The 69,302-nt window shown below is 31.2% G+C and overlaps 3 protein-coding genes and 1 pseudogene across 3 annotated transcripts; all 4 read left to right on the top strand.

The window, feature by feature from the left end:
• The first annotated feature begins 19,148 nt into the window (after window positions 1-19,148).
• Window positions 19,149-25,492, top strand: LOC114760764 (very-long-chain aldehyde decarbonylase CER1-like; annotated as a pseudogene).
• Window positions 25,493-39,927: 14,435 nt separating this feature from the next.
• Window positions 39,928-47,921, top strand: LOC114760765 (very-long-chain aldehyde decarbonylase CER1-like). The gene is made up of 10 exons (XM_028950053.1): window positions 39,928-39,987; window positions 40,140-40,363; window positions 43,145-43,377; window positions 43,521-43,740; window positions 45,739-46,114; window positions 46,222-46,329; window positions 46,425-46,625; window positions 47,098-47,199; window positions 47,298-47,471; window positions 47,560-47,921. Exons 1-10 carry the CDS (start codon window positions 39,928-39,930, stop codon window positions 47,737-47,739), a joined length of 1,878 nt encoding a protein of 625 aa, XP_028805886.1. The 3' UTR covers window positions 47,740-47,921.
• Window positions 47,922-50,937: 3,016 nt separating this feature from the next.
• On the top strand, window positions 50,938-58,320 carry LOC114760763 (very-long-chain aldehyde decarbonylase CER1-like). Its single transcript, XM_028950052.1, has 11 exons — window positions 50,938-50,945; window positions 51,109-51,181; window positions 51,313-51,536; window positions 53,651-53,883; window positions 54,038-54,257; window positions 56,318-56,687; window positions 56,798-56,905; window positions 57,002-57,202; window positions 57,677-57,778; window positions 57,881-58,054; window positions 58,177-58,320. Exons 1-11 carry the CDS (start codon window positions 50,938-50,940, stop codon window positions 58,318-58,320), a joined length of 1,857 nt encoding a protein of 618 aa, XP_028805885.1.
• A 7,048-nt stretch (window positions 58,321-65,368) lies between these two features.
• Window positions 65,369-66,516, top strand: LOC114760766 (zinc finger protein 6-like). Its single transcript, XM_028950054.1, has one exon. It carries the CDS (start codon window positions 65,658-65,660, stop codon window positions 66,219-66,221), a length of 564 nt encoding a protein of 187 aa, XP_028805887.1. The 5' UTR covers window positions 65,369-65,657; the 3' UTR covers window positions 66,222-66,516.
• Window positions 66,517-69,302: the final 2,786 nt, after the last annotated feature.

Raw genomic sequence — 69,302 nt, 5'->3', positions numbered from 1 at the left:
AAATAAATGATTATAATATTTGTTTTCAAATAATTTAATTGTTTGATTATAATTTTTATTTATTTAATTTGTTTGTTATTTATAATATTTTTAACAAGTAGTTAAATGAATATATATTTTTTTATTTAAATTATTTAAAAGTAGTTAAATGAAAATAATTTGTTATTGATTTCATTAATTTATTACTTATAATAATTTTAAATTTAGTTGAGTAAAAATATTTTTCATTTAAATTACTTAATTGTTTAATTATTATTTTTTTTTGATTAATTTATATTTTATTTATAATTTCTTAAATTAGTTAAAACTAATTATTTGTTTTTTATTATTGAAATTGCTTAATTTTTGTTTAAAATTTGTTATTTAGTTAATTTATTATTTTAATCATAGAGTAAATTTATTCTGGGGAGGAGTTGAGGCTGACACGATCAAGAGGCTTGGGATGGCATGGAAGAACAGGAGGGCCGACCTGTGAGAGAGAAGAAGGTGACGGGACGAGGCCCCTCCAGGAGATACTGCAGATGTACCTGGTGGAGTCCGGACCAAGACTGGTCCAGTTACGTCTATTTTAGGATGACGGCTGACCAGATGGTATGATAATATTGTATTAATTATAATTTCTTTATTTTTTTATCCGACTTGACTCATTTAATTTAAATTTTTTTACATTTTGCTTCAGGCTCTTTCTAGGAGAAATGCTGGGACGTCAGGCATCAGACGATACGTCATAGGGCTGGATCCAGGAGCTTTGCGATCACTTATGACGAGATTGTGAGTACTTGAAATAAATTTATTAAATATGTATATGTATTTAATTGTAACTAATTATTTCTTTGATTTCATTTACAGAGGGAAAAGACGCAGCAGGAGCGGGGATACACGCCCACTTATGGCGAGATGTGGCCGATGGTGTATAGACCCCGGACGGGCGTGCGTCGGATGAGGTTGAGGAGATAGCGGTAAGTAATAAATTAAATATTAATATAATATCACAGTGTAGATATCATTATATTATAATTAACTTCTTTATATTAATTTTGGTAGGCACGGATGACTCAGGTCGATTCCGAGTTGCGTGAGTCTCAGGGGTCTGCCTTGGATCCCACCGCCTCACTTTTAGCGGGTCGTGGCCGGCCGCAGCACCCTGGTCGAGTTAGCGGGCTTGGACTTGGACCTACACCGACTAGGTTGCCCCGCTCAAGTGGCGCTGGCCCTTCATATACTGCTAGGAGCTCTCATGCGAGTGCGAAGCGGCCGGGTTCCTCATCCTCAGAGGATTGCGAGAGGAGCTCAGACAAGAGTTCGAGGCTAGGATCGTGGAGCGTGATCGTCAGTTCCAGGAGCGTGATCGTCAGCTCCAGACGCAGCTTGACCAGCTCTTGGCAGCTGCTACGGCTCTGCGTCATGTGGTGGTCAGTATAGCTCCAAACATCTCGGTTCCTGACATCCCCGACCTACACATGCCACCAGTCCCGCCCCTACCCCCCCATCCGCCAGTCCAGTCCAGCAGGTTGAGCGGCCTGCCCACCCCCAGCCGGAGGATTCAGCAGAGGATGATCACGATGATGCTGCTTCTGCCCCCCACCCATGATTTGCTTTCATTGTATGGGATTTTATTAGAATCTTGATTTTACGGTTTTATATACTATTTAGATATTTATTTAAATTTTATATTTATTTGTTTACTTTATTGATTTATTTCTATAATTTTATTTATGTCAAGTACTAATTAATATTGAAATTAATTTATTTATTACAACATCAACATTACAATTTATTAACACGTTAAACATGTTAATTAATCAAAATAATTCTATAATCATTTATTAATTTAATAAATATTTATTTTTGTAATGTTATTAATTTATTGTGCGGTATTTCTATTTAATATTTAAAAATAATATCGTTTGTAGCGGTTTCAAAACCGTTAGAAAATTCAACTGGATTTTAAGCATCGTGAAACTTTCTAGCGGTTCTTGTAAACCGCTAGAAAATTAGCAAAATTGCTAGCGGTTCTTGTAAACCGGTAGAAAATTTTGCTAATTTTCTAGCGGTTCTTGACCTAAATTTCTAGCGGTTTTATAACCGCTAGAAAATTCAAAACCGATGGACAAAATTCCCGTTAAACCGCTAGAAATTTCTATCGGTTTGTAACCGATATTTAGAATTTCTAGCGGTTAATAACCGCTGGAAAATGAAAATTTCCGTTAAAATCGCTACAAATTTGTAGCGGTATTGTAACCGCTACAAAAAAATGACCGTTCCACCAGCCTCCTTTATAAGCTGAAGCACTCCAAATGAATTCCATTTTAACTTCTCTTTGAGCTCTGTGTCATATTTTCACGAAATTTGAGCATTATTAGTGATGGATAGGTCGTGGATCAACTTGCACCGGTCGACTCCGCAATACTTGGCTGGTCTAAACTATTTCTTGGATTTTGCTTTCGCCAATGCTGCCGTAAATGGTAAGATTCAGTGTCCCTGTCCTAAATGTAATTTCAAAAAGTGGCATCCCAAAGATATTGTTAGGGAACATTTAATCTTTAAGCCTTTTCCGCGAGAGTACGTATTTTGGCAACTACATGGGGAACGGCTAGATATGGGTGCTGAGTCAGTGCCAGTAGTTTCACGGATGGGAGTTCGAGTGGATGAAGCCGATGCCGTGAATGATGCTGTGCGTGATGCTTTTGGTGTTCACGAAAGCTCGAATCCCAACGAAGATGAAGTAGAGGGACCTCAACCGGAGTTTCTAAGAAACGAAACTGCTCGGGAATTTTTTGACCTCATGACCGAAGCTGACAAGCCTATTTATTCTGGGTGTACAAAGTATTCGAAGTTGTCATTCTTGGTGAGGCTGTATCACATCAAATGCTTGTGCGGTATGACTGACAAGGCGATGTCTATGTTGCTGGAATTACTGGGAGATGCTTTCCCCCAAGCTGAATTCCCTCCATCTTTTTACGAAGCAAAAAAGATTATTAACAAGCTTGGCTTGAACTATAAGAAGATAGATGCATGCCCAAACGACTGTATGCTATACTGGGGAGATGATGCCAACAAAGAGATTTGTACGAGATGCAAGACGTCACGCTATAAGTCGGTACGGAAGGGCAAGAAGCAAAAGAAGAAACCGGCCAAAATTCTCAGGTACAAATTATTACAGCGTGTTACTTGTTCCGTCTCTAAAAATATTCGATATTTGAATTCTTAAAACAATTGATTATGTCATCAATTTCTTAAATTGAGTCAATATTTAGTATTTAAATATTCGGTATTTTAAATTTTTAATATATTATTTTCTTAGATACTTCCTTTGAAACCACGGTTGCAAAGAATGTATATGTCATCAAAAATGGCTCAGCACATGAGGTGGCACGCGACTGAGGAAAACCTAGATGGTAGGTTAAGGCACCCACGAGACTCGGAGGCGTGGAAAGCGTTTGATGGGAAATTTCCAGACTTTGCCAATGATCCTAGAAATGTACGTCTTGCATTGGCAACCGATGGTTTTAATCCCTTCGGAAACATGAGCACAAGTTACAGTATCTGGCCGGTGGTGTTAATTCCATACAATCTACCACCTTGGATGTGCATGAAGCAGAGCTCTTTTTTGCTTTCCATGATCATTCCTGGCAAGAAAGCACCAGGAAATGATATTGACGTATACCTGCAACCGTTGATACACGAATTGATCGACCTATGGACGAATGGTGTTGAGGCATATGACTCACATGACAAGCAACTATTCAATCTCCGTGCAGCCTTGATGTGGACAATAAGTGATTTTCCCGGTTTGGGAACTTTGTCTGGCTGGAATGTGCATACTGGGTTGGCCTGTCCTGAGTGCAATTTTGATTCTGTGCCATGTCGCCTTCCACACAGTCGCAAGTGGTGCTTCATAGGACATCGACGGTTCCTTGATTCCAAGCACAGACTTAGATTGCAACGGATTCGCTTCGATGGGAAACAGGAGAAGAGAGATCCTCTTGTTACTTTGTCTGGTATGGATATTTTGCGGCAGTTAGAAGATGTTCATGTCGAGTTTGGTAAGAGTGTGGATCCCGAACGATTGGGACGACGATCTCGTGGGACATCTGATACGCAACCTATGCAATGGCGGAAGAGAAGCATATTTTTCACTCTTCCTTATTGGGAATCTAATTTGCTACGACACAGTTTGGATGTTATGCACATTGAAAAAAATGTGTGCGATAATGTGCTATATACGTTGCTCAATGAAGCTGGAAAGTCCAAAGACCATCTCGCAGCTAGAAAAGATTTACGGGCCTGGGGAATTCGTGAAGAGGCTTGGCCTGATGAAAACGACAAGTTTCAGCCAGCTAAATTCACCTTGACAAAGCAGAACAAGGATATCTTCCTCTCGACGTTGAAGAACATAAAAGTACCAGATGGATATTCTAGCAACATCTCAAGGTGTATCGATCTGCAGGCTCGAAAGGTTACTGGGTTGAAAAGTCATGACTCTCATGTTCTTATGCAACAGTTACTTCCATTGGCCTTGAAAAAACACACTTCCTTCTGATGTATCGGTGGTTTTGGTAGAATTATGTTCATTTTTCAAGAAGTTGTGTGCGAAGGTCTTGGTAGCGGAAGAGCTTGATCAGCTGCAAAATAAAATTATTCTTACACTTTGTCACTTGGAGATGATATTTCCTCCATCATTCTTTACTGTTATGGTTCACTTGACTGTCCACCTTGTTCGAGAAGCAAAGGTTGCTGGCCCAGTTCACTATCGATGGATGTACCCTATAGAGAGGTACTAGATTATCTTTTATTCCCGCCTCTTTAAATTTCACATTGTTCTTTCATTTACTCGTAATTATTAATGCAATTTTAACTTACAGGTACTTGGGAAAATTAAAATCATATGTTAGGAATAAGGCATGGCCTGAGGGGTCAATAGCAGAAGGTTATTCCGGAGATGAGGTTCTAACTTTCTGTTCGAGGTATTTTGATGACATGGAGACATCTTTTAACCGCCCGCGTCGCGTAGATGATTCTCCTCCTGGTCCTTCCACGTCAACTTTATTTCCTCCTGTTGGGAAACCAGTTGGAGGATATGAATTCTTCAGACTCACTCCTACAGAGAAACTCCAGGCACACAGACACGTTTTGATAAATTGCAGCCAAGTTGAACCCTTCATGCAGTAAGTATATATATCATATAAGCTCACTAGCTTTTACACTTTATATTTGTTTCTTACTGACTCTTCTAACAAATTACACTTTACTATAGTGAGTTTAAAAGTTATCTCAGGCGTCAGCTACGGGGCCATGCGCGTTCTGCTGACATTGATAAAAGAGTCCACAAAGAGTTTCCCAGTTGGTTTACACGTCGAATACGTAATGACAACAGCCCATACACAGATGAATTCAAAGCTCTTTCTCTCGGTCCGTTAGACCATGCACGAAGGTTTACCGCGTACAATGTCAACGGCTTCAAGTTCTGTACGGTTGGACGTGATCAGGGATTGCTCACACAAAACTCTGGAGTTTGCGGGACATTCGGAACGAGATGTTATGCTAGCAGTAGTGATGGCGATATGCGCTTTGGAGGCGTCACTTACTATGGAAAGCTAATTGACATTATTGAGTTGAGTTACCAGCTTTTCACCGTGACACTGTTCAAATGCTCCTGGGCAAATACGACAACTTCACGGGGACTCGCTACTGACCATTTGGGCATCACCTCAGTCAATTTCTCTAGACTTATTCATACGGGGGCATCTGAAGATGATGAGCCATATATCCTTGCTTCTGAGGCACACCAAATTTACTATGTCGAGGACGAGAAACATAAAGACTGGAATATGGTCGTTCACCTCAAGCCACGGGATCTTTACGATATGGGTGATGGTGACATTATTTACGACAGTGAACCTTTCCAACCCTCGAATTTTGAAGACTTCTTTCCTCAAGGAGATGATAATTTGCCACTTATCAGGTACACGTCTTTTCTTAAATTATTTAAATAATTAACTACTAATTACTAATTTTTTCCAAATACAATATAAATTTAACAAATTTTTTTAAAATGTGTCTTTTCAGGCCGGATGATGATGGAGAATAGCAGCATCCAAAATAAATTATTTAAAAAAATTTTCGTCCATAAATACATATGTATAAATTAAAATTCGTACAGTTTTTTTAAAAATAAAAAAATTTTCATTTGTAGTGGTTACATAACCGCTACAAAGTTTTTTCACGAAATTGTAATTTGTAGCGGTTATAAACCGCTACAAATGTATTTTCACGAAATTGCATTTGTAGCGGTTAATAACCGCTACAAATGTATTATCACGAAAACTTTACGAAATTGTACTTTGTAGCGGTTATTAACAGCTACAAAATACATATCTGTAAATTAAAATTCGTTCAGATTTTAAAAAATAAAAAATACTAAATTTCTAGCGGTTAATAACCGCTACATATATAACCGCTACAAATACTAGCGCTTATATATACGCTAGAAAATGAATAACAGCTACAAAATGCAATAAAACGCTACAAAAAACACCGCTACAAATGTGTTGCTAATCTCTATAAATACCATATCTTCTCTACATTCATTTACTCCATCTCTTTTCCTTCCTCTCCTATTCTTCTTCATAATTCTCTTTTTTTTTTCTTACTATCTCATATGGTGGTTTTTTCTCTTTACTCTATGGTAAGTGAATTTTATTTTATAATTCATTGTATCTTTTATTTGTTTTTATTTAAAATTTACTAACATATTTATTTCTCCTTTCCTTTCAGATTTTTCTTCTCCACACTTGTCATGCCCTCCTCAACTGATTCAAATACTCATCAACCTAATACTATAGGTTCAATATTACAAAATATATCATCTTCAATTCAACTATCTTATTAAATATTCAATTAAATTATCTTATTAAATTAAATTCACTTCTTTTGACACATTCATCATTTAATTACATATTTTTTATTACAAAATTTGAATATATAAAATGTGACATATAACTAATTATACAAATTAACAAAAATTCTTCAACATAATTTATTTAATGGTTTTTAAAATTATAATATGAAAAACCATAAAAATTTTTTTCTGGCACGGTAAACATTTCTAGCGGTTCCGAACCGCTAGAAATATTTCGTCAAATTTAAATTTTGCGCCAAATTTTCTAGCGGTTCGAACCGCTAGAAAATTTTTCCCCGCCATTCCTAAAATTCAATTGGCGGGAAAATTTAATTTCCCAAACATTTCTAGCGGTTATTCCAAACATTTCTAGCGGTTCTATAACTGCTAGTAATTTTCCCGGACTACTGAAATTATTTAATTCCCGGCAAAAATGGATTTCGTTTTGCAGGTTTCTAGCGGTTATAAAACCGCTAGAAATTTTTTCCGGGAACTTTTCTAGCGGTTTTATAACCGCTAGATATGTGTCTCCTTCAGATATTTTCTAGCGGTTAGAAACCGCTAGAAAGTTTCTATCGTTTTGACCATGATGTGTAGCGGTTGCGATAACCGCTAGAAATTTTTTCTTGCACCTGTTTTTCTAGCGGTTTCCTTAACCGCTACAAATTTGATTTGTTGCGGTTAAAACCGCTAGAAATGTTACACTCTAACCGCTAGAATTAACATATTTTTTTGTAGTGTTTACATTTTTAGAACTTGATTAATATCAACTTTCTTACAGGGTATTTATCTATAATTTTTTTATGATTTTTTTTTCATAACGTTGATCAACTAATAGTCAAAATAATGAATATTAACGAAAGTTAACACTATAGTAGAGACTTTTTCATAAAGTTTTCTATGTTGCTTTTGTAAGGACATAAGTACAGGTGACATAGTAAATGTGCTTATTTATATCTGTTTTAGAACAGACAGAGATATTTTATAGCTAATTCCAAGCCTAGACAAAGGAGGAGGATTTTGAGCATTCCACAGCCAGAATAAAATTTTGTCAACACTTTAATCATTCGAGATGGCTTGAAAACATTTTAAAACATACTATTAGATGCGCTAATGAAAAGAATTAGTCAAATACTCCTCCGTCCTAATTATAAGACCCAATTGACTTATTTGAGGAGATTAAGAAGTAAGTTAAGTTGGTTATTTATAATAAATAAGTGTGTTATTCCTAAAATATCCTTGCTAATAATATATTGGCTAAAACTATCATTATTAGAAGGATTATTTGGAAAAAATGTATAAATAGAGAAAATAGATTGGGTCTTATAATTAGGACCAACTAAAAAGTCAAATTGGGCTTATAATAAGGACCGGAGGATAATATGGAATTCTATAAAAAGGAATAGAGAAAGCTGAAAGAAAACACAATAAAATTATTGAATAAGATCTTCAATTTATCCAAAGATCTAATAGAATGAGACTTTGTTGTTATTATTTATAACAGACTTTATACGTATTGTAAATGAGCTTCTATGTTTGATTTTAAAAACAGACAGAAAAGGTGTATTACTCCAGGCCTAAATATAAAATTTATTTTATAATATAAATTATAATATAAAACGAGTTTTATATCTTGAATAGAAAAAGTATAATTTTAAAAATGTTAGCTGTCTATATTTATTACGCTAGTGGAGATAAATTAGCTGTGCACTAAATGTAAGACATTACCTCTACTTTTAGGGTGCATGACCTTTCGAGCACTGTGAGACGTCACAACAAGATAAGAACTAATGACCTGGAAAAAGATCTTTTTTCTTATCCATATCAGGAAAAAGATTTTATAGCAAATATGCATTGACCGTTTAGGAGAGTGAGTATAATTTATAGGATAATAACACCTTGAAAGTAAATTAATTCGTTATTGGATCAAATTCATAAAACCGGCTTGCTAGAAAATTAGGCCGGATAATTTCCAAACTAATCGTGTTTTGCAATAGTTTTTTTAATAAAAATAAAACATTTAATATTAAATAGTATTAGTACTCCCTTTTTGTCCTTTTATCCGGCTCCATCAACGTAACAATTTTCTTATCATCAAATAAATTATTTAAATTTAGTTAAATATAAAATATTTTTACAATGTTTTCAACTTGCCTTTAATCAAACTAATTTAAAGTTAAATTAAGAGTGAGAAGGAATCTTTAAATATTATATTTTATATGAGGTCTTGTATTAAAGACCAATTGATATTTGATAGAGTCTTATAAACCCGACCCGACTGAATGGAACAGATAGTTAAAAAAAATTTAAATATATTAAATAATAGGAAGAAATGAGAACTGAGTTTGAGAAAATCTTAAAAGAAGGAAATGTAACAGAAGAACAAAGCGTAGGCCAATCTTTTTTTCCCTTGAGAATGACAATTCAAGAACTTACAAAAAGAATAGTACCAAATTAAGAGACTTCATCAAAATTTCACTTACTGAAAATCCTGAAAAAGTCTCATTATGAGATTAACTTTCTTATATATATGAAATGCTTAGTTACGTTGTGTGATTCTCTCTACATAAATCATCCTAAGAAGTTACAAATATATCCAAATGAACAAACAATCACATGCAATTACCCAATAACATAAGTTCCACAAGAAAATGACACCACATGAAAACAATATAAACAACATAATACTAATGTTTCACATAAAATGAGTGAAATTTTGATATCTTATAAAAAAAAATAAGAGGGGAATAAAATGACACGTAACACAAAAACGGTTGTTCTTAATCATTCTTCATATGTTAATTAATACTCTCTTCCATTTAGTTATTTTTATTGCAAATACTTATTAAGAATTCTATGCACATTAGGAAATTCAGTTAAAATTTGTCAATACTATTATAATTTTAAAATCGTCTTTATTTATCCATTAATTACATGAGGTTGCTTAATTTAATTAGTTAAATATTTTTAATTGTAAAAAAATAAAATAAATGACATTTAACAAAGAAATTAATATTTTTAGAAAAAAGATATCCTCGGCAACACAGGGAATGTGCCCTTGTTACAACAAGGGGAGCATAACATTTTTTTTTGAATATAAACTAAAATTAATAATTACACACATTTGTGATTATTAAAATTTTAAATATATATAAGTACATATAATTTTAAAATTATATATTAATTGTCATGTGTTTGATCACAATTCATTTATAATCAAATCAGTACAAATAAATTATAAATTAACGCGTTTGATCCATTTAAATTTAAAACATTAATAAGATATGTACTTTTGTATAAAGTACCTCCAAGAATCCTATTATTAGTATAAAGTGAGAATGGTCGTTTTCTTGGGAACAATATACATTTTTTATAATAGATTTCATGACTAATTTTTGAATTATATATATATAAGTAAATTCTGAACTATATGAACATTTTAAAATAATTTTATACGACTACAATATATTTTTCAAAAAATAAAAAAATAAAAAGAAAACAAGCAAACATAAAGAATGTGAGTGAAACTTCAAAAAATAATATGCGATTAAATTGGAAGTAAATAAAATTACGAATGAAATTGAAACTTAAGAAATTATTGAGAAATTCAATTAAAACTAGATTAAGTTTTATTTTTTGCCAGCTACAACTAGATGAAGTTAAGGGATGAACGTGAAACTAGGTGGAAGTAACGTTAAATGATTAAAAACATCACCAAAGGCCAAAGCAAGTTAGATGATTCAAAAATACATTTTAATTTGACCAAAAAACATAAAGGAAAAAAAGTGTGCATAAAATTACTTTTTCCCTAATTATTCTTTAGTTAAAAATCCAACATTTAGTTCAGAAATGCAATTATTTATAACACACACACACACACATCATATTATACCTAGCCAACAATAAGTTTTTTATTTTAAAAAAAAACTAACATGCCTCTTTAAGATCGGTAACATGTCACATGTGAGTGAAAATGCCTGATTTTTTCCCAGCAAATATAGAATAAAGACACATTATAATTTTTTTTATTATCTTTATTAGAAGTAATCTGTTCTAAATATCATCATATACTAAATATGAGTACCTAAAATTTTCTTGAAAGACGTACATACAGAGAAATAATTAATCCAATAATAAATTTAGCATGGAGTCGTATTAATTATATGATGCAAAAATCAAAGGCTTGTGAATTTAATTCTAATTGGTCGCTATCACTTTTAATTATTTAGTGGACATTTTATTGTCTCTATACAGGTCTCTGCTCAATCAGCAATGAGCTGTTCCAGCCGACCTGCCAGAACAATCAGTGCAGGACATGAATCATCATCTTTTTTTTTTTTTTTTTTGAAATATCAAGCAATCATTGATATATGGCACTTGTATATCTATATGTGCATATGATAGCAGATTTATAAGTGATATTCACATAAAATTAAATTTCGTGTGAAGCATGAGACTCATATTCTAATTAATATTTACTACTATATACTATCAATCATATATTATTATTTTGGTAAAAAAAATCATATATTATTATTGTTACACACACACACCCCCCACTGATATTGAATGTGATTTAGCGTATTTCTGGTCTAAACTACTATATACTATCAATCATATATTATTATTGTTATTTATGTATACCACTAATATTGAATGTGATTTAACGTATCCTTGGTCTAAACTACATAATTTAACATTAAAATTAAATTGTACTTCTACGATCCTATATATACACATATACGTACAAATAAAGATAGTTAAATATATTAAATTTGTCGTAAATTAAAATTCATATGATTTTCAATGTCATCATCATCAACTACACTAAATTTTAATATCACATTAATTTCTACTCGCTCATTATCTTTATTAAATATTAAATATGAGCATATATAAAAAATATTTAATGCTCACTTAAACCATCAATATTAATAGTATTATAACTTATACAAAGGACCAAAAAATTCCTTCTAAAAGGGATAGAGGGAGCATGTTGGACCTTAAAAATACTTTATATATATTCCCTTCAGTTCAAAATATATAGAAAGTCTTCTAGAATAACATTATGGTTCAAAATATAATAGATTGACATTTGATAAGGTAATTGATAATAGTTTTTTACTTTTACCAATAGTTACAAGGAGGAGAGAGAGTTTTAGATGTTAAAAATAGAGAGGAGAGATCACAATATCATATGACAGACAGAAAGTACATTTGGAAAGTAATTTTATTATCTTCCAATCATTTTTTTTTCCGATGCTCTTCCAATCATATTATTTAATAAGAATAAAATAGATAAATCTTATCAATTTAAAACACGACTAGTGACTTAACTAATATTTTTTAATTTGTGCAAATTGATTAACAAATTACTCTTATACTACTCTGTCCCTTATTATAAGATCTAATTTTTTTGAATGGGTCTATCCCTTTTTATAAGATCCTTGTTGAGTTTTTCCGAATACTTAATACATTATTACCTATTTTACTTCTAATTTAATGTATTTAATACATTCTCTTTTTTCATTTATCTCACTATTACTCTCTCACATTTATCCATTTATATATGGGGTTATATCTGGAAAAAAAATTACATTTACTACATATTAATTGCTTTTAACTAATTTTAATTATTTTTTTAAACTGTATAATTTAGTTAAAAAGATCTCATAACAAGTGAGGGAGGGAATAATTTGGAAGGAAGGAGAGGGTATAGGATAAGAGTGGTTGATTCATAAAAGAACCAAAGTTATTTATTAGCTGTCAACGAAAACTACTTTCGTTACTGATGCACAACATCTATATGAATTTTTAACCAAAACACCATTAATTTATAAAGACACTCTTCCCACGTCTCACAAAATTATTCTCGGACTCCATCATGCAAATCAAAATATTAATTAAAATAAATATATATATAAAAATTGAAAGTATTTTTTAAAAATACCTTTATTTATACAAGAGAGAGGGTATTAGAAAGAGAATGAAAAAATTATTATAATAGAGTTATGAAAGAGAAAGAATATGTAATGAAAAAAGACGATGGTTTAGAAAATAAGATAATAAATATATTAAGTATTAAAATAAGTAATTAATATGAGTAAATTTTAAGACAATTTATAAATATTGTTTATATTTAGAGATAAAAAAATGATAATTATTGTTTATAAAAAAGGACGAAGGGAGTATTGATTATGGTAAAATAATTTGAGATGACTTGTAATAACATAACTTGAAAAAAATTGAATTTCTTACAATTACCTAAAACTTTTTAGACTAACTGTATTTATGTGCCGCCGGCTGATAAAGTTAGAGCTGAAGGCCCGGAGGGCCGTACCACATGGCACAGAATCGCAGGCAAATTAATTAATGCGTCGCTGATCGAATTTAGTGGCTTGGTAGTCGTTGGAACTCCAATAATTTCTCATTAATGCTTAACTGTGAAAACTGATGTTATTAGGCTTTTTATCCAATAAGCAATCCGCTAATAAAAAAGTTTCTATGGTGATCAACAGTGGGATGACAGGTGAAAATAAGTTTTTTTTTTTAATGTGAAAAAGTTCGGTTTCGAAAATTTCTAATTGGTTCTGTCTGTCGGCAAGGTCCTTTTAGAAGCAGTTCTAATTCTCCATCATCTTGTCATCTTGAGGACCTGTTACATTCTCTCGGACGTGGCTTTTCTCCTCTACTCTTAAAAGATGTTTGGATAAGAATAAAACTATAGTTTCAGAAGTGTTTTTAAGATACACGAAGTAAATATGTGAAGAAATTTATTTCAATTTACAGAAAAGTGATTATAGGATGTTCCAAACATCCTCTCAATCTCTTATCATCTGTTGCCATTTTTTACCCTCAAAACCATGTCGTTTTGAGACAACATAAGGGGGAAATATTTTCTTTTTTTTTTAAAAAAAAATCTAGCACCATAAGATATTTTTTCAACATCATCTAGTATCTTAAATTAATTGTTATTACGCTTAACATACTAAATATTTTTGGGAGAAAATTTGTATACCAAAAAACTTTTGAGTACTCTGTGTTAAGTGACATTTCTTGGACAAATTAAATTTGCAACTTGATCCTAAATTTTAGCCAAATAAGTCTAAGTTTGAAACAAAGATCTAAGGCTTGAATATGAGCTTATGCCTGTATATAAGTTTTTAAGGTTTAATCCTCTAATATGAGATTCCAAAAGAAATGATATGGATTGAAACTTTTTAAAAAAAAAATCTACTTAAAAACCTAAGCGAACAAAGTCACATGCCCTTCAAACATATTTAGAAGTTTATGTTTATGTCTTAAATAGACTTTGAACCCATAAAATGATTTAATTATTTAAATAAATATAATTTAAATTTAGAATAAAATAACAAACTTTCATTTCCTTATAATATCTCATAAAAACCTAATACAATTACAAGTTTACACTAATATACATAAGATGATTTTTTTTATAATAGTAATAAAAATAATCATAAAAACTCATCATGGTCGCAGAAATAATAAAAGACTTTAATATAATTTTTTAATTAATTGGATGACTCCTACAAAATGAATAAAGTCAATAACATTAAGAAGCATATTCCACGATAAATACCTTCTAGTGAGATTATATTTCATCTATGTATCACCGAAGTAAACTTATAACAGTTACTGTGCTCACCGAATGCCGCAACCAGAGAGAAGAAGGAGTGATCTGGTGTTGCCGTCTTCAGCGATCGAAGAAAAGAGAAGAAGAGGTGAACGGCTGATGAATGAAATGGTCAAGTCTATATGCAAATAATAGAATATACTCCCTCCGTTTCTTATTATAAGAGACATTTGATGCTTATGGCATGTTCCTATATATAAGAGGCACTTACAAGTTGTCTCTACTTTTTGTGTTGATTTACTATTTTACCCATATTTATTATCTCCAACTCACACTCTCTCTCCCTCCCACTTCTCTTTCTTTTAATAATTTAATTGTTCTCTCTCCTTATTAATGAGGGCATTTTTGGAAAAAAAATTATACTTTCTACACATTAATTGTTCTTAACTAATTTTAACTATTTTTTTGATCAACGTACTTCGGTTATTTGTCTCTTATAATAAGGAACGGAGGGAGTAGAACTTAGGGTTAAGGCATGAGTCTCAAATTAGGTCATACTGTAGGCTCTTGATAATGATTCTAGCCTACTTTTACCCATGAATATAAGGCTTAATTTCCCTTCATGTATTAAAATGGATGAATGTTGCCCTCCAGACAATGTGGATTATTTCGAAAGAACTAATTAAATTATATATTTGGTCATTTAATTTTATATAAAGTTTTATTTTGGTCTCTTAATTTTAAAAAATATATTTTTAGTTATTTAACCCTAACATCGTATTATGATTTTTTTTTTGTAATAACCACAGTTTTTTAAAAATTAAATTTAATATGTTAGGATTTAAGAATATTTTATTAATATATAATATTAGGATTTTTGTACGAATGACTAAAATAAAACATTCAAGTGTCTTGTGATTAGGATGAAGAGCTCGATACCTTCATCTAAATCCCCAGTCTAAACATGCGGGTGATGTCATTGATTAGTAACCCATTATGATCATATGGGTATTTTAAAGTCCTAATGATTGGCTTCGGACGTGGGAACCGCTGGAATGGATAGGGTTGGTGGGAGATAACATTTAATGGGATTTGTGCGTGTTATGTTCTTGATCAATTCGCACGATCTTATAAATCATTTTGCCTTTTGAGTATGTTTCACTTAAATGAGAAATTTTTTTAAATTTTATTACCTGAGAGTTAAAGTTTAATAATTTTTAACTTTATTTTTATTTAACACATATTTTTTTTAGGAAAACAAGAATATGTACAATAACAAATAAAGAATAAAATTATATATTCATGTAAAAATTATAGTGATGTAACTTATAAATATATTAAAAAAATTCTACCTTTCACTTGTAAATATAACCAAAGGAGAAAGAGATAGTTTGGTATACAATTTAAAATAATAATTAAAAATATATTCGAACGGAGAGATTTTAGAAAATAAGTTGTATTTATGACTTAGTGTCTTTAATTAATTTTAACCAATTTTTTATTTAAATAATTTGATTACTTGTATCTTTTGAAACACAGGTTAATTTTTTACTTGTTAGTGACATTTTAGGATCAACACATATATATTAGTTACTCTCACTAAAATGAATGAAACACAATTTTTTTTTAAATAAAAACTGCTTTATAGTAATATGGTGTTAATCCCTCTAAGCTGAATAGTACTGTATATCTCATTCAAAGTCAAATAGAACTTACAAACAACATAAAACTGAAAATCAGAAGGAAAAAAACAAAGTAAAGTCAAAACAATATTAAAAAAAAAGACTTAAACACAAAAATAAAGCCAGCAGCCCACAGAAATCAACCAATTCCTGATCTTTCTCCCACATATACCGAGATAGTACCAAGGTGGTCCTTCTGCAAGAAAGTCAACATGGAGATGGTGACCTACTCAGCCATTCATTTGGTACCATTCCTCCCATACCGCAGTGATCTGCAGCTCCATAAATAAAAAATTTAGTTTAAAGATTTGTTTTAATACTCCTTCTGTCTTTTTTTATAAGTGATCATTATCATTTTTTTTTTGTCTCTAAATATAAATAATATTTACAAGTTTTTGTAGCAAATTCCTTGTTTTATTCTCATTAATTATTTATTTTAATACTCAATATATTTATTATCTTATTTTTTAAATCATTATCTCTCTCCACCATACATTTTTACTTATTTATTATCTTTAACTAATTTTTTTAATTTACGTAATAGAGTTCAAAATTGTTTATAAAAAGGGACCGAGGGAATACTAAATAGAGAACCTTAAAAAGATGGGTTGTTTAGGCAAAATGACACATTTTTTATACAAGAATAAGAAATAATCAATTTAATTAAATTTTAATGTTTGTAAATTAATTAAGTACCACTCAGTAAATCACTTCATACTAAAAAATAACATATTAAATTGATAAAATTTTTCACATTGCCAATGAGTAAAGGCTATTGAAAATAAAAATATGTTGTACATTTTTTCTCACTTATTTTATTTATTGTATGCAGTAGAATTAAAATTAGAAAGAATACAGTGGCAAGGTTGTCAAACACGTGAGTTTAACCAAACTAGTAATAGAGATGTAAACTTAAATTATAAATTCGTAAGAGTTTACTTTTATTAATGAATTACTATTAAAAATACATACTTAAATAATTAAAATATAAAAAGTGACAATAATTTCATTTAAATATATTTTAAATCTAAATAATTGAAATTAAATCCATCAACATTCATAATTTATTATATTCAACAAACAAATTTTTATGAAATCCATATGTAAAGTCACTAAATATAATTAAATTATAAGATTTAGCATGAGTTTAAAAGAAAGTTGACATGATTTTATAAATTAAAAATGTAAAAACGATAAACCCGATGAGTGAACTTACAAGTTTAACCGAATTTATAATTAGTATAAGTTTAAAAATAAATCAACATGTTTTTACAAGCTGAAAAATTAAAAATATTAAATTCAAAGATTCAATTTGTAAGTTTAACAACAATACATAGCGGTATTATATTAGGAGCAGGGGGGAGGGAGTATATAAATGTCCGAGAAAGAACACTCTCCAGGTCCCTAAGAAGTACCCCGTCACAAATTCACGAAAAGTAAGGAGGTTTTCTTGTCCGTGTATATGTATCTAGTTTCTTTTCCTTCTTTCCAAATGCACCATGGTTAATTTTTTTATTAGGAATTAGGAAAAATCATTAATTAAGGGTATATCTAAAAATATTTTATAGCAATTTCTAAAACTAAAAAAAAAAAAAAAAGGAAAAACGACTATCCGCAGTCCTAAACGTACGAGGCTGGGAGCTATATAATTGTTTTATCGAGGTTAAGAAAATTAATAAGGCTAACTTTTTTTTTTTTGAAAAAATGTATTGATTTTTTTAAGATACCAGTTTTAATCATTTGTATCTTTTAATGAAAATCCCTTTTAATATGCACTGATGCACAATCAATAGAGAGAGTTTTAAAAAAAAATTATAAATTTAAAGATAATTAAGTGAATTGATATCTTATATTGATAATAAAGATAAATCCTAATATTAGCTTTTATATTTATAAGAAGGGGGAGTGTGAAATGTCACAAAGGTCACAGAAAATTCGACGCCATGAAAATGGACAGACACAAACATTATAATCACAACTTTCTTGGACAATAATTTGGCACGACACTGTCACTTGTTATGGTAGAGGCACAGTGACCCTGTAAACGCATTAGGTTGTTTGAAAATTTAAAGTTCATAAAATAAAATGGTCCTATAATGGCAAAAAAAAAAAAAAAAAAAGTGGTCCAATAGGTTAATTCACCATGAAATCCTGTCGGGCCCACGAAGAAACCGAAATATCCGGCTCCATTACTCCTGGTGGGTCGGCGTTATTGAATGATTTTATTTATTCAGGACCACATCTATACTAACACTAATTAATTAATGGAATTAAACATCTCCCATGCTCCATACTTATGTAATAATCCCAGTATTAGTGAAATCACAGTATATGAATACACGTAACCGTTGTTCTGCACAAGATATATGCATTACAATGCACGAGGAACATTTCATTTTAGATTAACATTAGGCATCTGGAGCTCATTTCCTTATTAATTAAGAATAATTAGTTAAAATTTGTTAAAAGAAATAAATGTCATTATCTCATTAATCAATACTCCTATTTATAAGTTTTAGATTTAGAAAAGAGTGCCATCCATTTTATAAGTTTCAATTTTGAGTTGTCTAAATATTTATGGCATTTTTTAAAAATTTTTATCTTTAATTATTTGTTTTTTCTCATTTGCCATACTTTTTTATCACATTTTTTCATATATTCTCTTTCATTATATTTTTTATTTATTATAAGGATATATTTAAAAAAATTATATTTTTGACCTATTTATTACTTTTAACAAACTTTAATTAATTAATTATTCGTTATTTGTAAATTAGTTAGGAATAGGGACGGGGGGGAGTATACAGCGCTATTTCTCTCAACATGGATCGTACAGATACTACCCACACAAACTTGTGCGTTTATAAATGGCTAACCGTATGCCCGACTTGGTACACAGAGCAGCAACGTTGTCTTCTACGTATCTATCTTTCTGATCTCTCGAATCATTCGACCACCTCAGTGTTCTCCAAAAATGGCGACGAACCCAGGCATTCTGACCAATTGGCCATGGAAGCCTCTCGGAGACTTTAAGGTTTCTTACATTATTTCTTTAGAGTGTGTGTGTGTGTGTATTCAAGGTTTCCTGGTATTATGTTATTCATTTCCACGCAGAAATGTTTGGCTGACATGTATGTTTAATTTCATGGTTTTTTTAATATGATGGAAGTGGTTGTTGCTGGCACCGTGGGTGGCACACAGCAGTTACAAAATGATAACGAAGGAGGGAAATGAGAGGGACGTTGGATACTTTCTGATATTTCCATATATTTTGGTGAGGATGCTTCATGATCAGCTTTGGGTTTCTTTTTCTCGTTATCAAACTGCCAAAGGCAAAAACAGAATCGTTGACAAGAGCCTCGATTTCGAACAAGTTGATAGAGAAACCAACTGGTGATTAACCAATTCTTCTTCTTCATCATTCTTAGATATATATATATATATATATATATGTATGTATATAATATCTTGTTGCTTGGGTTTTCATCACTTATTAAGAAACGTACAGATTAACCATAAGGATCTATGTGTGTGTGTGTGTGTGTGTGTGTGTGTGTGTGTGTGTTTGTTGCTTTAATTTGTAGCTCCCTAAATGGGTTACAGATAAAAAATAATTAGTTAAACTTAGTTAAAAATAATAAATAGATTAAAAATATACTTTTATTTTTAAATATACCTTTATAATAAATGAGGAAAAGGATGAAAGAGAATGTGTAGGGAAATATGATAAGAGAAAAATAATTAAAGGTAATTTAAAAAATATATTAAATATTAAGACAAACTCAAATTGAAATTTATAAAATAGATCATACTTCTACCCAAATTTTAAAGCTTGTAAATAGAATCAGAGAGTTAGTAGCTTCCAGAGTTGTTCATGAATGACATTTGAATGGATTCTTAATTACTACCTGAACCCGACTGTTAGTGAATAATAAATTTGGTGGGGTCAAATGAAAGTTCGTGCATTGTGAAAAATTTGAGCTTTTCTTAAATGAAAAAGATACTTAGCTCCAAAAAATTAATTTGAATAATTAAAAAAAATGCTGAAAGGATGTGAGTTAGAACCCAATTTAAATAGTTGTGATTGATTACGGTTTTTATCTTTTAATTTATGTATTTTTTTTTGCATGATCTCTAATTCTACTAAAACAAATAATGAATTAGCAACGAAATTTTCTAATTAATGTCACTAATTGATTGGTGATGAAATTTTATCGTTAAAATGATTTGACAATGAAATTCTGTCCGTAATTCAGTATTTTTTTAGTATTATATGTGAATTTCCCACCCTCATACTCACACAGTTAATTTTAACAATATCTCTTGAAATGTGAGTCTTACATTTTCTATGTATTTTTATTTTCCCATCCTTCTTATGTTTTGGTAATTATTACTGAAGGTCTCTATCACTCATTGCTGTGAATCCATAGGGTCCACACCTTACATACACCGTGCATGGAGCCCTCGGTTTTAAGTGTGTCTCCCGATCTCTATGCTTTATATTAATTTCTGCCAAACCTCGAATTAAATTAGTGTCCCATGCTCCCACGAGAGCCTTAAGCAACACGAAGATTTATTTAGTCTGTGCTTTTTTAATTACCTGAGAGAGGAAATAAATCATTATATTCCTATCTCAAAATCATGTCATTATATAGCTCTCCACCCTTTTCACATCAACGGAGACGGGATAATATTTTTTTAATTAAATGGGTGAAAACTAATGGTTTGAGATTACAAATGGGACCAAACCTAAAACCTCTTACTCATTAAAAAGCTCTCATGTCACTAGACTACGATGCTATAAAAAAAAGACATGATAATACAAAACATCTAAATTCTCACATTGAATGGTACGAAATGCTATGAGGTTTCCACTTGATTTGAACAGTAATTCGGATTAAGTGATGTAAAAGATTTTAAATGAAGGTTAACTTTTTGAACTTTTCTACAATCACATAGACTCATATGGAAGTTATTGTACCTAATTAGGCCAAGTTTATCCCATAATTCTTGTATTTTTTAATTGATTTTTGCAGGGATGACCTAATAGTGTTAAATGCACTTTCGTCTTACATTGTGTATATGTTGGTACCAGAGGCTTCTAATATGCCATTCTGGAGAGCGGATGGAGTGATTATCACAGCAGTTCTACATGCAGGACCTGTGGAGTTTCTGTACTACTGGCTGCACAGAGCTCTTCATCACCATTTTCTTTACTCTCGCTACCATTCTCACCACCATTCCTCCATCATCACCGAGCCCATCACTTGTATGGATATATGTTTTCATCATCTTTAATTACTTTCTCACATCTATTTCATTCTCATCAATTCTATATGTGTGGGTATGTATATGTGTGTGAGTTATTATCATAAATATGACCTTTTTTGGTTGGTTCGGACAGCTGTGATACACCCATTTGCAGAGCACATAGCATACTTTATGTTATTCGCAATCCCAATGTATACGACGGTGATAACAAGGACGGCATCCATAGTATCATATGCAGGTTATCTTACATACATTGACTTCATGAACAACTTGGGTCACTGCAACTTGGAGCTCATCCCTAACTCTCTCTTCACCTTCTTCCCTTTCTTAAAGTATATCATGTACACCCCCTCGTAAGTTCCTTCTCTCTCTCTCTCTCCCCCCCTCTACAATAATTGTTCTTCCGATTTGATATAAATTGAGGTTTTAGACTACCTAGAACCAGTCCAAATAGTTCAATGAATCAAGTTTAGTCTAATCCGATCTTAAGTTAGAACTAGACTAGACCAAATCACAAGCTGTTTTTTTTTTTTGGCCGAAGGTCTTATCTAAACCAAACGTTGGGTTGGTGATTAACTTGGTCTAATTTGGTTTATGCACACCCCTATATATATTGAAAATGTGTTTTTCGTACCTCTTATACACGATTTTATATTTTGAAATCTTTGACATATAAAATAATCATAATTATTATTTTTCATGCTCATCAAAACCTAACAATTTTGAATACCCAATCATTTAATAGTTGAATTGCAGCAAGCTAAGACTGGGGATGTTTATCATTGAGATATTGAACATATGTCTTTTCAACATTATTACTAGGAGATGTCTTTTCAAAATTAATGAGATGCCTAATCATGTGCATATGGTCCTTCACATGAAAATAATTACTTTTAACAGATTGATTATTTATATTAAAACTTAAAATGTAAATCATAAAACGTACGTCTGCTACTAGACAAGATGTGCATCATGAGGATGTACATACTTCTCTTGGGAGCAGAGAGAGAAAAGACATAATTATTCTATAAAAAAAAACGCAACAATCCATTAAAAACTAAGACATTTGGATCAATAAAAAATAGAGAAAGACAAGTAATTAGCCTTTTCAAACTTTATTATAAGGGCGCTTTCTAGACGGCTTGGATGTCATTAAATAAAAAATATAATTGGCTCTCATCAAAACATTAGAAGGCAAGTTAGGTCTGCAGTCTGCTTCTCGACAGCCTTACGTGCACGTAGTAGTGGTACCAGCTGGGAGCTGCTGTGAAAGTGCATAGTAATTTAATTTCCAACTGCTTTGCTTTGATAATGAATCGAAATCATGTCATGTCATTTCATTATAGGGTAATCATATAAAAGCTTCGTGGGTTTATATATCCTGCATATAATATCATGTTAATTACAAAATATTAAGTGATGGGATTTATGAATTCAAGAGTTTTTCCAATTAGGTTAATATCTTGGGATTGAAAGGACTTGTATTAACAAAAAAAAAAAAAGGCCCGATGTTCATGGAAAGTGCATACTCCTAAATGGCTAAATATAAAGTTTAATTTAATAGTTTTGAATTGATAATCTCATTCTTTCTCATTTCTTGATGTATTAATCATTTATTTCTTATAATACACACATCCAACACAACATACACACGTGGCAGTTCAAACCACGACATAGAGAAAGACTCATCCCTCTCCATTCCCTGGGCAGCTCTGAACCATGCTCCTTATTCAACCTCACTCCATGATTATCAACTTCTTCTCTAACTCTTTTGAATACTAATATCAATTTCCACTGGACATACTAATCTTTCTGTAATAATTTTAATCTTGATTTAATTCCACCCCTTTCCTATGTTACTTTTGGATTCCTAACTTTCATCTCGTAAAATGTCATGAATATTCTTCTATAAAATATATTGTGAAAATCACTTACAAGTCATGTATTTTTTAGTGAACATAGCAGTATATTTCACAATAGAAGAATATAATTAACAATAATTTAGTTAATTGATCATCAGCTGATTTGATTCTTTATTTGTGTGATCGATAGGTTCCACTCTTTGCATCACACTCAATTTCGATCCAATTACAGTCTTTTCATGCCAATATATGACTACATTTATGGAACTGTGGACAAATCCACAGAGATAACATATGAAACATCATTGAAGCGAACAGAAACCTCGCCACATGTTGTGCACCTAACACACCTCACAACTCCAGATTCCATCTACCATCTTCGTTTAGGATTTGCTTCTTTAGCCTCCAAACCCCACACTTCTAAATGGTACTTCTTCTTGATGTGGCCTTTCACTCTTTGGTCTTCTATCATGACCTGCTTTTATGGCCGAACATTTGTTCTGGAGAGCAACACATTCCAAAATCTCACCTTGCAATCATGGGTTGTTCCAAGATTCTTCGTACAGGTATGGACTATTATTATTAATCATTTAATTATCCAGTTCATTTTCTTAGAAAAAACAAGTTAAAGCCAATTATTTGATTGTTTAATTAATTAAAAATCCTTTTATAGTATATTTCCAAGAGCCAAAGAGAGACATTGAATCAACTGATAGAAGAAGCGATACTGGACGCAGAGTCGAGTGGGAGTTAAGGTCCTGAGTCTTGGTCTTCTAAATCAGGCAAGTTTCAATTTTTTTGAAAAATCTATTTAAAGTTTAATTAATTGAATATACTCTCACTCTAATTAATGACTTGAATATGTGTGGATGTAAAGGGAGAGGAGCTTAACAAATGTGGAGAGATTTACATACAAAGGTACCCCCAGTTAAAGGTGAAGATTGTGGATGGAAGTAGCTTAGTGGTTGCTATAGTTCTTAATAGCATTCCAAAACAAACAAGTCAAGTGGTTCTTTGTGGTTCTTGCACCAAGGTTTCTCTTGCTATTGCAACTGCTTTATGTCAAAGAAATATCAAGGTATGTTCAATTTTACTTATATAATTGCCTAACTTTTTTTTAATGTGTAATGTTGATTCGAGCAAAAGATTTTATAATTTACTACTAGCTTCGGTCCTTAATATAGAAGCTAGTTGACTAATTTGAGTAGATTAAAGAAGTTTGTTAAGTTAGTTATTTGTAATAAATAGGTGTTGTCATTCCTAAAATACCCTTGCTAATAATGTGTATTGACCAAAATTATCATTTGATGAAACCTTTAACATGTGCAACCATTACAAGGAGTACTTTAGGCAAAATGAATAAATACAAGAGATGAAATGGATTGAGATTTTATATTTAGGACCAAATTGAAAACCAAACTAGCTTTATATTAAGAATTGGAGGTAGTATATTGGAGGCAACAATCCACTCATCTTAGCTAAATCTAAACTTAATATATATGTCATATAATCAGGATTGAAATTAATCAGTTCTTTCCTGCAGGTAATAACAACATGCAAAGACAGCTTTGAGAATCATCAATTAAGGATAAGCAGACCTGAGTTGAGAAAGAATTTGGTCCATTTGACATCGGACACTGTAAAGGTAATTAAACTCATTTTTGAACCTAACATCATCGCACTCCTCAATTATTGATATGGTAATCTAACATCAGTATAATATTATGTTGCAAATTGATTCAGATATGGTTAGTAGGCGAGAAATGGAAGGCAAATCAACAAATGAAGGCACCAAAAGGATCGTTGTTCATACCATTGACCCAATTACCTCTAAAGGAATTGCGCAAAGACTGTTTTTATCTCACCACACCTGCTATGATAGCTCCCTCTTCTTTTCAAAATTTACACTCTTGTGAGGTCAGTTACCCACACACAACACTTTTTTTTTTGGGGGGTTTCTAAGGAAGAAGTGAATTAATAAGTTCCATTATATATGTCACAGAACTGGTTGCCAAGAAGGGTGATGAGTGCATGGCGTATTGCTGGAATATTGCATGGCTTGAAGGGTTGGGACGTAAATGAGTGCGGAGAAGTGATGTTCAATGTTGAGAAAATATGGCAGGCGAGTCTTGAACTAGGGTTCCGGCCACTGTCACAGAAGATTCCGTTCATTGAATCCTAATCAACTAAATCATATCAAGACGGATCCTCTTAGTTTCATGTTTTGCTCGCTCTGGCCCAAGTTGGCCGGAGAAGATGATCTGAATCATTTCAATTATTCTCGTCATCTTTTGTTCAATTTCTGTTACGTTATGTCGTGAGACTGTAATTTTTGTCGTTTCATTTTTATTTGAACTCTTAAACTATATGCTTTTATATATATATATATATATATATAATGTCATGATATAGAAATGTGAAGGTACGTGTTATGCTATGTTGTCGCCGGTCCGATCTTTATTCCATTTTCAAAGGCTTGCCGCAATTGTCCTTCCGCTGCACCTTGGTTTGTCATAGATTCATCACTACTCCTTCGTTACTTTTTATAAACCATAAATTCAACAAAATATTGTGTAATTTTAGTACTTATTGGTTCATGAAATTTAATTTTCATCAATCTAAATCCCTAAAATTTCACAATCACGCATAATTGGTTTGCATGGTGTTATTTTTCTTTTACATAAGGACTAATCTTTCATGGTTATGAAATTCGATAACAATTAAATTTCATAAATTAAATTGATAATTGAGCAAATTTGAGGAACTAAAAATTTCAATGACCCTTTTTTTCACCAAAAAAAAAACCTAATTCTGGACCATACAATACTTTAATTTGTGTCATTGTGCGTGTATTTAAACAAAAACACACCGGCTTATGTTTAAGTAGATCATAGATGGGGGGCTTCATGAGCATAAGCCCACATAGGAAAAAGGACTTATGGGCCTAGCTGCGGCAGGTTGGTCCATCCTTTTTCTGAAGAAACTACTAATCTTACCCAAAAAAAAAAGGGAATCAAACGATAGGGCCCGCTTTCATTTGTCTTTTCCAGAGCTTTAAATTAAACCTTGACTATGGCAACAAAAATGAACTGCCAGACAACTGGTTAGGTGATCGTCACCCATGATTTGACTAAAGATTTATCGATAATCAAAACTAAATGAAAATTCAAAATATATATATAGGGTAAATTAGCAACTTGTTGTATGATTCACCAAGCTAGTACAACTACTTTTCAACCGTGTTGTTTCCGAAATTAAATGCCTTGATTTATGTACAAAATAGTAGTTCACAGCATAAACATCTGATATTACCTCCGATTTTTTTTAATAAGAAACAATCTTTCTCCGAGTATAAAAAACAAATTTCTTTTGTCTAAACTTTTAAGGGTTGTTCAGAGAAAATAACACGCATTTTTTAATACAAGAATGAGAAATAATCAATTTAATTAAATTTTAATCTTTGTAAATTAACTAAGTGCACTCTGTAAATCACTTCATACTAAAAAAATAAAACATTAAATTGATAAAAAATTTCACACTGAAGAGAAAGGCAATGACTTCTATGCACATAATCATAGCTTAGAAATACTTGTTAGAAACTTGCAATGGTTAGAATTGAATGCCTCTGTTCATCTTTCTTTTTTTTCTTAATTATAATAATCCTGGTTGTTTTTTAAATTCATTCATGTCGCCAGTCTTGTAAGATACTAAGAAGTTGGCTTGTGGAGACAATGTCGTTGGCTTGGAAGAAAATGGAGTGGAGGAGGGAGAGGGAGAAGCTGAGAGAGAGAGAGGAGGTATTACAGGTCAGGCCACGAGAAAGACGGTGCTTAGGCAGGTTGCATTAGCCTGGTTCACCAGGTTGCATTAGCCTGGTTCACCAGGTTGCATTAGCCTGGTTCACCTTACACTAACGACGTTTTCCATATCATTAGCGGAAGGACTACAATAAATAATCAGCAAGCAATAAGGATGGAATAAGTAGGAAAAAAATTATAAGGACTGTCATATTAATTTTTTCTTAAATTTATTATAAAATTCACGTGATTTTTAATATCATATTTATTAACTACACTAATTTCTAACATCACATTAATTTCTACTCTCTCATTATATTTATTAAATATTAAATATAAGCATATATATATATATAATATTTAATGCTCGGCTAAATCATCAATATCAATAGTGTTATAATTTATAAACAGGACAAAAAAATTCCTTCTAAAAGGAATAAAGGGAGTATTTTGGACCTTGAAAGTAGTGCCTTGCAAAGACTCATATGTAGGAAGTCATTTGGAATAAAATCACTACTAAAATATATGTTATTTTTGTTTGTTCTGAAAATCTTTTTTTTGTTTATTTTAAAAGAGACATTGACAGAAGAAATATAGATAGTAATTATATGTTCATCTATTTTTAAACATCTAAACTCGTCTATAATGGGATAGACAAATATCGGCATGTATATTTGTCTGTTCTAACAAGAACAAATGAATATGTATTTATTTTAAAAAAAAGAAGTGGAAATTTGCATATTGCTAGTTTTTATTCAAGCTATAATTATAAATGCATACATACAGTAGAGCTAAAGTATATTATAGGAAACAATATAACAATTTAGTACAACCAAATCACATGTTTTCCATATAACAATTTTAAGGGTCAAAACATTTAAAACAAATAACATCCTAATTAATTAGCTTTGTTAAGCAAAAAGAACTAAACACCATAAGTTAGTCATATAATAAAAAAAAAGTTTTAAAACCAAAAAATCTAATGACATTCTAACTTGGTTATAAGCAAAAAGAACTAAGCAACCAAACAAAAAATCAATTTTAAGCTCACTTGCAGTTGTAATATTAATTAGGATGATTGCAATATTCAACTTAAGCTTTCTAATATAATTTGAAACACACTTCTCCTAACTATAATTTCTTACTAAGTAATAAAAATAGAGTTACATGCGTGCGCGCGCACACACATATATTTGAATGGCATCTGAAGTTTTTTAAAATTCAATATGAAGATTAAATATTGAAAATACTTAACTAACTATTATATTCCAATCAAATTGCTCTCTTAGACATTTTCACAAACATCTTATGTGTGTTAAGGTTTAAACAAGTGTAGCTTTTAAATCATCAAAATGTAACCCAATTAGTGTTGAATAATTCCTAAATGCAATTTTTACTAACAATTAATCTAAATAGAAAACATACACACCTACAAACAATTATACTCGTTACTTTCAACATCCAAAAACCCATATTATATAAGAGACACACACACACACCCATGCCACTTGCCTTGCGTTGTGAACAAGCTTAAGCTGGATAAGAATCGCGACTTTTGTAGAAGAAAATATTGTCCCTGATCAGGAGGTGGCATGGATGAAGAATGGGAAAGAGAGGGAGAAGAAGAATTGGGGGGCAGGGAGAGAAGATGGCAAGCTACTAGTTAGAGAGGAAGAAGATAAGTTTAGTCACTGAGATCGACGTTGGAGAAAAGAAGTAGAAATCTAGAAAAGAGAGAGAGAGAGAGCTCACCATACACGAAGAAGAGAGGAGAAAACATATTTCTAGGAGATGTTTAGATATGTGAGTGGAAAAAATAAAATTTGAATTAAAAAAAAGCGTTTGTCTATTTTAAAGAGAAACAAACGAGTATGGGGAGCCCATACTTTTCTATTACAACATAACGAACAAGTGTGGGCTCCCATACTCCTTACATTGCAATAGATGAGTATGGACTCCTATACCTATCTGTTTCTTTTTAATAGATGAGTTTGAAGGCCTAGATTTTTCAGTTTTTTAAAACAGATGAAAACATGTGACAAAAATGACCTCATTTGTGGTAGTGAATTATGGTTCAAAATATAAGAGATTAACATTTGACAAGATAATTAATCATAATTTTTCACTTTTACCCCTTATTATAAGGAGGAGAGAGGATTTTAAATGTATAGATAGAGAGGAGAGATTAGATGACAAATAATAAATGTATTTTGGGAAAGTAATTTTATTATCTTCCAATCGTATTATTTAATGAGTATAAAATAGATAAATCTTATCAATTTAAAACATATTTAATAACGTAACTAATATTCTTTGATTTGTGGGAATTGGTTAACAAATTATTATACTTTGCGCAGGAGAAGAGAGTAGGACGAGAAAAACACTTCTTTGGTTTTATATAAATCACTTTTAACATATTTTATGCAGACTAAAAAAACATTAATTTTATTAATTTTTATTTAAAATTCAATAACTTTTAACTTTATTCTTATTTAATATACATTATACATCATATAAATAAAGTCAACACAATAATAAATGAAAGGTAAAATTGTACACTTATATAAAAAATTTCTCTCAGTACCCTATAAATAAGACTAAAATTTTTTTTTTCTCTATCTTATAAATAGGTTCAGGAGAGTAGTTTTTTTTTTTTGACCTGAAGACCATAAGAGTAGTTGATTTATAAAAGAACGAACGTTATTTATTAGCTGTCAACGAAAGTTACTTTAGTTGATAATGACATAACTAGCTCATGGATTTAGTAGTGCCGCGTAAAATATCCTACCTCATGTCCTTGTTAACTTGATTAATTTAAATAGATTAAAAAAATTAATTACATTAATTATTTGTAATACATAGATTTTATTTTTTCTAAATATTTTTATTAATCAACTGTATTAGTTAGAGCTAGCAGTACTATAAAGACTACCTTGGAAAAAAATAAATAAATATGAGAGATAACGTAAATTTGAGTTTTATATTTAGGACTAAAATAAAAGTCAAACTGACTCTTATATTAAAGACAAAAGTAATATAAAGTTTGTATAGAGGTTTGAAAGCCAAAAATGTATAACATCTACATAAATTTTTAACAAAAAACGCCAGTAACTTATAAGGATACTCATGTACTCTTCCCCGTTCTAACTTTAAATATAAATTATTGGGAGAGTTATTAATCAATTTTTTTCCTAAGTAGTACCCCCACTGTAATTTATTTGAAGAAGACTTGAGGTGTAATAAAGTATTTTTCTATATTGTTACATATGAGCAAAAGTTAGAAAAATGCTTTATTTTCGAGCAAAATTATTATTGATTATGGTAAAAATAATTTGAGATGACTTATAATAACATAAATTAAAAGAATTGATTTCCTTACAATTACCTAAAACTTTTTAGATTAATTGTATTTATGTGCTGCCGGCTGGTAAAGTCAGAGCTGAAGCCTTGATTCCTTGAAGGGCCGTACCAGTCACGGAATCTTTTTTTTTTTTGAGCTGAATACCAGTCACGGAATCTTAAACAAATTAATTAATGCGTGGCTGATCAAATTTTAGTTGGTTGGTAGCAGTTGGATCGCCAATAATTTCTCATCAATGCTTAACTGTCAAAATTAATGTTTGTTAGGTTTTTTGTCCAATAAACAATCCGCTAGTAAAAAAGTTTATACGGATTTCAATCTCATCAACAAGGGGGGTGACAGGTGAACGTGAGTTTTTTTTTTTTTTTTTTATGTGAAAAGGTTCGGTTTAGAAAATTTCTAATCGGCATGTCGGCAAGTTCCTCTTTAGAAGCAGGTTTAATGCCCCATCATCTTGTCCTCTCGAGGACTTGTTGCATTCTCTCGGCTGTGGTTTTTCTCCTTCCTCTTATCATCCGTTGCCATTCTTTACCTCAAACCACGTCATTTTCAGATAAAATAACAGAGAAAATATTTTTTTTTAATTTTTAAAAAATTATAGCATTTTAGAATATTTTTTAGTATCGTCTAGTATCTTAAATTATTTGTTATTGCACTCGACATACTAAAATATTTTTCTACTAACACCCAATAACTAATGCCTATTACTTTGAAATATTTTTCAGAAGTAGATAATATTCTAAAAAAATTTCAGTAATAGCAAATATCTAGCATCCATTACACTAAAATATTTTTTTAGTAGTATCTGCCTACCTGGTATTCTAAATTAATTTTTAATATATTCAGTATCCTAACATACTTTTTAGTAACACTTAGTATGTTGGAGTAATTTTTTGTGTGGTGTTTTAGCATGTTGGATGTACTAAAATTTAATTTAAGATACTATACACTGCTAAAAAAAAATACTTCAATTTGTTGGATGTTAGATAGTAGATATTACTAAAAAAATAATAATTTAGCATGTTAAGTGGACCAAAGATTATTTTAGAATATTAAGTGCTTCTAGAAAATACGTCAAAGTGGTAAATGTTGGATACAGGGTGCTAGTAGAAAAATATTGTAGTAATACACTAAAAATTAATTTGCTGAATACTGAAAAAATATTTTAGGATATTAGATTTTATAAAAAAAAATTCCTCTCGCTTGTCTTGTTCCAAAGCGACGTGGTTTTGGGGGTAAAAGATTGCAGCGGGCGGCTAGGGTAGATGAAAAAAGCCGCGTCCCATTCTCTAAATTATGTGTAGTAATAACCAATACGTCCTCTGATGGGAAATTTCATTTAAGAATTTTGATTTGACGATCGTAAATTTAAGTAACTAAAGAGATAAAAATAGATTAGGCTAGATTAGATTTTAGGGTTATAGTACAAATTTATTTTAATAATTTTTATTTAGCAGTGTTGAGCATTTAAAAGTTTTTTTGGATGTAAATTTACTTTAAAAATTTAAAATCATGTCAGTATTATTTCATGTTGTTAAAAAACTAATATTGACAGTTAAAATAGTGATATTAACTATTAACATTCTTAATAGTAGTGATAATATTGTTATAATTTTAAATTTTGGAGGTAAATTTGTATATAAAAAAAAATTTCAAGTGCTCAACACTCATAAGTGAAAAGTTATGAAAAAAATTAAATTTACACCTTAATCCTAAATTTTAGCCAAATAAGTCTAAATCTGAAACAAAGATCTAAAGTCTAAATCTGAAACAAAGATCTAAAGCCTAAATATGAGCTTAGGCCTGCATATAAATTTTTTAGGTCTAATCCTCTAACGTGAGTTTCCAAAAGACATGATATGGATTGGAACTTTTTTTAAAAGCTTACTTAAAAACCTATGCCACCAAAGTCGTATGCCCTTCAAACATATTTAGGAGTATATGTTTATGTTTATGTCTTAAGTACACTTTGAACCCATACAATGATTTAATTATTTAAATAAATATAACTTAAATTTAAAATAAAATAACAAAATTTCATTCATTATAATATCTCATGAAAACCTAATACAATTACAAGTTTACATTAATATATATACGATTATTTTTTTATAATGGTAATAAAAACAATCATAAAGACTCATCGTGGTCGCACAAATAATGTAAGACTTTAATATAATTTTTTTATTAATTGGATGGCACCTACAAAATAAATAAGGTCAATAACATGAAGAAGCATATTGGATGATAAATACCTTCGACTGATATTATATTTCATCAGTGTACTACTGAAATAAATTTATAATAATTATTATACCCACTGAGTGACGCAAATTAGAGAATAAGAGGTGATCTAGTGTTGCCGCCTTGAGCGATCAAAAAAAAAGAGAAAAGGTCAATGAGTGACTGATGAATCAAATGGTTAAGTCTATATGTAAATAATAGAATATAGAACTTAGGTTTAAGGCTAAGTTAACAACTTTATAAATGATTTATAAAATCAATTTAGATTATATTACCTACAATTACATGTGACACTGCAAATAAAGAAATAAAAATGCCAGGCCTTATGAAAATAGATTTTGACTTTTTTTTTTTGGTCAGAAAAATAGATTTGACCTACGTAGTAAAATAGAATAGACCTGACAGGTGTAAGTCCCAAATTAGGTAATATTATAGGCTCTTGATAATGGTTCTAGCCCACTTTCACTCATGACTATAAGGCTTAATTTCCCTTCATGTATTAAACTGGATGAACGTTGCGTGGCCGTGGATTATTTTGAAAAGACTAAATTATAGATTTTATCATTTAATTTTACATAAAATTTTACTTGATCTTTTAACTTTAAAAATCATATTTTTTGTCATTTAACCTTTACATCGTCTGATTTTTTTTTATAATAACTATAATTGTTTTGAAAATTAAATTTAATATATTAGTATTTGAAAATATTTTATTAATATTTAAAATTCAATATTAGGATTTTTGTACAAATGACTAAAATAAAGCACTCAAGTGTCTTGTGAGTTGTGATTAGGAGATGAAGAGCTCGATACCTTCATCTAAATCCCCAGCCTAAACATGCAACCCACAGAAATCAACCAATTCCTGATCTTTCTCCCACATCAGTAATTGATAACGAGATAGTACCATGGGGGTCCTTCTGCAAGAAAGTCAATATGGAGGATGGGGGCCTTTACTCAGCCATCCACAGCACAGTGATCTGCAGCTCCATAAATATAAAATGTAGTTTAAAGATTTATTTTAATGCTCTTCTGGTTATTTTTTATAAATAACAACTATCATCTTTTTTTATATATAAATATAAACATTTGCAAGTTTTTGTAGCAAATTTTCTGTTTTTATCCCCATTAATTACTTATTTTAATATTCAATATATTTATTATCTTATTTTTCAAATCATTATTTCTCTCCATCACTCATTTGCTCTCTTTCATAATTCTCTTTATTATAATAATTTTTTTATTTCCTTTTTTATACTCTCTTTCACCCATAAATAAAGTATTTTGGGGGAAAAACCTTCTAATTTTTACTTATTTATTATATTTAACTAATTTTTTGATCTGTCTAACAGAGTCCAAGGCTGCTTATAAAAAAGGACGAAGGGAGTACTAAATAGAGAATCTCAATTTTTTACCCCTCATTTAATATTTGTTAAATATTACCCTTCTAAATATCATCACTATTTTTTCATACTGTTTTCTACATTTAATATCTTCGCTAAAAGATGGGTTGTTTGGAAAAAATGACACACATTTTTTATACAAAAATAAGAAATAATCAATTTAATTAAATTTTAATCTTTGTAGATTAATTAAGTACCACTCAGTAAATCACTTCATGCTAAAAAAATAACACATTAAATTGATAAAAAGTTTCACATATGTAAGGTCATTGAAAACAAAAATACATTATAAATTTTTTTCTCACTTATTTTATTTATTGTATTCAATAGAATTAAAGTTAAAAAGAATACAGTTATAAAGTTGTTAAACTCGTGAGTTTAACCAAACTTATAATAGGATATAAATTCAGATTATAAACTCAAGTTTTAAACTCGTAAGAGTTTACTTTTATTACTGAATTACTATTAAAAGTATATACTTGAATAATTAAAATATAGAAAATGACAATAATTTCATTTAAATATATTTTAAATCCAAATAATTGAAATTAAATCCATCAATATTCATAAGCTAAGTTTCCATATTCAACAAATAAATTTTTATAAAATATATATAAAGTCACTAAATATAATTAAATCATATAATTTAGTACGGGTTTTAAAAGACAGTTGATAGGATTTTATGAGCTAAAAATGTAAAAATGGTGAATTCGGTAAGTGAACTTACAAATTTAATTAAATTTACAGCTAGTACGAGTTTAAAAACAAACCAACACAATTATACAAACTGAAAATATAAAAATATTAAATTTTAAAAAAATCAACTCGCTAGTTTAATAATAATACGTGACAATATTATGGTCTCGTTTGATAGAATGGTAAAAATTCCTTATAAGTATATTTTACGTAAATCGAAATAAAACTCTTCTCACATATTTATCTCGTATTTTATAAATTACTATTAAAAAACAGTTTAAAAACTACTTATAAAGTGTTTTTAACGCGCCTTGTATCAAGAGACCCGTCACCAAATTCACGAAAAGGAGGTTGTCTTGTCTGTAAATACGGATCTAGTTTCTTTTCCTTCTTTCCAGACGTACTAATGGTTAATCTTTTTTTATTAGGAATTAGGAAAAGTCATTAATTAAAAACTATTAAAAAGACGACCATCTGTAGTCCTAAACGTAGGAGGCTAGGAGCTATATAATTGTTTTATTGAGATTAAAAAAATTAATAAAGTTAGCTTTTTTTCCTGAAAAAATGTATTGATTTTTTTCAAGATACCATTTTTAATCATTTGTATCTTTTCATGAAAAACTCTTTTAATATGCACTGATGTGCAATCAATAGAGAGAGTTTTGAAAAAAAAAATTATAAATTTAAAGATAATTACAGCAAATTGATATCTTATATTTTTTTGTCAACAAATTAATATCTTATATTTATAATCAAAATAAATCTTAATATTAGCCTTTATATTTGTAAGAAGGGTGCTATGAAAATGCAGAGACACAAATATTACAGTCGCAACTTTATTGGGCAATAACTCGGCACGACACTTGTTATGGTAGAGGCAGAGTGACCCTATCAACACATCAAGTTGGATGAAAATTTAAATTTAAAGTTCATGAAATCAGATGATCCAATCGATTAATTCAACAAGAAATCTTGTCGGGCCCCCAAACAATGAAAAATATCTGGCTCCATTTACTCCAGGTCGGTCGGTGTTATTGAACGATCTTATTTATTCAGGACCACATTGCTGCACGTGACCATTGTTCTGCACAAGTCTATGTATTACAATGTACGAGGAACAATCATTTTAGATTAACATTAGGCATTTGGAGCTCATTTCCTTATTACTCCCTTCGTCTTTATATTATAAGAGATATTTGATACTTATGGCATGTTCTCATATATAAGAGACACTTAAAAATTGTCTCTATTTTTTTATATTGATTGCTTATTTTACCCATATTTATTTTGTCTCCAACTCATACTCTCTCTTCCTCCCACTTCTCTTTCTTTTAATAATTTAATTGTTCTCTCTCATACTCTCTCTCCTTATTAATGGGGCATTGTTGAAAAAAATATGGGGAAATTACAAATAAAGACCCTCTAATATATAAAATAACTATTAGGGATCCTGAATTTGGAAAATAGCTTCAAAGAACCCGGTTCCAAATTGCGAATATGAAATGATGGTGGAATATCCAAAATACCCTCTGTTTTTTTCTCTTTCTTCCTCTCTAGATCATCTTCTTCCCGACCTTTCCTCCTCATTTTCCTATCTCTCTTCGTTCTCTTTTTCCTCTCCAAGTTTTCTTCTCTCTCCTCACTCCTTTCCCAAAGTATATAGAACTCACAATGTCTTTCAGTAGTCCTCTCTTTATTGTCATCCCCCGTCACTTTCTTCTTATCTTGCTTAGCTGCTCTTTCGTCGACAATGAAGCCTCTTCCATCATCTCTCTGTTGTTGTGGAAGGAGAGGAGAGTCGGGGAGTTTGAGGGAGAGTGACAGTCATTTGCAATGCTTGCAATGTTTGCTTGCAATGTGTGCGATGATTGCTTGGTGTTGAGACAACGCCCAACAAATCTGGATTTTATTCTTCATTTCTATGTTGATTTTTAGCTTATGTTCATAATTGAAAATAACAAGTTTGATAAGTTGTTGAAAATAACAAGTTGACAAGTTCTGATACCCACTTCACGACAAGTTCAGTAATGTGAATAACAAGTTTAGCAAGGCAAATAACAACTTCTGATAAGCAATTCATAGAAATTCGAGTTTCTGTGTTAAAATGATAGCATTTTCAGATTTCTTTAGCAGATGACAAGTTCTGATACACAATTCATGACAAGTTCAGTAAGGCAAATGACAACTTCTAATAAGCAATTCATAGAAATTTGAGTTTTTGTGTTAAAATGACAGGTTCCCATTAGGTTTTCATACTTTTTCTGTTAAAATGACTGGATTTTCACATTGATTTATCAAATGACAGGTTCATAATAGAAAATGACAAGTTTCCATAAGATTTTTATACTTTTTTTGCTGGAATTACAGTTCGTACATTTCTGATAGCAATCACTTTTGATAAACACGAAATGACAAGTTCACAATGAAAAATAACAAGTTAAGTATGGCAAATGACAAGTTCTCATAACGTTTTTATACATTTTCATACTTTTTCTGCTAGAATTATAATTTGCACATTTTTGACAGCACCCACTTTTGATAATTGCAAACAAGCTCTAAATTGTGGAAATCAAGTATGATGATTGTATTTCGGTGGATAAATCAATCAAGGTGTGGGATGTGAGGAACAAAAGAGCCCTAAATACAGTGCTAAACGAATAGAGGTCTTGCTTTATATGTAGAATTTGATGGTTTCTTGTTCATATGATATGACAATTTACATTTAGGATTTCATGATTGAGGATGCACTTGTGAGTGGATATGATCATCGTAGTGCATTTGCCACTGGTGTTGATATGAGCATGCTTCTTGAGGGGCTTATGAGAGTTCTGGTGCTATAGTTTTATACATTAGGAGGAAATGACAGGTGAAATTGATGATGAAAGATGTTAATCAGAAGTGGTTGCTGTCAGAAATCTGCACATTGTTATTTCAGCAGAGAAATTTACATTTGTATGAAAACGTGATGGGAACTTTTCATTTTATATACTTAACTTGTCATTCGCTATTATGGACTTGTAATTTACTGTTTATCATAAGTGTTTGCTGTCAGAAATCTGCACATTGTTATTTTAACAAAGAAATTTACAATTGTATGGAAACGTTATGGGAACTTGTCATTTTATATACTTAACTTGTCATTCGCTATTGTGGACTTGTCATTTACTGTTTATCAAAAGTGGTTGCTATCAGCAATGTGCAAATTGTAATCCCAGCAGAAAAAGTATGAAAATATATGAAAACGTTATGGGAACTTGTTATTTGCCATACTTAACTTGTCATTTTCCATTATTAACTTGTCATTTTGTGTTTATCAAAAGTGGGTGCTATCAGAAATGTGCAAATTATAATTCTAACAGAAAAAGTATGAAACTATATGAAAACATTATGGGAACTTGTCATTTGCTATACTTAACTTGTCATTTTTCATTTTGAACTTGTCATTTCGTATTTATCAGAAGTTGTTGTTGTCAGAAATGTGCAAACTGTAATTCCAGCAAAAAAAGTATGAAAAAGTATAAAAATCTTATAGAAACTTGTCATTTTTTATTTTGAACCTGTCATTTGATAAATCAATGTGGAAATCTAGTCATTTTAACAGAAGAAGTATGAAAACCTAATGAAAACCTGTCATTTTAACACAAAAACTCAAATTTCTATGAATTGCTTATCAGAAGTTGTCATTCGCCTTACTAAACTTGTCATTCGCCTTACTGAACGTGTCATGAATTGCGTATCAGAACTTGTCATCTGCTAAAGAAATATGAAAATGCTGTCATTTTAACACAAAAACTCGAATTTCTATAAATTGCTTATTAGAAGTTGTTATTTGCCTTGCTAAACTTGTTATTCGCATTACTGAACTTGTCGTGAAGGGTATCAGAACTAGTCAACTTGTTATTTTCAATTATGAACACAAGCTAAAAATCAACATAGAAATGAAGAATAAAAATCCAGATTTATTAGGCGTTGTCTCAGCACCAAGCAATCATCGCACACATTGCAAGCAAACATTACAAACATTGCAAATGACTGTCACTCTCCCTCAAACTCCCCGACTCTCCTCTCCCTCCACAGCAATAGAGAGATGATGGAAGATTGTCGACGAAAGAGCAGCTAAGCAAGATAAGAAAAAAGTGATGGGGGATGACAATAAAGAGAGGACTACCGAAAGACATTGTGAGTTCTATATACTTTGGAAAAGGAGTGAGGAGAGGGAAGAAAACTTGGAGAGGAAAGAGAGAACGGAGAGAGAGGAAAATGAGGAGGCAAGGTCGGGAAGAAGATGATCTGGAGAGGAAGAAAGAGAAAAAAACAGAGGGCATTTTGGACATTCTACCATCATTTCATATTTGCAATTTGGAACCGGGTTCTTTGAAGCTATTTTCCAAATTTAAGGTCCCTAATAGCTATTTTATATATTGGAGGGTCTTTATTTGTAATTTTTTCAAAAAATATTATACTTTTTACATATTAATTATGCTCAACTAATTTTAACTGTTTTTTTATCAACATAATTTGGTTATTTGTCTCTTATAATAAGGAATGGAGGAAGTAATTAAGAACAATTAGTTAACATTTCTTAAAAGCAATAAATGTCATTATCTCATTAATCAATACTCCCTCACCCTATTTATGAGCTTTAAATTTGGAGAGGAGTGTGATCTATTTTATAAGTTTTAATTTTGAGTTTCTCTAAACATTTATTGTATTTTTTAAAAAAATTCTTTTAATTATTTATTTTCTCTTATTAACCATACCCTCTTACTACATTTATTCATATATTCTTTTTCATCATTTTTTTATTTATTATGAGAGCATATTTGAAAACAAAAATATATTTCTAACATATTTGTCATTTTTTAACAAATTTTAATTAATTATTTGTTTCTTATGAATCAGTTATTTGAAACTTATACTAAGAAAGGAGAACAGGATAGAGCATACAATGCTATTTCTCTCCACATGGATCGTACAGATACTGCCCACGCAAACTTTTGAATTTATAAATAGCTAACCATATGCCCGACTTGGTACGCAGGGCAGCAAACTTGTCTCCTGCATATATATCTTTCCGATCTCTCGAATCGTTCGACCACCTCAGTGTTCTCCAAAAATGGCGACGAACCCAGGCATTCTGACCAATTGGCCATGGAAGCCTCTTGGAGACTTTAAGGTTTCTTACGTTATTTCTTTAGTGTGCGTGCGTGCGTGTTGTGTGTGTGCCTATTCAAGGTTTCCAGGCATTATTTTATTCATTTCCATGCAGAAATGTTTGGCTGACATGTATGTTTAATGTCATGGTTTTCTTTTTAAATATGATGGAAGTGGTTGCTACTGGCGCCGTGGGTGGTACACAGCAGTTACGAAATGATAATGAAGGAGGGAAATGAGAGGGACGTTGGATACTTTCTGGTATTTCCATATATGTTGTTGAGGATGCTTCATCAGCAGATTTGGGGTTCTTTTTCTCGTTATCAAACTACCAAAGGCAAAAACAGAATTCTTGACAAGAGCCTCGATTTCGAACAAGTTGATAGAGAAACCAACTGGTAATTAACCAATCATCTTCTTTTTCATTAGTCTTATATATACATAGATAATCTCTTGTTGCTTGGGTTTTCATCATTTATTAAGAAACGTACAGATTAACCATAACAATCTATCTCACACACACACACACACACACACATATATATGGTTGTTGCGTTAATTTATTGCTCATTAAAATGAATGCATATACTCCCTCCGTTATTATAAGTTTTAAATAATTAGTTCACGGATAACAAGCAATTAATTAAAACTAGTTAAAAATACTCCTCTGGTTGTATTTATAGAGTAGAAAGAGAGAGAGACATTTTTCAACCCTATTTATAGGGCACTGAGAGAAATTTTTTGTATGGATGTATAATTTTACCTCTCATTTATTGTTGTGTTGACTTTATTTGTATGAGGTATAATGTATATTAAATAAGGATAAAATTGAAAAGTTATTAAATTTTAAATGAAAGTTAATGAAATTTAACGTTTTTCTTGGTCTATATAAAACATGCTGAAAGTGTCTTATAAATAGGACCAGAGGAGTAATAAATAGGTTAGAAATATATTTTTATTTTTAAATATACTCTTATAATAAATAAGAAAAAGGATGAAAGAGAATGTGTGAGGAAATGTGATAAGAGAGAAATAATTAAGGGCAACATTGATAAGAAAAACTCAAGTTAAGGCTTATAAAATAAATTGTGTTCGTTTCTAAATTTAAAACTTATAAATAAGACCAGGGAGTGGCTTCTGAGTTGTTCGTGAGTGACATTTGAATGGATTATTAATTGTTACTCCTGAACCCATCTGTTAGTGCATAATAAATTTGGTGGGGTCTAATGAAAGTTCGTGCAATGTAAAAAATTTGAGCTTTTCTTAAATGGAAATGATACTTAGCTCCAAAAAATTAATTTGATATAATTGAAAAAAATGCTGAAAGGATGTGAGTTAGAACCCAATTTAAATAGTTGTGATTAATTACAGTTTTTTTTCCTTTTAATTTATGTATTTTTTTTGCATGATCTCTAATTCTACTGAAAACAAGTAATGAATTAGCAATGAAATTTGCTAATTAATGTCACTAATTGATTGGTGATGAAATTTTATCGTTAAACAGATTTAAGAATGAAATTCTGTCCGAAATTTTGTATTTTTTAGTATTATATGTGAATTTCCCACCCTCGTACTCAGACAGTTAATTTTAACAATATCTCTTGAAGTGCGAGTCTTGCGTGTTCTATGTATTTTTATTTTCTCATTCTTCTTATGATTTGGTAATTAATTAATGAAGGTCTATAACTCGTTGCTTAGCCATACATGAGCCACACGTCACGTTTGCTACGAAATATTAAAATTGAGGAGTAAGGATTGGAAATGGGCTTGAGATTAAAATTTATTCAAAAAGTGTTTAATATAAGAGATTTTTTGTTACGTGAGATTAAACAAACCTATATATGTGAGATTGAGGATTATTATGGGGGGAGATGATATTCTCCAATCCTACCTTTATGAGTTTGTCTAATCCCATGTAACAAGCAATCTTTTATACTAAATATTTTTTTAATGATTTTTCTTAATGGTATTCTCAGTTCCTATCTCTCATTTTTAATACTTTATACCAAAAAAGATCATAGCTCCACACTTTAATTATATACACCATGGAGCCCTCGGCTTTTAGCGTGTGTCTCTTGATCTCAATGCTTTATATTAATTTCTGCCAAACCTCGAATTAAATTAGTGTCCCATAGTCCCATGAGAGCCTTAAGCAGCACGAAAATTTATTCGACTGTCTTTTAATTACCTGAGAGAGGAAATAAATGTATAAATAATTAGCTTGGCATCATTATATTCCTATCTGAAAATCATGTCATTATATACGCCTCCACCCTTTTCACACCAACCAATAGCTAGGATAACATTTTTTTTAACAAATTACAATAAAGTTTCACTCAGGAGAATTAAATACAAAAAGATATCTTGAAATTATCAAATTATTTTGAAGTTTTGAAAGACCTCATTGTAAGAGATTTTATTTGTTTAATTACCAAATTGCTTTTATTTTTTTTAAAGTATATGTTGACAACTGAAAAGGCAGTAATTAATAACTTAAGATGTAATGATTAATAATTATCATGATAGGTATTAATAATACATTTTCTTAACACATCACAAAAATATAATGCATGAGTTGTCAATATCTTCTATGATAATTGTTAATTGTTTTACCTTAAATTGTTCACAATTGTACTTTCAGTTGTAACGTATACTTTTTAAAAAAAAAAAAGAAGAAGAAGAAAAATTTGGCAATTAAATAAATGAAATCTCTTGTAAGGAGGTTCCTTAGGATTTAAGATTAATTTGATGATTTCAAAAGATTTTTTTACATTTAATTCTCATGGGTGGAACCTTATTACAATTTTTTCTTTTTTCTTTTTTAATTAAAGAGATAGGTGCTAACGGATTGAGATTACACATGATAATGAACTTGCAACCTCTTACTCATTAAAGAGCTCTAATGCCACTAGACTACAAGACCATGCATAAGAAAAGACATGATAATATAAAACATCTAAATTCTCACATCGAATGGTACGAAATGCTCTGAGGGTTCTGCTTGCTTTTTATAGTCACATTAAACTTTAACTAATTCAGATTAAATCATGTAAGACTTTAAATGAGGGTTATCTTTTTGAAGGCATCGTCTACAATCACATACACTCACATGGAAGTTATTGTACCTAAATAAGCCAAGTTGATCCCATAATTCTTGTTGTTTTAATTGATTTTTGCAGGGATGACCAAATAGTGTTAAATGCACTTTTGTTTTACATTGGGTATATGTTCGTACCAGAGACTTCTAATATGCCATTCTGGAGAGCAGATGGAGTGATTATCACAGCAGTTCTACATGCAGGACCTGTGGAGTTTCTGTACTACTGGTTGCACAGAGCTCTTCATCACCATTTTCTCTACTCTCGCTACCATTCTCACCACCATTCCTTCATCATCACTGAGCCTATCACTTGTATGTATATATGTTTTCATCATCTCATCATCATCTTTAATTACTTTCTCTCTCACATCTATTTCATTCTCATCAATTCTATACGTGTGTGAGTTATTAAGACCCATAAATATGATTTTTATTTTTTTGGCTGGTTGGGACAGCTGTGATACACCCATTTGCAGAGCACATAGCATACTTTATGCTATTCGCAATCCCAACATATACGACGCTCATAACAAGGACGGCATCCATAGTATCATTTACAGGTTATCTTGCATACATTGACTTCATGAACAACTTGGGTCACTGCAACTTGGAGCTCATCCCTAGCTCTCTCTTTTCCTTCTTCCCTTTCTTAAAGTATATCATGTACACTCCCACGTAAGTTCCTTTACTCTCTCTCTCTCTCTCTACAATAATTGTTCTTGCAATTTGATATAAATTGGGGTCTTAGACTACCTAGAACCACTCCAGGTAGTTCGATAAATTAAGTTTGGTCCAACCTGATCTCAGGTTGAAACTAGAACAAACCAGACCATGATCTGTTTTTTTAGCCTAAGATCTTATCTAGACCAAATCTCGGGTTAATGACTAATCTAGTCTAGTCTGGTTTATACACACCCCTATATATATACTGAAAGTGTGTTTTTAGTACCTCTTATACAAGATCTTATATATTGGCATCTTTAACATATAAAATAATCATAATTATTATTTTTCATTCTCATCAAAACCTAACAATTTTGAATCCCCAATTATTTAATAGTCGAAGAGCAGCAAGCTAAGAGTGGGGGGTGTTTATCCTTGAGATATTGAACATATGTCTTTTTAACATATTACTACGATATGTCTCATATCATGGACAACATTTCCGTTCATCTCACAAATTAAATTAATGAGATACCTAATCTTGTGCATATGTTACTTCACAACATGAAAATAATTACTTTTAACACATTGAATTAAAACTGAACATGTAAATCATAAAACGTACCTCTTCTGCTGGACAAGATGTGCATCATAAGGACGTACATATTTCCTTTGGGAGCAGAGAGAATATTTAATGCGAAAAGAAATAATTATTCTGAAAGAAAATAACGCAACAATCCATTAAAAACGGACACATACTTGGATAAATAAAAATAATAAATATAATTAATTAGCCTTTTTAGTCATTATTATAAGGGCACTTTCTAGAAGGATTGGATGCCATTAAGTAGGAAATTGATGATGCTTTTCTTCTTTCAAAATTTCCCTGCCATATTTAAAGCTTGATGAAATATTTTCCACCATGAATCATTAATTTGGATGCACTTCATGATTTTAAATATTGGTAAATTTAAAAATTTATCTCACTTCGAAACAAAACTAATGACTTAGTTACCTTTCTTTAGTTTGTGTGAGGTGATCAAAGGTGATTTATAATAAAATGAAGGAGAGAATCCTCCCCCTCATATTCTCTCATATATATATGTGTGTATTCACAAATGTAATATAATTGGCTCTCAAGATATTAAAACGCAAGTTAGGTCTGCAGTGTCCTTCTCGCGACAGCCTTACGTACACGCAGTAGTGGTTATATGCATTAAAAGTGCATATTAATTTAATTTCCAACTGCTTTGCTTTGATAATAAATCGAAATCCTGGCATGTCATTTCATTGTAGGGTGATGATGTCCTTCGTATAAGTAAAAAGTCGCAGGTTATATATATATATATATATATATCTCACTTATAGTATCATGTTATTAGTACTTGTTTTTTTAATTAAAAAATATTAAGTGATGGGATCTATGAATTCAAGAGTTTCTCCAATTAGGTTAATATCTTGGATTGAACTCTTCATTTGGATTTGTATTAACAAAAAAAAAACCTTTATTAAAGGCCCCACGTTCATGGAAAGTGCATACTCCTAAATGGCTAAATATAAATTAGTTTTTCTTTCTTATAATACACACATCCAACACAACATCCACACGTGGCAGTTCAAACCACGACATAGGGAAAGACTCATCCCTCTCCATTCCCAGGGCAGCTCTAACCCTAGCTCCTTATTCAACGTCACTCCATGATTATCAACTCCTTTAACTCATTTGAATACCATTATCAATTTCCACTGGACATACTAATCTTTCTGTAATAATTTTAATCTTGATTTAATTTCAACCCTTATTTCCTATGTTGCTTTTGGATTCCTAACCTTCATCTCGTAAAATGTCATGAATATTCTTCTATAAAATATACTATGAAAATCACTCATAAGGTCATGTATTTTTTGGTGAACATAGCAGTATATTTCACAGTAGAGAAGAATATAATTAACAATAATTTAGCTAATTGATCATCAGCTGATTTGATTCTTTATTTGTGTGATCGATAGGTTCCACTCTCTACATCACACTCAATTTCGGTCCAATTATAGTCTTTTCATGCCAATATATGACTACATTTATGGAACTGTGGACAAATCCACAGAGATAACATATGAAACATCATTGAAGCGAACAGAAACCTCGCCACATGTTGTGCACCTAACACACCTCACAACTCCAGATTCCATCTACCATCTTCGTTTAGGATTTGCTTCTTTAGCCTCCAAACCCCAGACTTCTAAATGGTACTTCTTGTTGATGTGGCCTTTCACTCTTTGGTCTTCTATCATGACTTGCTTTTATGGCCGAACATTTGTTCTGGAGAGCAACACATTCCAAAATCTCACCATGCAATCATGGGTTATTCCAAGATTCTTCGTACAGGTATGGACTATTATTATTAATCATTTAATTATCCAGTTCATTTTCTTAGAAAAAACAAGTTAAAGCCAATTATTTGATTGTTTAATTAATTAAAAATCCTTTTATAGTATATTTCCAAGAGCCAAAGAGAGACATTGAATCAACTGATAGAAGAAGCGATACTGGACGCAGAGTCGAGTGGAGTTAAGGTCCTGAGTCTTGGTCTTCTAAATCAGGCAAGTTTCAATTTTTTTGAAAAATCTATTTAAAGCTTAATTAATTGAATATACTCTCACTCTAATTAATGACTTGAATATGTGTGGATGTAAAGGGAGAGGAGCTTAACAAATGTGGAGAGATTTACATACAAAGGTACCCCCAGCTAAAGGTGAAGATTGTGGATGGAAGTAGCTTAGTGGTTGCTATAGTTCTTAATAGCATTCCAAAACAAACAAGTCAAGTGGTTCTTTGTGGTTCTTGCACCAAGGTTTCTCTTGCTATTGCAACTGCTTTATGTCAAAGAAATATCAAGGTATGTTCAATTTTACTTATATAATTGCCTAACTTTTTTTTAATGTGTAATGTTGATTCGAGCAAAATATTTTATAATTTACTACTAGCTTCAGTCCTTAATATAGAAGCTAGTTGACTAATTTGAGTAGATTAAGAAGTTTGTTAAATTAGTTATTTGTAATAAATAGGTGTTGTCATTCCTAAAATACCCTTGCTAATAATGTGTATTGACCAAAATTACCATTTGATGAAACCTTTAACATGTGCAACTATTACAATCACTACTTTAGGCAAAATGAATAAATACAAGAGATGAAATGGATTGAGATTTTATATTTAGGACTAAATTGAAAATCAAACTAGCTCTTATATTAAGAATTGGAGGTAGTATATTGGAGGCAACAATCCACTCATCTTAGCTAAATCTAAACTTAATATATATATATATGTCATATAATCAGGATATGAAATTAATCAATTCTTTCTTGCAGGTAATAACAACGTGCAAAGACAACTTTGAGAATCATCAATTAAGGATAAGCAGACCTGAGTTGAGAAAGAATTTGGTCCATTCGACATCGGACACTGCAAAGGTAATTAAACTCATTTTTGAACCTAACATCATCGCACTCCTCAATTATTGATATGGTAATCTAACATCAGTATAATATTATGTTGTAAATTGATTCAGATATGGTTAGTAGGCGAGAAATGGAAGGCGAATCAACAAATGAAGGCACCAAAAGGATCGTTGTTCATACCATTGACCCAATTACCTCTAAAGGAATTGCGCAAAGACTGTTTTTATCTCACCACACCTGCTATGATAGCTCCCTCTTCTTTTCAAAATTTACACTCTTGTGAGGTCAGTTACCCACACACAACACTTTTTTTCTTTTTTGGGGGTTTCTAAGGAAGAAGTGAATTAATAAGTTCCACTATATGTGTCACAGAACTGGTTGCCAAGAAGGGTGATGAGTGCATGGCGTATTGCTGGAATAGTGCATGGCTTGAAGGGTTGGGACGTAAATGAGTGCGGAGAAGTGATGTTCAGTGTTGAGAAAATATGGCAGGCGAGTCTTGAACTAGGGTTCCGGCCACTGCCACAGAAGATTCCGTTCATTGAATCCTAATCAACTAAATCATATCAAGACGGATCCTCTTAGTTTCATGTTTTGCTCACTCTGGCCCAAGTTTGCCGGAGAAGATGATCTGAATCATTTCAATTATTCTCGTCATCTTTTGTTCGATTTCTGTTACATTATGTCGTGAGACTGTAATTTTTGTCGTTTCATTTTTATTTGAACTCTTAAACCATATGCTTATATATATATATAGTGTCATGATATAGAAATGTGAAGGTACGTGTTATGCTATGTTGGCGCCGGTCCAATCTTTATTCCATTTTCAAGGGCTTGCCGCAATTGTCCTTCCGCTTCACCTTGGTTTGTCATAGATTCATCACTACTCCTTCGTTCCTTTTTATAAACCATAAATTCAACAAAATATTGTGTAATTTTAGTACTTATTGGTTCATGAAATTTAATTTTCATCAATCTAAATCCCTAAAATTTCACAATCGCGCATAATTGGTTTGAATGGTGTTATTTTTCTTTTACATAAGGACTAATCTTGCATGGTTATGAAATTCGATAACTATTAAATTTCATAAATTAAATGGATAATTGACACAAATTTGAAGAACTAAAAATTTTAATGACCCTTTTTTTTCAAAAAAAAAACCTAATTCTGGACCATACAATACTTTAATTTGTGTCATTGTGCGTGTATTTAAACAAAAACACACCAGCTTATGTTTAAGTAGATCATAGATGGGGGGCTTCATGAGCATAAGCCCACATAGGAAAAAGGACTTATGGGCCCAGCTGCTGCAGGTTGGGCCGTCCTTTATCTGAAAAAACTAGTAATCTTACCCAAAATAAAAAGGGAATCAAACGATAGGGCCCGCTTTCATTTGTTTTTTCCAGAGCTTTAAATTAAACCTCTGATTTGACTGTGGCAACAAAGGTGAACTGCCAGACAACTTGTTAGGTGATCGTCACCCATGATTTGACTAAAGATTTATCGATAATAAAAACTAAATGAAAATTCAAAATATATATAGTGCAAATTAGCAACTTGTTATATGATTCACCAAGTTAGTACAACTACTTTTTAACCTTGTTGTTTCCGAAATTAAATGCCTTGATTCATGTACAAAATAGTCCACAGCATAAACATCTGATATTGCCTCTGATTTTTTTAATAAGAAACAATCTTTCCCGGAGTGTAAAAAACAAATTGTCTTTGTCTAAACTTTTAAGTGTTGTTTAGAGAAAATAACACCCATTTTTTTTATACAAGAATAAGAAATAATCAATTTAATTAAATGTTAATCTTTGTAAATTAACTAAGTACACTCTGTAAATCACTTCATACTGAAAAAATAAAACATTAAATTGATAAAAAATTTCACATTTGTCCTCGTTAGATAAAGGCTATTGGAAAAAAAAATATTGTACATTTTTTCTCACCTATTTTATTTATTGTATTCAATTGAATTAAAATTAGAAAGAACATAGCGATAAGGTTGTCAAACTTGTGAATTTAAACAAACCCATAATAGGGATGTAAACTCAAATTATAAACTCAAATCGTAAATTCCCAAGAGTTTATTTTTATGAATGAACTACTATTAAAAGTATATACTTAAATCATTAAATATAAAAAACAAGAATAATTTCATTTAAATATATTTTAAATCTAAATAACCGAAATTAAATCCATCAACATTCATAATTTATTATATTCAACAAGTAAATTTTTATTAAACTCATATAAAAAGTCATTAAATATAATTAAATAATAAAATTTAGTAAGAGTTGAAACAAGAGTTGATATAATTTTGTAAGCGAAAAACATAAAAATGATAAACTCAATAAATAAATATACAAGTTTACCCGAATTTATAACTAGTACAAGTACGTTTACAAGCTAAAAACATAAAAATATTAAAATTCAAAATGTTAAAACAGCATTATATTAGGAGCAGCGGGGGAGTATATAAAATGTCTGAAAAATAACACTCTCTGGGTCCCTTAACAAGTACCCCGTCACAAATTCACGAAAACTAAGGAGGTTCTCTTGTCCGTATATATGTATCTAATTTCTTTTCCTTCTTTCCAAATGTACTAATGGTTAATTTTTTTAATCAGGAATTAGGAAAAATCTAAAAATATTTTATAGTACTTTCTAAAACTATAAAAAAAAAACGACAATCTGTAGTCCTAAACGTAGGAGGCTAGGAGCTATATAATTGTTTTATTGAGATTAAGAAAACTAATAAAGCAAGCTTTTTTCCCCCCCAAAACATGTATTGATTCTTTTAAGATACCATTTTTAATCATTTGTATCCTTTAATGAAAAATACTTTTAATATGCACTGATGCACAATCAATAGAGAGAGTTTTGAAAAAAATTATAAATTTAAAGATAATTAAAGCAAATTAATATCTTATATTTTTTGCCAACAAATTGATATCTTATATTTATAATAAAATATAAGAAGGGGGAGTGGGAAATGTCACAAAGGCCATAGAAAATTGGATGCTATGAAAATGGACAGACACAAACATTATAATCGTAACTTTCTGGCAAGACACTTGTTCACAGTGACCCTATCAAGACATTAAGTTGTTTGAAAATTTAAAGTTCAGAAAATAACATGGTCCAATAGGTTAATTGAACAAGAAATCCTGTCGGGCCCACAAACAAACTAAAATATCTCGCTCTATTTACTCGGGGGTCAGTCGGTGCTATTGAATGATCTTAGTTATTCAGGACCACGTTGCTACACGTAACCATTGTCCTGCACAAGATATTCGTAATACAATGTACGAGGAACATCTCATTTGTGATTAACATTAGGCATTTGGAGCTCATTTCCTTATTAATTAAGAAGAATTAGTTAAAATTTGTTAAAAGGTAATAAATGTCATTATCTCATTAATCAATACTCCTTCCAGTTCTATTTATAAGTTTTAAATTTGGAGAGGTATGTGATCTATTTTATAAGCTTCAATTTTGGTTTTATCTAAATATTTATTGCTTTTTTTTAAAAAAATTGTTTTTAATTATTTATTCTCTCTTATTTGCCATACTCTCTTATTACATTTTTTTATATTTTTTCTTTCATTATTTTTTTGTTTATTACGGTATATTTGAAAACAAAAATATATTTCTAACCTATTTATTACTTTTAACAAATTTCAATAAATTATTCGTTACTTATGAATTAGTTATTTGAAGTTTATACTAAAAAAGAAATAAGAATGGAAGAGTATACAGTGCTATTTCTCTCAACATGGATCGTACAGATGCTACCCACACACACTTTTGCATTTATAAATAGCTAACCATATGCCCGACTTGGTACACAGAGCAGCAACGTTGTCTCCTACATATATATCTTTCTGATCTCTCGAATCGTTCGACCACCTCAGCGTTCTCCAAAAATGGCGACGAAAACCAGGCATTCTGACCAACTGGCCATGGAAGCCTCTTGGAGACTTTAAGGTTTCTTACGTTATTTCATTTGTGTGTGTGTGTTGTTCAAGGTTTCCTGGTATTATGTTATTCATTTCCATGCAGAAATGTTTGGCTGACATGTATGCTTAATTTCATGGTTTTTTTTAATATGATGGAAGTGGCTGCTGTTGGCACCGTGGGTGGCACACAGCAGTTACAAAATGATAATGAAGGAGGGAAATGAGAGGGACGTTGGATACTTTCTGATATTTCCATATATGTTGGTGAGGATGCTTCATGATCAGATTTGGGTTTCTTTTTCTCGTTATCAAACTGCCAAAGGCAAAAACAGAATCCTTGACAAGAGCCTCGATTTCGAACAAGTTGATAGAGAAACCAACTGGTAATTAACCAATCATCTTCTTCTTCATCATTCTTATATATATATAATCTCTCGTTGCTTGGGTTTTGATCACTTATTAAGAAACGTACAGTTAACCATAAGGACCTATCATATCTGTGTGTGTTTGTTGCTTTAATTTGTAGCTCACTAAATAGGTTACGGATGAAAAACAATTAGTTAACTTTAGTTAAAAATAATAAATAAATTAGAAATATATTTTTATTTCAAAATATATCCTTATAATAAATGAGAAAAAGGATGAAAGAGAATGTGTAAGGAAATGTGATAAGAGAGAAATAATTAAGGGCAATATTGATAAGACAAACTCAAGTTGAAGTTTATAAAATGAACCGCATTTCTTTCTAAATTTAAAGCTTATAAATAGGATCGGACGGAGTGGCTTTTGAGTTCTTCATGAAAGACATTTGAATGGACTCTTAATTACTACTCCTGAACCCATCTGTTACTGAATGATAAATTTCGTGGGGTCTAATGAAAGTTCGTGCATTATAAAAAATTTGAGCTTTTCTTAAATGGAAACGATACTTAGCTCCAAAACATTAATTTGATATAATTAAAAAAATGCTGAGTAGAACCCAATTTAAAATAGTTGTGATGGATTACAGTTCTTTTTTCTTTTAATCTATGTATTTTTTTTTTTGCATGATCTCTAATTCTACTAAAACAAATAATGAATTAGCAACGAAATTTTTTAATTAATGTCACTAATTGATTGGTGATGAAATTTTATCGTTAAACTAATTTGACAATGAAATTCTGTCCGTAATTTTGTAATTTTTTAGTATTATATGTGAATTTCCCGCCCTCATACTCACACAGTTAATTTTAACAATATCTCTTGGAGTGTGAGTCTTGCATGTTCTATGTATTTTTGTTTTCTCATTCTTCTTATGATTTGGTAATTAATTAATGAAGGTCTCTATAACTCATTGCTGAGCCATCCATGATTATGAACCCATAGGGTCCACGTCATTATATACACCATGGAGCCGTCGGCTTTAAGTGTGTGTCTCCTGATCTCTGCTTTATGTTCATTTCTGCCAAACCTCGAATTAAGTTAGTGTCCCATGCTCCCATGAGAGCCTTAAGCAACACGAAAGCTTATTCGACTGTGTCTTTTAATTACCTGAGAGGAAATAAATGTATAAATAATTAGCTTGGCATTATTATATTCCTATCTGAAAATCATGTCATTATATAGGCCTCCACCCTTTTCACACCAAGACAGCTAGGATAATATTTTTTTAAAAGGAAAATTGAAATAAGTCCCACCCAAGAGAATTAAATAGAAAAAAGTCTCTTAAAATTATCAAATTATTTTGCAATCCCAAGGAACCTCGTTGTAAGAGATTTTATTTGTTTAATTACCAAATTGTTTTTATTTTTTTTAAAGTATGTATTAACAACTGAAAGAACAGTCATTAACAACTTAAGGTGTAACAATTAACAATTATCGCAACAGATATTAACAACACATTTTTCAGCGTATCACAAAAAAAAAAGCATGAGTTGTCAATATCTTTCATGATAATTGTTGATAATTATACCTTAAATTGTTAACAACTGCACTTTCAGTTGTTAATATATTTTTTTCTTTAAAAAAGAGCAATTTGATAATTAAACAAATGAATCTTTTACAATGTGGACTTTTTAGACTTCAGATTAATTTAATGATTTCAAGAGATTTTTTGTATTTAATTCTTTTGGGTGGAACCTTATTGCTTCTTTTTTATTTTTTAAATTAAAGAGATAGGTGCTAATGGTTTGAGGTTACAAATAAGACCAAACTTGCAACCTCCTACTCATTAAAGAGCTCTTATGCCACTAGACTACAAGCCATCAAAAAAGACATGATAATGTAAAACATCTAAATTCTCACATTGAATGGTACGAAATGCTTTGAGGTTTCTGCGCGCCTGATTTGTATAGTCATATTAAACTTTAACAAATTCGGATTAAATCATGTAATACTTTAAATGAAGGTTAACTTTTTGTAGGCATCTTCTACAATCACATAGGCTTAAATGGAAGTTATTGTACCTGAATAAGCCAAGTTTATCCATAATTCTTCTTGTGTTAATTGATTTTTGCAGGGATGACCAAATAGTGTTAAACGCACTTGTGTTTTACATTGGGTATATGTTAGTACCAGAGGGTTCTAATCTGCCATTCTGGAGAGCAGATGGAGTGATTATCACAGCAATTCTACATGCAGGACCTGTGGAGTTTCTGTATTACTGGTTGCATAGAGCTCTTCATCACCATTTTCTCTACTCTTGTTACCATTCTCATCACCATTCCTCCATAATCACTGAGCCCATCACTTGTATGCACACATGTTTTCGTCTCTCATCATAATCTTTACTTTCTCTCTACATCTATTTCATTCTCATCAATTCTATAAGTGTGTGTATGTTTATTTGTATGTATATCAGTTATTAAGACTCATAAATATGATTTTTTTTTGTTGGTTCGGACAGCTGTGATACACCCATTTGCAGAGCACATAGCATACTTTATGTTATTCGCAATCCCGTTGTATACGACGGTGATAACAAGGACGGCATCCATAGTATCATTTGCAGGTTATCTTGCATACATTGACTTCATGAACAACTTGGGTCACTGCAACTTGGAGCTCATCCCTAACTCTCTCTTCTCCTTCTTCCCTTTCTTAAAGTATATCATGTACACCCCCTCGTAAGTTCCTTTACTCTCTCTCTCTCTCTACAATAATTGTTCTTGCAATTTGATATAAATTGAGGTCTTAGACTACCTGGAACCATCCCAGGTTGTTCAATAGATCAAGTTTGGTCTAATCTGATCTCGGGTTGGAACTAGACTACACCAGACCATGATTTGTTTTTTTTTAGCCTGAGGTCTTATCTAGACCAGACCTCAGGTTGATGATTAACCCAGTCTAGTGTGGACTATGCACACCCCTATATATGTGTGTATATATATATTGAAAACATGTTTTTACTACTCTTAATGCAAGATCTTATATATTGGAATCTTTACATATAAAATAATCGTAATTATTATTTTTCATGCTCATCAAAACCTAACAATTTTGAATCCCCAATTATTTAATAGTTGAAGAGCAGCAAGCTAAGAGTGGGGGATGTTTATCCTTGAGATATTGAACATATGTCTTTATAACATTATTACTACAATATGTCTCATATCATAGACAACGTTTTCGTTCCTCTCATAAATTAAATTAATAAGATACCTAATCATGTGCGTAGGTTCCTTCACAACATGAAAATAATTACTTTTAAAACATTGATTATTTATATTAAAACTTAACATGTAAATCATAAAACGTACGTCTTCTGCTAGACAAGATGTGCATCATGAGGATGTATATATTTCTTTTGGGAGCACAGAGAATATTTAATTGGAAAAAATTATTCTAAAAGAAAATAACGCAACAATCCTTTAAAAACTGACATATACTTTGATAAATAAAAATAATAAATATAAGTAATTAGACTTTTCAATCTTTATTTTAAGGGCACTTTCTAGAAGGATTGGATGTCATTAAGTAGGAAATAATGATGCTTTTCTTTTTCTTTTTTTTAAAAATCACCCTGCCATATTTAAAGCTCAATGCAATATTTTCCACCATGAATCATTAATTTGGATGCACTTCGTGATTTTAAATATTGGTAAATTTAAAAATTTATCTCACTTTCAAACGAAACTAATGACTTATTTACCTTTCTTTAGTTTGTGTGAGATGATCAAAGGTGATTTATAATAAAATCAAGGAATCCCCTCCCTCATATTCTCTCATATATATATATATATATATATATATGAATATATTGCAGATGTAATATAATTGGCTCTCAAAACATTAAAAGGCAAGTTAGGTCTGCAGTCTGCTTCTCGATAGCCTTACATACACGTAGTAGTGGTTATTTGCATTAAAAGTGCATACTAATTTAATTTCCAACCACTTTGCTTTGATAATGAATCGAAACCCTATCATGTCATTTCATTGTAGGGTAATGCTATAAAAACTTCGTTTAAGTAAAAAGTCGTGGGTTATACATCTCACTTATAATATCATGTTATTAGTACTTGCTTTTTTAATTAAAAAATATTAAGTGATGGGATTTATGAATTCAAGAGTTTCTCCAATTAAGTTGATATCTTGGGATTGAACTCTTTATTCGGACTTGTATTAACAAAAACAAAAAAAACTTTATTAAAGGCCCCATGTTCATGGAAATTGCATACGCCTAAATGGCTAAATATAAAGTTTAATTTAATAGTTTTGAATTGATAATCTCATTCTTTTTTATTTCTCGATGTATTAATTATTTCTTATAATACACACATCCAATACAACAAACACACGTGACAGTTCAAACCACGACATAGAGAAAGATTCATGCCTCTCCATTCCCAGGGCAACTTTGACCCTTGCTCCTTATTATTCAACCTTACTCCATCATTATCAACTTCTTCTCTAACTCATTCGAATACCAATATCAATTTCCAGTGGAAATATTAATCTTTCTGCAATAATTTTAATCTTGATTTAATTCCATCCTTTATTTCTTATATTACTTTTGGATTCCTAACTTTCATCTCGTGAAATGTCATGAATATTCTTCTATAAAAGATATTATGAAAATCACTCACAAAGTCATGTGCAGTATATTTCACAGTAGAAGAATATAATTAACAGTAATTTAGTTAATTGATCCTCAGCTGATTTGATTCTTTATTTGTGTGATCAATAGGTTCCACTCTCTGCATCACACTCAATTTCGGTCCAATTACAATCTTTTCATGCCAATATATGACTACATTTATGAAACTGTGGACAAATCCACAGAGACAACATATGAAACATCATTGAAGCGAACAGAAACCGCGCCACATGTTGTGCACCTAACACACCTCACAACTCCAGATTCCATCTACCATCTTCGTTTAGGTTTTGCTTCTTTAGCCTCCAAACCTTCAAAATGGTACTTCTTCTTGATGTGGCCTTTCACTCTTTGGTCTTATATCATGACTTGCTTTTATGGCCGGACGTTTGTTCTGGAGAGCAATACATTCCAAAATCTCACCATGCAATCATGGGTTATTCCAAGATTCTTTGTACAGGTATGGATTTTTACTATTATTAATCATTTAATTATCCAGTTCATTTTCTTAGGAAAAAAAAGTTAAAGCCAGTCATTTGATTATTTAATTAATTAAAAATCCTTTTATAGTATATATCCAAGAGTCAAAGAGAAACATTGAATCAACTGATAAAAGAAGCGATACTGGACGCAGAGTTGAGTGGAGTTAAGGTCTTGAGTCTTGGTCTTCTAAATCAGGCAAGTTTCAATTTTTTTTAAAAAATCTATTTAAAGCTTAATTAATTGAGTATACTCTCACTCTAATGAATGACTTGAATATGTGTGGATGTAAAGGGAGAGGAGCTTAACAAATGTGGAGAGATTTACATACAAAGGTACCCACACCTAAAGGTGAAGATTGTGGATGGAAGTAGCTTAGTGGTTGCTGTAGTTCTTAATAGCATTCCAAAACAAACAAGTCAAGTGGTTCTTTGTGGTTCTTTTACCAAGGTTTCTCATGCTATTGCAACTGCTTTATGTCAAAGAAATATCAAGGTATGTTCAATTTTACTTATATGATTATCTAACTTTATTTTAATGAGCATTGTTGATTTGAGGAAAAGATTAAATAATAATTTACTACTACCTCCAATCCTTAATATAAGAGCTAGTTGGCTAATTTGAGTAAATTAAAGAAGTTGTTAAGTTAATTATTTGTAATAAATAAGTGTTATCTTTTTTAAAATATCCTTACTAATCATGTATATTAACTAGAACTATCATTTGACAAAACTTTTAACATGTGCAAGTGTACAATTACTACAAGGACTACCTTGGATAAAAAATGAATAAATATGAGATAAAATAGATTGGGGTCTTATATTTAGAAACAAGTTTAAAATCAAATTAACTATTATATTAAAGATCAGAGGTATATATTGGAAGCAACAATCCACTCATCTTAGCTAAATCTGAACTTGATATATGTCATATAATCAGAATCTGAAATTACTCAGTTCTTTCCTGCAGGTAATAACGACGTGCACAGACAGCTTTGAGAATCATCAATTAAGGATAAGAAGACCTGAGTTGAGAAAGAATTTGGTTCATTCGACATTGGACACTGCAAAGGTAATTAAATGTACTCATTTTTTAACCTAACATCATCATACTCCTCAATTATTGATGCAGTAGTCTAACATTAGCACAATATTATGTCACAAATTGATTCAGATATGGTTAGTAGGTGAGAAATGGAAGGCGGATCAACAAATGAAGGCACCAAAAGGATCGTTGTTCATACCATTGACTCAATTCCCTTCAAAGAAGTTGCGCAAAGACTGTTTTTATCTCACCAAGCCTGCTATGATAACTCCCTCTTCTTTTCAGAATTTACACTCGTGTGAGGTCAGTGATTTATATATATATATATATATATATATAGACAGAGAGAGAGACACACACACACACAACTGTTTTTGATTTCTAAGGAAGAAGTAAATTAATAAGTTTCATTATACATATGACAGAACTGGTTACTAAGAAGGGTGATGAGTGCAAGGCGTATTGCTGGAATACTGCATGGCTTGAAGGGTTGGGGCGTAAATGAGTGCGGAGAAGTGATGTTCAATGTTGAGAAAATATGGCAGGCGAGTCTTGAACTAGGGTTCTGACAAACTCAATTATTTTTATATATTTTGATATCTTTTATATGGGTTTTGTCAACTTAATTAGTCTTTTTAGCTTTAATTGATTTAATATATTTTATTTTGAATTATTATTTTATAGGGGCAAAGTTGTCATATTTTGGTTTAATTGTGATTAATTGATTTTTTTAGGACAATTAATGCTACCTTATCTTTGAATTTTTGCTTGCAGGTTTTTGGAAGATTTTGAAATGAAAATTAAAATAAAAAAAAAAGATAAAAGAAAAATAAATTAAAAAATATATATAATAATAAAAGGGGGAGCAAAACGCAACGTTTTGCCCCCCAACCTAATATACTATAATTCTTCATCTCCACAAGACGCGGGGGGAAGAAGGCACGAGCTGGGGCGGCGGTGAAAAAGAAAAATAAAGAGGACCAGTCAAGACTTGTGAAGCACGAACAGGAGAGGACGCAAGCGGCGTGAAAACAGAGCTGGGCGACGTGAGGCGAGACGCGCTGGACGAGCACGGACGGCGCACAGGGACCTGCGAGTGAAAGAGAGTGACAGCACCCTTCATCACCACCGTCTTCTTCACTGCCATGGCCGACCGTATGAGGAAACTTATTGAAGTAGATTCTGAAATTATGCGTGGCTAGAGCTGAATAATCCTCTAATTCAACAATAATGACAGGAGCTTGGATCATCAAAGGGGAGTTTCAGTTGCTTTAATTTCTTACTCAATAATTGTTTAACAATTCCTAGGTCTTAGGATAGTTTTTCTGATTATTGAGATAATTGTATTGCTTAATCTGATTATATTTGGAGATTATTGTGACTGAATTATTGCCTAGCATTTGACATTGGGATGTTTATAACTTTGATTTAATTACAATGTTATGGTTATGACATTTGTAATGATTTTGGAGTTAATATATTGTGATTTTCTAAGGTGGCTTAGAATTTTGGATCATATTGTCTCTTGCTAGCTTTAATTCTGTTATTTTGGATTTAAGAGTTCTAATTAAGCATTGGTTTCTAGCATCCTTAATCCCATTTTACTATTCTGGTTGCAGTTAGTAAATTGGGATTTTAGGAAAATATTTTGTGGCAACTCGAGGTGGCTCGGTTGTTGGATTAAAAGCTTAATCATAATTCTTAATTCATTGTTTTTAACTCCCACATCTTTTAGAGTGATGATTGCCTGCGTTGTTGAATTGGAGGATTGATTATCATCAATGTTATTTGTGTGTCTCATTTTCATTTCTTTCATCTTCAGTTATTTCAATCATCTTTTATATAAAAGAAAATAACAAAAAAAAAGTATTTTAATTTCAATTTAATTCAAGGCATTTAGTTAGCAATCTTTCAAAATCAAAAAATCCTTTTTATAGTTTAGGTTATTTGCATTTATTTATTAGGATTCAATTTCATTTTCGGCTCCTCAAAGTGAATACGACCCGGATTGTGCACTATATTACAGTAATTCGGTTAATTTTTAGAGTAACCCCAAAGCGACAATTAAGGGAAGTTAACTTCAGGTTCCGCCCACTGCCATAGAAGATTCCCTTCACTGAACCCTAATCAACTAAATCATATCAAGATGGGTCCTCTTAGTTTCATGTTTTGCTCGCTCTGGCTCAAGTTGGCTAGAGAAGATGATCTTAATCACTTCATTTATTGTCGTCGTCTTTTGTTCTCTGTTATGTTATGTCATGAGATTGTAACTTTTGTGGTTTAATTTTTATTTGAACTCTTAAACCATATGCTTGTACATATATAGTGTCATGATATAGAAATGTCAAGGTATGTGTTATGCTACGTTGGCTCTCGTCCTTTATTTCACTTTAGTTTCTCAGATGCACCACTACTCCTTCGGTCCTTTTTATAATTCATAAATTCAACAAAATATTTTGTAATTTAGTACTCCATAATTTGGTTCATGAAATTTAATTTTCATCAATATGTTACATAAGGACTAATCTTGCATGGTTATGAAATTCGATAAATATTAAATTGCATTAATCAAATTGATAATTGAAACAAATTTGAGGGACTAAAAATTTTGATGTCCCTTTTTTAGGGAAAAAAAACCCTAAATTCTGGACCATGTAATATTTTAATTTGGGTCATTGTGTGTGCGTTTAAAGAAAAACACACGGGCTTGGGCATAAGTATATCATGGATGGGGGGCTTCAAGAACATAACCCCATCTAGGAAAAAGGCTTATGGGCCCAGTGGCTGCGCATTGGGCAGACCTTTTTCTGAAGAAACTGGAGCTCTTACCCAAAAAAAGGAATCAAATTATAGTGCCTGCTTTTTTTTTTGGGAATTACAATCAAGTCCTACAAAAGAGAAATAATTATGAAAAAGTCCTAATAACAATTTCAACAGCCTATAATGACAAGTCCTCTAGTGAGAATAACAACCTATAGGATTTGTTTTTCAATTATTTTCTTTGTCTGGGATCTCATTGTAATTCTTTTTCTTTTTTTTTCCCGCCAAAGCTTTAAATTAAACTTCGACGATGGCAAAAAGATAAAAGTAAACTGGCAGGCAATTGGTTAGGTGATCATCACACATGATTTGACTAAAGATTTCTCGACGATCAAAAGTAAATAAAAATTCAAATATATATACTATAAATTAGCAACTTGTTATATGATTCACTAAGTTAGTACAACTACTTTTCAACCTTATTGTTTCCGAAATTAAATGCCTTGATTTATGTACAAAGTAGTTCACAGCATAAACATCTGATATTATCCCCCTTTTTTTTTAAAATAAGAAACAATTTTTTTCGGAGTATAAGAAACAAATTGTCTTTGTCTAAGATTTTAAGGTTAATACAAACTTTGATTTTTTTTTTTTTAAGTTTACCCTCATTTTAGTTTTGGTCCTTCAAATTTCAAATAATAGGTTTTGGTCCCTCAAGTTTCTTTTCATTTAAAATATTTGTCCTTATAATCCAATAAAAACTTAGACCATTTTACTCTTTGAAGGATCAAAACCTATGATTTCAAGCTTGAGTGATTGAAACCGAAACGAAGGCAAACTTGATGGATCAAAAATTATATTAACTCTAATTTTAAAATGGTCTTGTCACTTTTACCCTTATTAAATATTCACTTATTATCTCTCTGAAATAAATTTTTACTCATTATCTCTCATATACTTTTTTTACAAACAAGGGAATAATTAGAAGAAGATGTATATATCTTACACATTTATTGCTTTTAACTAAATTTGACTAATAGTTTGATCCATATGATTTTGGTAGTTGTTTCTTATAATAAGGGATGGAGGGAGTATGTTTCACTCTATAATACTACTTTCAGCCCTTTATAAAGAACTAGTTGAAGATTTGATTTAATCTTAAATATAAAATCTCAATCCACCTTATCTATAGTATTTAGATAACTACCATAAAAAGTAATTTTTTACCACTATATAATTACAAAAGAGCTACTGCTTTTTTTTACAGTATATGTTGTGTTAAACACCGTAAAAAGATGTTGCTAAAACTGTTTTTTATAGTAGTGAAAATGAAATATTGTGAGGATGATTTAGCATTAGTGACCATCCATATATATATATATATATATATCTTAATACTACCTTTGATCTTAATTATAAGACCTCATTTGTAGTCCACAAATGAGGTCTTATAAATAGGATAGGAGGTAGTACATGTTATTAAAATTATCCTTGACTACATCTTAGTAGTGGTTTAATTTAATTACTGTCATATCGTGAATTAATTACTCCACCCGATATTTATTATAAGGATTTCTAACATGCCTCTTAATATAATGTTTTACTCAAAGTAATAATTTTTTATCTAATATCTCTGGTAAATTATAAAACTTTCTAAGTAATTAATCAAACTCTTTTAACTAATGAATTTTATTGAGGATAATTTTGACATTTTCTAATAAAAATTAATTTTAACTAGATTTCTTAATTTACATAAGCTGTTAATATGTACTTATAACTAGAATTTGGATAGGGAATAATAAATAATAGTAAGTCATTAGAACACAGTCTAATATGATGAAAAATTTATTGAAAAATAATGAAAATTTTCCAATAAATGAAATGGCTATTATATTTAAACGTGTGCACCATCATTGCCAAGTGCTTTGGAACAATGATATCTCACCTAACGCTCGTTTTTTACTCAAATTTTCACATCGGATATCCAAGTGAATTGAGACATAGGGTCCTACACTTAATTAATTGGACCCTTAGGCTGATAATTCCATGCTTAGAAAGGAAATTATTATGACATAGTTAAACATAATATTTATTTGAGGGTCCCACTTATAAGTTATACTAAGGTATATTTTAGCATATGTTGACTAATTTCTATCATTGTCTGTCCAAATTTTGTGAAAAACTGAAAACTTTCATGAAATTGGATGTGTGGTAGATAATTGGACAAAGCAAAACCGACAGCCCAAAGTGACTTTATGTTGAGAAACCCACAAAATATATTTGAATTTTTAAAATGGAATTAAAAGTGATGATCATTATACATTGTCAATGACTTCTATGAGGGAATATTATTGTTAGTTACTAATTTTTTATCATTATGATTGATGAGAGTGGGGAGTAAGTTGAGTCCAACTGTAATAATTAAACATTACACATTAGTTGCTTGGGAACAATGGTTCAAGCCAGGGTTATAGAATGGCTTATTTCTAGTTTGTCCTTTCATGTCAAAGGAAAACAAAATGACAAGTAAAAGAGGACCAAAATGGTAGTAAGCGGCATCACTCTCATAAAGAGAAAAACATATATTTGAATCTAGGAAAACACACTTATTGAGAATGCTTTAATCTTAATATTTCTGACCTAATAGCAATTAGTCTTAAATCCAAAGTAACTTAAGGATACTTTAAATTATGTAAAAAAAATAGTGCATATATATATAATTGTATCACATCATTACAGAAATTTAGTTTCAATTTTATGACATTTTATTTTTTTAAAAAAAACACACAATCACATGACTTCATGATTTTTTTTTTTGGGTTTTATGTGATTACTACATGATTTCAGAACGAATATTTGTATTCATTTAGCACGTAACTTTTAGTTGATGAATACAAAAAGAAGTAAGGGTTTGATGGGTGGCACAACCGACGCCCCATGCCCTATTATGGCTAAGGCAGTGACTTCCAATTGTAGGGAGAAGGACTTGGAGGCCTAATATTAAAAGTTGATTGCTCTAAATTATTGAAATGTCATTTAAATACTTATATTTTTAAGTGAAATTAAATGACAACACACAATTACCAAAAAGTTCCTTCTTTTTACAGAAAAAACCTATTTCTGTGGTAGAACTCTATCCCTATTGTCAATATTCAATTCATCATCAATCGCAGCCAGAGACACCATTGCCAGTGATTGGAACTACTATTGTTGATGGCTGGTGGAGCAGCCACCCTATTAGAGTTGAAGCGATTCTCAGTGCCCTTTTATTTTTTTTAATTAAAAATTTATAATCTTATTTTTTTAATTTTTTAAATCAAACTCATCAAAAAATTTTCTTCCCTTCTTCCATTTCTCTTGTACTATATATAACCATTTCTTCCATTTCTCTTGTACTATATATAAGATTAGGGTGTACGAAATTTTGATTGCCAAACCGTACATATAGATTAGCTTTCATCTGTGCAATGCTTTAATTTATCGTGATTCTAAATTTAAATTTAACATCATATAATACTAGTAGTATACTTACAAATGATGAATGCTTGTATAGGACTTGTTTTGGCTTTTAATTAAATGTATAATAACTGCTGGATTTTATTGTAATCGAAGAAACATAAAATATAAAGCCGACAGAAACTTGAAACAACAAAAGGAACCTTAGAAACAAGCAACTAGCTAGGTAGCCGCTATGAGTCTGATACATGAAGAGATCATTGTGGGAAGCATGTGGAAACATGATATAATGTGTGTGTAGATACATTGAACTTTATGAGGTGATGGAAGTTAGTAGGATGCGAAAAGATTTTGTCTAAATAATTAATGACCAACTTAACGTCAATCACGCAGACATGCTTTAAACTGATATAGCAACCTCACCATCTTATCAATAATCCTTTTATAAACCTCTCTTTCTCTCTCTCTGACTTCGAATTAAGCTTAACCTTACTCCATGTGTTTTCATTCATCTAAGGACTTCACACATGGGTTAGTTCTAGTTAATCTAACCCTTGTCCACAGTCTGATCTAATATCACGGCGACATTTAGTTCAAATCATCATTAATAAATTAATCCATAGATTGTTATGAAGCTTTTACCTGATTTTTAATTAAGGTTCTTGTGATCTTTTTTAATCAACTTTTTGTATTTTTTTTATTTGCATAGTTTTGCTTGATTTTAAATAAGTCCTCATACCTTCAGGTGGTTAATGACAAGATTAAAAAAAAAAAAAACTATAAGAACCTTATTAAAAATCAAGTAAAACTATATAATGATCTGATTAAAGGGGGAAAAAACTCAGTGACCCAATTAAAATGATGTGAAACTATAAGTGTTTGGTAATAAAAACTACAAAGGCCTGACTTTTTTTTTTTCCCAAAACAATTAAGGGCATGATTATAGCCTTATTAAATACTTTCTGATTTTATATGTAATACTCATTTTATAGTGTATTTTATAATACAAAATGAGTTTTATATTTAGAATGTGAAGAAATATTACACGTTGCCTTATTCACTACGAATAATAAGCATTGCTATCAATAGTATTATTAAATTATGGAAAGTATAGATTTTTAGACATTATTATTTTAATTTTTTCCACATATTTTAATGAGGTTTTTTTTTTTGCAGCATTATTTATTTGTATTCATTTTATATTTCTCCTCATATTTTAATATAGAGGTTAGATATCTTAAAACCATAGGTTATCGGACGAAATAAAATAATCAATGAATTACGTAATGTACTAACTTGCATGACACATAATTAATTATTGTCAACGTCACTTTCTCTGTGCTCACACGTTCAAGATCTGTTTAAATACGACAACATATACAATAGATATTCATTATCTGAGATCTCTGATCCATGACTTGTGTTCTATCTTCTGTGCTTTTTACCAATATGACAATTTTCCTTCCTGTCCCACAAATGATTTTGCTTTCCTGTTTCTGAACATGCACTAAGCTGGTTTCTCTTCTATAAAACTTGCACTTATTTCACCACTTTTCAAGCTCTCACATGCCCACCATATTCACTTTGATCGATCACATAACTTTGTTTAATTTCACAGTTTCAAATCCCAAGATCGATCGATCGAAGTTCTAATTAGTTTCTCATCTTCTCTCTCCAATCTCTCTCTATCATGGCTGATATTGATTACCATACTAAAAAGCCACTGATCGATACAACTCCGACGTCGTCTCTGAAGCTCTTTGGCATTAACATTCACAAAGGTTCAGAATCTGATGAGGCCTTTAACTCCGGCAACGATCACCGGAAATACGAGTGCCAGTATTGTTGTCGTGAGTTTGCCAATTCACAAGCACTGGGAGGCCATCAAAATGCACACAAGAAAGAAAGACAGCTTCTGAAGCGAGCTCAAATGCAAGCTGCTCGTACTGCTTTTGCCGCTTCGCATCATACTTATATTCATCATCACAACCCAATCATATTTCCTCCACCTGATACCCTCACCGGATCGCCACCTCCGCCTCCGCCACGGCAGTCTCCGTGGCCGCACAGTGTGGCACAAAATCCACCACCTTCGGTGTATCATTCTGGGGAATTCGGTGTGTGTGTGAATTCTGGTTTTGCAGCAGGTTTGCATGATCCTTCACGATCATCATCTATGGCGGCATACGGCGGCTTTAATGGCGGCGATGGTGGCGAACGAGGCTTCAGTTTGGATTTGCAACTTAGTCTCTGATGAGTAAGGAGCATATTATTGACACTGAGATGCGCAAGATGTACGACAAGATCCAAAACAAGACGACACAATAAGGCTATATCAAGTTTGTAAGTATCTTGTCGGAGTTAAAATGAGTGTTGGATACAGTACTACTGTTTCATGTTTCGAGCACCAGTGCTTTTATTAATTAGATTTTGAGTTTCAGATGTGTTTTGGGAATTGATGTAAAAATCTTGGTTCGAATTATAAATCTGAAGCAAATGATATATATTCAAGCATTTTCAACACGCCCAAATCAGAACTTAATTAGAAATTGTTTTTCATTTTTTGACATATATACTTTTGTTCCACTTTCGCCATGTTTGTTATATAATTAATTAGTTTCAATAAACTTTTCCATAAGGAGAGAGAGCTATGGGAGAGAATGTGAGTACTATAAATATGGGATATAGGATTGCACGTATAGGAGCGTTTATGAAGAAAATGCTCCCATACCCGCAAGTCAATTTTCCCTAGCCTCTGTTCAAACACCTTAATTAGTCCATCCAATTCCAGTGGGTGATTGTGGTGCGAAGAGTCTAAGTGAGTTAGCAATTTATTTGCAGTGTCTTCGAGCAAGGTGATTTAGGATACTCCTTTTGTTCTTAATATAATACTTATTTAATTAATTTGATGAGATTAAGAAAATTAGATAAATTAGTTATTACAAGAAATATAACATATTTTTCCTAAAATACCATAGTCATCTTCCTTAATATCCCCCAACCTCCTACTTGATTATAGTTAAGGGAATATTAATAGCTGTAACTTAAAAAAATTTGATAAATATAAAAAATAGGTATTACATTTAAGACTAAAATTAACTTAATAATTAGGTTATATATTAAGGAGTAGAAAAGTATCACATAAAGTCCAAGTCAAACGAGTTGACTCGCCATTATGACAACTTTGCCTATGTTATGTTGGATGTTTTTACCCCACTATTTGAATTTATTCTACTGATAATATGGTGAATATGACTTGAGAGAGTTATTTTAATACAAATTATTGAAAGAAATATTGGTATCCCATAACAAGTGAATATGACTTCCTTCTACATTAACATTTGGGATCAAATGCTGATAGATGGAAAAAAATAATTCAAGGAGCAAAATCTGATAGAAACAAGTGTTATTTTTTAAGAAAACAATTTGTGACACGTTAAAAAATCAATTTTCTTAATTTTAACGATGTATTCTCTCTCTTTTTTGGTTTTATTCTTTTATCCAAAGAAAGAAACCCACGCACGCAGCCAATGTATAAAGGGTCAAGTCACAACTCCATACTCAATAAAAACTTAAAGAAGGTTATTAGAGCTATTGGACCCAAAAAACCCGGCCATAACGAGGGAGTTATTTGTCCCTTAGTGGAGGGAATATATTGCTAATTATTTAAAATCATTATCTTGACTGGCTACTACTAAGGTTACACAACACGATAACATCACACAGAAGTGTAAATATCTCTGGTGGAGCATTGAAGTGAAAGGATCACGGGCAATTAGGGTTTCTGGCAGGACCTCCAAAGAAGAAGAAGGCGCCCCAATTAGGATCATCAGAATGGTCAGGCTGGATATCGTAGCAATTGGGACGATCAATGCTGGTGAAGAGATGAGTATTAGGAGGAACCATTTGGTCTTTGTGATCGGCAATCTTAATGTTGGCAAAAAAGTTTGCTTTTCCATAACCTTCTCCTGCGAAATGCCCACTTCCCATTTGGGTTGTTGTGTTTTGTCCATTCGAGTTTGTGTTTATTACTTCGCCTCCCCACTCTACCGTCGTTGCGTTGTAAGAGAGTTAAGAGAACAAAGAGGAAGGCCAATATCCCATCACTTTATCTTCTCCGTATTGCATCCACCAGTCTCCGTTTTTAACATCCTGTGCTCATCACTTATCACAATTAATAATCCTTTCATATAAAACATGTTTAATTGACTTGGGTAGATTAAAAAAATTAGATGAACTAGTTAATCATAACAAATATGACCCCGATATCACTACAAAAAAATTGACTTTCAGATGTGACAAAAAGTCACAGATGAAAGTATAAAAGTCGCCTTTGAAAGTTTTTAGCGCGACTTGAAAAGTCGTTGCCGTAGTGACCGTGGTTGAAAACTTTCAGCGACGACAAAAAATTCACCCCTAAAAGACACCTTCAGCGGCGACTTTTAGAAGTTTCAACAGGAACATTTGTCATCACTGAAAGCTACTTTCAGCTGCGACCTTATTGTCGCCACTAAAAGAACTTTTGGCCTGTTGCCGCCAAAAGTGACGCTAAAAGTAATGCCTAAGTAAAATTGGCTTTAATGATGCCATGTCATCATCACTGACGCCACGTCATCACTGGCCACCTCCACCTCATCACTGTCGGTCGCCACATCATCACCGACCAGACGCCACGTCATCATCAGCCACCTTCATGCCGTTGCCACATCACCACTCTCATGCCATGTCACCCTTCCCTGCCACGTCATTGCCTAAATATTTTCATGTTAAATGTGTCTTCTTCAAGGTTTGAACTTGTGACCACCTCTTTTCGTGTCCAATTTTCTTATCGTTGAGCTAGATTGAATTTGTTTATTATTATTGTAAAATAAAATATATATATTATTATATTATACTTTCATCGGTGACATTAGAAAGTCGCTACTAAAGTCATCGCAGAAAGTGGACTTTTAGTGGCTGCGGTGACTTCTTTTGTCGACGCCAAAAGTCGTCACCTGAAGTCTTTTTTTTTTCATAGTGTTATATGTTCCTAAAATAGATAATAGACTAAAAGTGAATTGAGATCTTATATTTATAATTCATCTAATCCCCTAGTTACACTATCTTAGGGATCAAAGAGATGGCAATGAGTAAAGGAAGGACACTATATATATACTACCTGCGATCCTTAATGTAGAGTTAATTTGATTTTTAATTTGGTTCTAAATATAAAATCTCAATCTATTTTGTCTTTCATATTTATCTTTTTTTTTCTAAAGTAGTTCTTGTAGTAGGTGCATATGTTACATATTTCATCAACATGGTAGTTTTATATTTAGTAAACATGATTAGCAAA

The sequence above is a fragment of the Neltuma alba genome, unplaced genomic scaffold (assembly GCF_004799145.2).
Source record: "Neltuma alba isolate B1F8T4 unplaced genomic scaffold, ASM479914v2 tig00011018_pilon, whole genome shotgun sequence".
Classification (NCBI taxonomy): domain Eukaryota; kingdom Viridiplantae; phylum Streptophyta; class Magnoliopsida; order Fabales; family Fabaceae; genus Neltuma; species Neltuma alba.
Note: the sequence above shows the minus strand (reverse complement) of the source record. Positions and strands in the feature narration are given on the sequence as shown.

Coding starts and splice junctions, on each gene's coding strand:
- LOC114760765 (XM_028950053.1), top strand. CDS start 39,928: ATGGCGACGAACCCAGGCATTCTGACCAATTGGCCATGGAAGCCTCTT. Junction 39,988..40,139: donor AGCCTCTTGGAGACTTTAAG/GTTTCTTACGTT, acceptor ATATGATGGAAG/TGGTTGCTACTGGCGCCGTG. Junction 46,626..47,097: donor TATGTCAAAGAAATATCAAG/GTATGTTCAATT, acceptor TCTTTCTTGCAG/GTAATAACAACGTGCAAAGA.
- LOC114760763 (XM_028950052.1), top strand. Junction 51,182..51,312: donor AGCCTCTTGGAGACTTTAAG/GTTTCTTACGTT, acceptor ATATGATGGAAG/TGGCTGCTGTTGGCACCGTG. Junction 56,906..57,001: donor GTCTTGGTCTTCTAAATCAG/GCAAGTTTCAAT, acceptor GTGGATGTAAAG/GGAGAGGAGCTTAACAAATG.
- LOC114760766 (XM_028950054.1), top strand. CDS start 65,658: ATGGCTGATATTGATTACCATACTAAAAAGCCACTGATCGATACAACT.